Here is a 72,089-nt window from a genome sequence, read left to right on the forward strand (position 1 = left end):
GGACAACCCTCAAAACTCGAAAGAGCTGGGTACCGACTCCCAGCGGGGCTTCCTTTATGTGAACTCAGCCAACCAACAACTCCATGACTCCAGCAGATGTTTTTGGCCATCAGACCAATGGATGAATTTATCCATCTTCCCTCATTCCCTCAGTCATCCCTCTGGCTGAAGCCAGCATGGTTAAACCTGGATCCCTGCCAAGGACAATCAGGAACGAAGTGCCGGCCCAGTGAGGTTTTCCAGCATGTACCGAACAGATTGTATTCAGGGGCAAAGGGTCCATGCTACATAAATGCTGTAGAGCCTGTACCAGTGTTCTTGGCTCCCCGTTGTGCTCTCTTTGATTGCAGGTTTTAAATATGTCATGTATTTCCAGATTCATTATTTATGTTTGCTTGTGTTGTGCAATTTGTGGCAGAGTGAGGGGTCTACTGGAAAGCAGCCCTTGGTTTAGTGGCCAGCCCTGTAGCAAAATATTAGTAATACAGAAATCTGCTGCTCTAAGTGAAATTTGATTTAAACATAAATGACAGAAAGCATTCAAAAGTGATTAACTAAAACTGTAGCTATTTTTAATTTTTCTCTTTCTTGCCTTGTCTCATCTTGTCTCTTCTTTCTCCCTTTTCCCTTTCCCCTTTTCCCTTTTCCCTTTTCCCTCTTCCTCTTCCTCTTCCTTTTCCCCTTCCCCTTCCCCTTCCCCTTTCCCTTTCCCTTCCCCTTTCCCTTTCCCTTTCCCTTTCCCTTTCCCTTTCCCTTTCCCTTTCCCTTTCCCTTTCCCTTTCCCTTTCCCCTTCCCCTTCCCCTTCCCCTTCCCCTTCCCCGTCCCCCTCCCTTTCCCCTTCCCCTTCCCTTTCCCCTTCCCCTTCCCCTTCCCTTTCCCCTTCCCCTTCCCCTTCCCTTTCATTACTCTTCATGACAGGAGTGAGGATACAAGCTCTGGATTGATCTGCTGATGCCTGAGCACTATCAGATGGGTGGAAGCTGGTGGTGGCTGGTCACCCCTGTGGCAGTGGTTCAAATGACTTTTTTTCAGCCAGTGTGGGTAGGAGGCTGCGTCTGCTTCTGAGTCTAGACTTAGATACCATGAGCTATGCACACATCAGCTGGAGTTTAGGCAGTACTCCTGCCATCAAACCGTACCTTCACCCCTTCCAGAAACTAAAGCTAGCACAGTTGACATGTGGTGTAATTCAGCGCCAACTTGTGACACTGGTGTTTCACAGTCAGTCATCCCAGAGCTTATGGTTTCCAACACAGTTTAGCTCTATTTGCTTTCCGGTTTGATTTACTTGGTTAAAAAAAAACGCACTCTTGCTTCATATCCATAGTGCCTTGCAATCAGTGAAAGCATTTAACCAGGACTGTCCTGACTTTAAAGAAACGTGGCTTCCAGAAGTGCATCTTTCATGAAGCATTCTAAAATAGAGCTTTTTCTTTCCCATCCCAAATAGTTTTAGGGTAAATGCTTATTTATACATATGTGTATAAATCCCAGGAGTTTGGAAGCAAATGTGTACTTGAGGCAAGAGAATATGGGGTAGTACATGATAGCTAGCCTTAATTTTAATATTTGCTTGGCTATTCCAAGCATGATTTCATTCTTGGTGCAATTTAATTTTTGGTGTTCCCTAAAATGCTTTGTTTTTTCCCCCTTGTGTATTGTCACTATGAACAAAAATTAGGAAGCAAAACCAATCTGAGAAGTTACAGGAGTGATAAGTGATCATTGCACGATTATGACAATCTTTTTTTTACTTGGATGACCATTAATTTGCATAAACTACCAACTTTGTGATCATCCTGCTGTGAACGCTATGTATTGTATATTGAAATTTACCCTAATCCTCTATGTGACCACAAAAGGAATCCCCAGGGCCATATTTAATTTCACAGTCAAATGCACTACTTGACTAGCAGCCTTGAAACCAGTGTGTATCCTATAGTTTGGATCTCCTCTGGGAACAGTACTGTGCAGTTAATTTAGCTATTTTGCTTTGTACATGAATCCCAGCAGGAAGACTGGGGGGGCAGGGATTGGGAAAAATATATGTGCAAGTTAAAAAAAAGAAAAAGAAGAAGACAGAGCAGAACGCTTAATGTTTTTTTGAACAAGATGTAATCAGTTGCCATAATACTGTACTGTTTGTTTGACTTTTTTTCAGTGTGGTTACTGTTACTTCATCCCTGAAACGTTTCCAAGAGAAACGAGGGATTGTCCACAAGATAATCACCGCTGTGTCTGACTCTTCTGTGTGTAGTATGGTGTGTCACTAAGACAGAGATGTTATCTATATGCAGCCTGTGAACAAAAATCAAGAATACTAACTGGGGAGTATAACTTTGAGTTCGCATCGTTCTGTGAATGGTTGGTTTCTCCAAGAAAAGCTTCTTGCTGCTAGGTAAAAGTAGTGCTCTCTCTTTTTCGCTATCAATATTTCAGTGTCTGATCTATTCAAATGTGATGGCATCTTCAATAACTTTGATAACTTCAGTGATAATTTAGGAGAAGGCCAATTAATGATTCCTGAATTGACTTGCTTGTACATCAGGCATCAAATCCACTCGTGAGCCCGACCTGATGTCAGCTCAATCCAAGGGACACGGATGATTATACATGCCCATGCTCCTATGGTCTCCGAGGCGGCTAGCTATAGTTGTGGTTCCTGCTGGGAGCTGGATTGTCCCCATGGCTAACTTAATTCTTGCCCTGCCTGCAATAACCAGCATGGTCGAATTCCCCATCCCACAAAAAGAGTTCACCAACAAAAAGGCAGAGTTCACCAACAAAAAAAGCAGAGTTCACTGACATGGTGTTCTTGTTCTGATATATAGCCATCTTCTTGTCACATGTAAATCCATGTTATGAAGGTGGATGTTATGAAACTGCCAGTTTTGAGATGGGCCAGTCCCACGGCTCAGGGGTGTCATCTGGCAGGGGTTTCGTTCCCTAAGAAATACTGAGCATCTCACACAAGCTATGAGGGCCACCAGGGCCAGCTTTCAGGTGGGCATGCTTACTCCTCAGCGCAGCACCCAGAGAGTAAATTTACATGAGCAAACAGCTTTTTTTATGCCCACTTTGTATATTTAAAGTGGCATCTATCCTGCCCAGCTTAGCAGGCACTGCAGTTTGACATGCTTGATGAAGTATTCCTTCCTAAGAGGGTTTTTAAATTCCCTCTATAGTCACCAAGGAGACGAAAATGCCTCTGGAGACATTGGCTACATGTTGGGCTATCACCCAATGTGGTTTCAAAAAGGCAGGCGGGGTCCCAATCTGAATTGGTACATAAGCATTAGTTTAGGGGATTTTTTTTTAAATTGTGGTTCTAATTAACTAAATTAACTAAATAAAACTGAATCATTCTAGTCGGTTTGTGCTTAAAAGTCCTTCCCTTCACATCAACAGAGTTTACTTGACTGTCAAATAAATTATACTTCCAAAATTGGGTCCATTAGAAATCTTGTGGATTTTGTTATCGTTTTGCCATGATTTATTTATGTTTCAGCATGGTGGAGGAGCTTGCTTTTATAATCATAATAGAAATCAGTGTAATGAGAGGTGAGTTGCTGATGGGTCTGCTAGTAAAATCTACAGCTATTCAATTTTAGAATGATCATTTTTCAAAAACTGTAATGTTGATATTACAAAAACAGTACATTTTGGATATTTTTAATACTTATTGGATGGACAGTATCTGAAGTCCAGCAAATAAGATAACATTTATGCCCAGCACCAGGTATTTATACCTTTTCTAGCTTGAGTAGGTTTTCACTTCACAGATAATCTCATCAGAGCAAATTTCTGCTTGTTGTTTATGAGCTGGCAAGGTCTGAAGAGTGATGGCTGTTGGCCACTAATATAAAATCTGACATGAGTTAGTTGTAATCAATTCATAGGTGATCAACTAGCTGTAATCAATCCATATGAATGATGAAATCCAGTCTTCTGGTGTGAGCACACCTTGCAAAAAAGTTTTCCGTGCCACTTGGTTTTATTAGATTTCCTATGGACCTGTGAAGAAGGTAATATGTTTGATGCATTTTATGTATGTCAGCACTTTTTGGCTAAAGTTGCAGCATTAAATACCCTGGTAAAGAATATTTGCTTCTATGTTTTGAAAATGTCCTCGCAAATTGTTGAGTCTGTGCAAAAATTGAGTGATGATAATTAGCAAAATTGATTAAAAAATAGCAAAAAGCAATTATGCAAATGAGCAAAAATGCTTATAAAAATGTCGCGTAGGTGCAGTTTGGAAAGAAAGCCTTGGCTTTGTTATTTCTTTTCTGTCTCATGACTTAAAATACAAGCCATTGCTCCTACGTTGATGGGAAAAGTCAAAACATATGCTTTTCAGCTAACAAAAAATAACATGCAAAGCATAATGTTATTGCAAGTGTAAAACTAAATGGAACTTTTCCATAAGCCATATTCAGAGCAGTGTTGATGGCCACAAGGCCAGCTTCAGCTTGCTTCTGGGGGTGTTGGAGCCCACATGGGCCATAATCCAAACACAGGAGAAATACAATACAACAATGTTTTCCCCTCCCAATGCTTTTCACGAAACCACCAGAAGTCATGCATTGGGATCACAATATATCAGTTTAGCTCAGAAATTCAGACTTGGGAAAACAGCTGGCAAAACTGCTTCATGCATCATGCCTTACAAAACTTGACTACTTTACATTTGAAGAGGCATAATTATCTGTGCTAAATATCGGTGGTTAGAAGCCACACTGAAAAAGAAGTGACGTTTTGATGGGTTGTTAGGGCAGGGAGAAGATGAATAGTTTTTGGTATTTTGACAAATAATAATTGTGTAATTAAATACCTTAAATTGCATTCTTCAGAGTGACTATGTGAAAATGGCACTTCTTACCCACTCTCCCTGTTCTTGATGTGAATTTAGTCATTGCTGCCTTTATTAATCAAAAGAAATGTTTAACAGTTTTAACATGTAGAAACTCTGCTAAAACAGCACCGAGCTGCAGGCTCTTGGATTCAGTGGTTATCAATAGCACTGTTGTTAAATAAGCAATGACTGATAGCATCTCAGCCCTTCATCTGCAGGCAGAGTACTCACATCCTCACGTGAAATCCTGTGGAATAGGATGGAAAGCAACGGCAAGGAGCATTTGGCCTGTAACATCACCACTGCTGGTGTTAATCAGCAAGCCAGGCAAAACATGGCTTGGCTTTTGACTCCTCAGATGTGTTGACAGAGCTGACAGTTAGAAGTAGTCTCTTTTTTTAACTTGTGAAATGAATGCGTTTTACCTGGAATCACTGAGTCACAACAAATATGGAAAAACCACTCCCATGCCATTTCCCAGAGTAGAGCGGTCATTTAATAATAGCATGTTTATACAATATTTGTTTCCACTGTCCATGTTAGGGCCTCAAAGTGCTTTGCAAACATTAATAAAACTATTCGTAATCCTTTCTAGCTAAGCAATTTATTTCCACTTTGTTGACCAGAGCCATGAAGAGGCTGTTAATCGTTTTTTTGCTCTTACATACAGTACTTCTAAGCTGCGGCTTTCAATGTTCTTTGAAAAAAACACACATTATCATTAAGCCCATTCTACAGATGGAGAAATAAGGCTTTAAAGAGCATTAAGACTTACTACTGGCCATATAACCGATCTATTGCCATACTAAATACCACCCCCTCCATATGTCGCGATACCTATACACTAGCATGCTCATCGTGTAAATTGTTCTCACCAGTCATGGGGGATTTCTGGGGCAGTGGGAAGAACTGGAGGGTCAAAGGAGGAGAAGCAGCCATCCTGTGGTCATGCCAGTGTCCTTTTTTAGGTTGCTTCCAAGAACTTGTTCAACGAGCATATCCCAAACTGGACAGTCCCGTGTATGTCCACATGGTGGGCAGTTGCACACAGTCACATTGCAGCGGAAGCCTGCAGGCGTTGCACATTTATGCTATAGGCCCTCTGGTACTGACAAAGCCCCATAGCAATTTCTTCAGGGCTGATTTGCTTGCAATATATATTTAAAAAAAAACAGAAACCAACCAAAACATGTAACTCAACCATGCAGCCATATGTATCTTCTCTTTCTCCAGAGACTTTGGGAGCAGGATTACTTGGCGGACATGGGGAGCTCCCTACCTCTTCCTACTTTTTGGGTAAAGGCTGAGTGCCTTCCTCTTGAAGATGGCCTATAGAGCTGGTTCAGGATCTGTAGCATTCACCACAAGTGTAAGCACAGCCCTAAAAATGGCAGAGGGCAGGTGTGAGGCCACTGTTCTTGGACTGAGGGATTGTAAGCAGGGGACTTTGATCACTGGAGATTTTACCTCAGGCATTGAGTCACAGGAAAAGTCCCTTGTCATCAAGTGACACACACTTTATTCCTGGCAAGAGGCAAGAAATGTTGTTGTCTTGGACAATGCCCTTGCTATTCCAGACTGTGGGCAATCAGCAGGTTTTTGAGCCAACAGCCTTGATGCCTTGATGGTCTGGACATCACCTGAAGCACCAGTCAGAGGCGGCTCTGTCTCCCCATTTTGAATTGCTCTCAGCCCATGTCTCACTGCTATGGAAATGTGGGCTGTATGGCAGCTTCTTGGTTTCCAGTGACTTGGGGATGAAGCTGTCCCTTGAGCCACTGGTGAGGAGTGGCTGGCGGCTGCAAGGTGCTGGGTGGCACTCTGCTTCTTGCCAGTCCTCACCCAGGGCTCATCCAGGCAGCTTCAAGGAGTGGCTGCAGTGTGCCGGGGAAGCTCTTAAACTTCCTTCCATGATATTCCAGCTGGATTATCCTCATGGTGGCCCGTAATATAATGCAAAGCCAAAAAAATGTGATAGATTATAAGAAATTTGTCCTTGATGGCTTTGCTAAAGATGGCACTGCTAATGATGCCAAACCGAAGCCATTTAGGGCAGCTTAAGTTCCCAGTTGTTCTGTATTTTTTTCAGTTTAAAGGGCATTTCTGTGATATGTTATTGAATTATCCAGCTTTTCTTTAATTACGATATGCTGAACTGAATATTTTTCTCACCAATATTCTTTCTTGCCATACTTTTACCTACATCGCTGTAGACGTACTTGCATTGTCAATGCCTCCTGGGGAAAAGAAGCTCTAATGGGTGTGTACAGTTGGTTTTCTTGATACTCTGCAATGTACTTTGACTCCTCTAACAGCACTGATGTGTAGGTATGCCTGGATCCTCTTACGCTGACAATTCTCCTTGTGTTTCTCTAAATTCATCAGACAACAGGAGTCTGCAAACCAGACAGTTTTTCTTCTTTCGCTCTTTTTATGTTTTACTGAAACGATTTTCATAAAGGGAGGCTGTATTAGCATCTCTCCCTCTACCGGAGAACCACACTAAGCAGTCTTGAGAGTGAAGTATCTTGGGCTCCTGGTTTCACCTTGGAGTGTTTCAAATGATGCTGTCTCCTAGTTGTTGCCTAAAACAGAGTTCAAAGAACAGTCCTTCAATTAATACCTGTCAGAAAAAGCTGTTAGGTTCGGGTCCAGGATATCTTTACAGAATCATCCTCCTATCACCAATCCCATGAGTCAACAAACTTTAAAAATAATTGCCAGATTTTGAGCTCACGGTCTATGAGAGTGGTCTCAGAATTGTGCAGAGAAACATAGAGACCCCAGCTTGTGAAGTTCACATGAAATTGTTAAATCTCCATCTGAAAAAAATGTAGGAAGAAAGGTTCAAATCTGAATATATATGAAAGCTATACGGGTCAGCTTTTAAAATTATATTGTGCTTTTAATTTAGCTTTATTCATTGCATTTTTAGGTTCACACACCCAAAGATCACATGTGTAAACAGAGGCATTGTAACCGAGGTGGCAAGTAATCCGCCGGCAAGATCTTAATGGATACCTCTTATTCCTGCCCTTTGAAGTATTTTAAAAAATATTTGCGCTTGCTAAAAAAACCCACAAGATGGCAGTGCTCAGTTCATTAACAAACTAAAGCAGAACAACTATTTTGCAGTACATTGAAAATGAAATAGAGAAAAAAATATTATCACACACAGCAGCAGTGGGTTCTTAACCCTTTCTGCCCATCCCACAGTAAGACAGTTTCCCCCTAAAGCGTACAAGAATGTGTCAGTAAAACCCACAGCGAACACCCACAGACCTGAAGAACAGCCAAATTCTGCTTTGTTACCCAGAGATATAAGCAGTTTTGCTTAGCCAGCTAATCTTCAGACCAGCGAGAGAAAGTGAAAATGACACCTGAATTTGTCCCAATTTGTAATTTATATCTATATTTCTTGTCTATGTTTGAGGCTTAGAGCTTCTGAGATTACACATACCCAAACTGCAACATTTTTTTTCTTTTTCCAAACAATATGTAAGATAACAAATAGATGGGTTTAGCCTCCTCTATGCTTCTCTTTCCATTTGTTTGGTAATACAGTAAATGTAAGGATTTCCTGCATCATTGCAGTGCAGCACTGTATTATGGTATTTTTAGAGAGACTGTGTTTTTCTTGATGAATTTTCCCTCTGAGTGCACAACATCTCTATTAGGACACCTTCATTATTTAGCTTAGGAGCAGTTTGGAGCACGCCAAGTTAAATATCTAAAAATAGACAGCATGAATTCTCCTTGTTTAGAGCATCATTTCATAGATGCAGCTAACTGCTGAGAAAATAAAACCCAATCAAGGCACCTAGGCATCCAGGTTTCAGTACCTGAAGATCAATGCTTGGCTTTGAAGCCAGTTTCCTACTTCTTAGGTTATACTCTGTGGCAGGTAAAGGAGCTGGGATGCCAACGACCCTTCTGCCTGTCTTTGTGCTGAAAGGACACGGGTTCACCCCTGCCTGGCTGAAACTACGCTGTCCTATAAAACCATGTCTTTCACCATACCCCATCCCCTGCCTATGGTGCACCCAAGACACAGGAGGATGGGCCAGTCCCTTCCGTGTAGGGACATCCACAAGGCTGGTCAGTGTGAAGCCATCAAGGGACCACAGCACCCTCTCCTGAAGAGAATAGGACCAAGTTTTTGGGAAGGAAAAAAAAAAAAAATCAATGTATAATGGTGACAGATACTCAGAGATTTCTGTCTGGTGTAGGGAAAAAAAAGGTGACAAAAACATATGACAAGGTCCCAAAAGGGATCTGAGCCCCCTGAGTGAGCATGCCCAAGTGTGTGTGGGCATCCTCACCCTCTAGAGAGGGAGAGGGCAAGGTATTCATGGGCTCCCATGATACTTCCAGAAACATGAAACATCTAGATACTTAATGATGACTTCCCTTAACTGGAAACACAGTACTGGGAAGGGGGAAAATGCCCTTCTCCAGTATCATCCCTCCCTTCACAGCAGTCCCCACCCAGCAATGGGCTGCAGCCAGCAGGGCATTTTAGTGCTGCTCTTCACCCGGCAATGAGCTACTGCCCCCAAAGCCATCAGCTTTTTCCAGCCTTTTTGTCCTGGCAGCAAGCCACCGCTTTCAATCTGCAGGGGGACATGGCAGCCAGACCTCCTCCTGCTGCCCTCAGCCCCATCCCTGCAGGGTGAAAATGCCCTCTCTGACTGTGGGAGCCTCTGCTCAGTGCCAGAGCAGAGTTGGGGCACGGGTTGAGCCAGCATCCTGGTGGAGGATCTCTCCAAATGATTTAATTTCAGTGCTACCCGGCTTTGCAGCAAATCCCAGCTTTCCACAGGTGCAGAAAGAGGCCTGAAATGTGCCGTTCCTCTCTGCTGCACAACAGTTTGGAACCAGGAGTAGGCAGACACCCATCTGATACCCTGGGAGCTGGACTGAGATCCAAAACCTTGCATCTTTGGGTGTTTAAAATAATCCCTTCTTATGCTGGAGCAGGACAAATGGTGCATCCAGAATAACAGGAAAATATTTGCTTGTCTTTTTTATTTTTGCTCTGCTAACTAAAATGGTTAAAATAAAAATAGCTCCTATAACAAAAATATATTGTTTAAAAACCTACCAGACCTTTAACTTGTTTTTAAGTTTTATTAAATAAATTTTCCTCACATTATATATAGATATTTCTTGTTCTATTCATCTGCATTCAGAAGTACCATGTTGTTTCACTTTAACAAAAAAAAAAAAAAAAAAAGGAGAATCGAGTCACCTGGCACACCTACAGAACATTGGCAAAGTGGTAGCATATTCTAAAAATTATAAGACAACTGTTCCAAAGTCAGCACCTGCTGCTTTGAGTTTGGTATTATTGTTTTTGCTAATACTTCCATTTCTCATGGTTTGTAGAAGCAGATGTTGCCATTTGGGAATGTCTCTAGTTAACAAGACCACTCATAATCAATCACAGCATTTTTCCAACAGATTTATTCCTTATGGTAAGGTATACACTTGCACAGAAAATTTACTATGCGCAGGACCTGAGCTGAATGAGTGTAACGCAGTTCCCCAACCCTTCAAGCAATAATAGCAAATGACACAGTTAATGCAGTTCCTCATTAAGGGAATGCAATGACTGATTAACACTTCACTCCTTCACATCTGAGACCAAGACATCTGCATTCCCACAGGACATCAGGATATTTTCTTTTATCCTTGTCAAAACTGTACAGTCAGAAGGTAATATGGCAGTCTCCCACAGGCTATTCGGCTACGTTGGCAATGTTTTCACACGAGAAGCCTTGCTACGATGACTCAGTCTGTAGTACTGTCTGTTCATATTGTGGGATTATGCTGCTTGCTTTTGCATGGACAAAGCAAGCTGGAGTACTCGCTTACTGTTTACAAACAACACATCAAATCAATGTTGGTACAAATGGAAGCTGAATTTGAGGGAGCTCACAACGTCAATCACTGCTGTGGGATTTTAGGACTGCTTGAATGGGCTGCAGACAAAGGTGCTGAGCTTGTCTGGAAAATCCATGACCACATGGAGGAAATGAAACCCAGAGAGTTATTTGTGGTTCTTACCACTGTAGCTAAGCGTGGCATGAAGCTAATTGCTTAAAAATTGTGCCTTGCCCTAATAATCGCTATTCAGGCATGACATTCATCAGACTAGATTCATGGCCAATACTTGGAGATGATGATGCAGGTGTGTGCCTTGCTATAAGCCTTCTCCCACAGCTACAGCTCTTACACTGTGGTTTTGTAATAGCTGAAGCTCACGTAAGTTGAAGATGATGTGGTCCAGCTCGCCTTCCCCAGCCCCTGAATGTCCATTCCCATCCATTTCCAGTGCTGGTACTAGTGAGCGTGAACATGTGGCAAGTCAGTTCAGGAAGCTGATATAGCTAAAATCTGAGCCCTCAAAAAAACCCCCCAAATTTATTTGTCTCAGCCAGATATGTTTCATGAACCGGCACACCCTGTGATCACAGAGATCACAGCCTGGGACACAGCAGGGAAAGCTGATGGGGAGTCAGTCCCAGAATGTAATCCCCAAAACGAGATGGAGAGGTGATTGCCCATGAGCGTATTCAATGAGAACAGTTGGGATACGCTGATTTATTCCTGTTGTGATTCCAACTATTGCCAGTATAGCAGGATGGGCCTGATTTTCGATATAGGCAGAGAAGACAACTGCCTGGGGCAGTTTTCTCCCTACTTTTGTCTCTGATAGAGTCCTGGAAAGGTAGACGTGCTGCCGAGGCATGTTGTGTGGCAACTTCTGCTGGTGCTGAACCCCCTACAAGTCGTTACTTTGTGGCTTGTTTCTCCTAAGCAGCAGCACAAGCCACAAATGTGGCTATGCAAGACTTTGCCCACCTCTGCCCCTTTCGTACCAGTGCTCCTTGCCCTTGGGGTGACCAGACTGTCATGACACTGACCTGGTCCTAGTTTTAGCCTTACTATCAGCTCACAACTCCCAAAACTTGATTTTCCCTACTCTGCTGAAAGACTTAAGCTGACATTGAAGTAAATCTGTGGTCATCCTAAAATGGAGCATAAAAAGAAGAAAATAAAAATTATCTTAATGAATGCAAAGACATGTGAGACATGTAAGTTGTTTGTCTAGGGATGTGCTAACTTTTTATATCAAATGAGTTTCTTCTTACTGAACCCATCAATTTCAAATTACTGTTCTCTGTATGGTAGTAGGAAATCCCTACTTTTTCCATTGATCCTAACTTTTCACAGCCACTCTTCTGTTCTTTCTTTTTTTTTTAATGTAATTTTATTCAAGAAAACACTGCTCATCTTAAGCCTAAAGCTAAAATCAAATGCTCTAAAACAGTTCATAGAATCATAGAATCATTAAGGTTGGAAAAGACCCTTAAGATCATTGAGTCCAACCATTAACTTATCACTGCCAAGTCCATCACTATACCATGTCCTCACGCACCACGTCTATCTGTCCTTTAAATACCTCCAGGGATGGAGACTCAACCACTTCCAGTTTGCCACGTTTGGCCATACTTCAGCAGAAATTAATATGGCCTAGTTGAAGGACAAGGAAGAACTCTTCACTGAGAGGGTGGTGGGTCACTGGAACAGGCTCCCCAGGGAAGTGGTCACGGCACCAAGCCTGTCAGAGTTCAAGAAACATCTGGACCATGCTCTTAGTCATATGGTTTAGTTTTAGGTAGTCCTGCGAGGAGCAGGCAGCTGGACTCAATGATCCTTACAGATCTCTTCCAACTAGAGATATTCTATGGTTCTATGAACTCTGGTTCAGGCTTTTGTGGACAAAGTTGCAAGGTAGAAAAAAACAGACAATCAAATCCAGTTTTAAATAACTAAGGGACGGCCAGATATTATGCTGATGGGGAACAAATGGTCCCTATGGCCAGAGACAGACTGAGAAAAAGCACTCTGCCAACCTGTATTGACAGGACTGCTGGGCTGGATCCACATTTTTTCTATTGAAAGGATGCATTCCCCCCGCCCCCCCCCCCCCCATTTTGTTACCTGACAACTTTGCAATCTCAGCCCTGGACAAAAAAAGTCAGACTTTGTCATTTTCTACCTTATGCATTCCCATCAAGACTGAAGATTGCATGCCTGGGACTTGGCAATAACAGTATCCAGCAAGAGGAGAAGCAATAAACTTATTATGTCTGTCAATAAAGTCAGCAAGTACGACTTGGAACACACACATGGAGCAAAACTGCTGAGTAAGGCAGAGTGACTTTTCCAATTATAACAACACATTAACATGCAGGTCAGAGGTTGAAATATTAAAAAGCAGTTAACAGGTCTCTTGAGAAGCACTGGTAATGCACAGCAGCTCTGCATACTTGCAGACAATGTAAAAAGCCACAACATTATCCCTTAAAACCAAGCACTTATGTGCAGAGCTCAATTAGTAAAAGCTGTTCAGGAACTGAAATCTTAGGTCTGCTGGGAGATGCCCTGCCTAGGGGCAGAAGTAACAGCACTGTGATACCCTCCAGGACCCAAAGGTGCACTGCAAGGCAAGGAGCCCGCTGAAGGCTGAAGTAAAAGCTGTCAGAAAGCCATCAGATGGAGAAAAAATTAATGGTGATGGTGCCTTTTAACACAGACAACCAACCTTTCTCATGACTGGCCTTGGGTTTTTTATTGCCACAACTGCTTGAAGTAGCAACACTTTGGTCTTGATAATCTTGAACACAATTTTAAACATGTTGTGCATCTCCAATCAGAGCTAGATTTTTTAATAGAGAGCTCTAGTCCCATTTAGTTATTAAAACTGAGTATCTCTTATGGCTTTTATGCAATTTGTTACTCTCTTCCAACCTACAGACAGTTGGACTGAGTGTCATTGGGAAACACAGTATGTGTCCTTCACAACCTCTAGCTGAAGGGCTCTTATCACATATATTTTCCAACATGGATGGTTTGGTGTAACGGGGTGCAGGACCTGTCAAAAGTACCCCAGGCTCCGTGCATGACCAGTCTGAGCTCAAGCGTCCCACCTATTTCACAGCCCCATGCTATGGATGAGCCCATAGCCAGCTTCTCTGCCCTATATTGTTTTATGATTTTGACATCTGCCCTATGGGACATATGCTGATGATGGACTAAGGTCAGTATGGAAGTCCATGATTGTTACCAGCTTATCCAAACTGCTGTACACATAAAGGAAGAGAGAGTTCAAATTTTCTGTGTTGTGCTCTGAAGTTGTTTGATCAGGAGCTTAATTTCAGTCAGTTTGAACATATACTGATTTTCAGATCACTATTGTACTGCATCCATGCTTGACCTGCAGTTAGGCACACATGTGAAGTGACAGTCTTCCTAGCTTTTCCCTGGTTTAGAGAAACTAAGTCCCTGATAAACCATATTTGCTTGCTTGGTATTATATTACAACTCCATCTAAGCCACTGAAGAAGAGGCTTTAGTTTGTCTGTAAACTCCATGGCTTCTGTGGTTTTGTTACAATGATTTCATTCCCTGAATTTAAATAAATTGCGAAATAAGGGTCTGTTCCAGAGCCCACCCAAAAGATTGGTGGTCTTCCCAGCGCACTGATCAGGCAATATGAAGGGAATGCAAAACCTACATCTGACCAAAACAATATGTAACCAAAGTTTCTGCATGCTCCATGCCAGACAAACAAACGCTGAGCCTAGCAATTTTTACAGTCAATATGCTCCATCATCTATATGGTAACTTGGTAGATGCAGTTAGATCAAAGATTTCCGTTGAGTCCCAAAGCAGAGGATGTTTTACAGTGAAACCATGACAGTTGTTTCTGCTAAGCAAAGTACTGCCTGGCTCTGTCTGAGATAAAGCCCTGTCTGTTGGAAGGAAAATCTCAGTCACTCTGTGGCTATGTCATCCTTGCTCTGGGTGGAAGCTGTTTTGATGGGTAACATCTGTTATTTTCATTGAAATCTGAAAGACCTGTCTACATGTTTTGGTGTTTTTTTTCTTCCTTGGTATAGGATGTGAGGGAGGGAAAAATAACTAAATTGACCTTTCAGTTCACTGAGATGCAGTGTAAAAAGTCTCAAAGAAATGAATATCCTTACAATTATGCATAGTAAGGCATTCTTACTCAGTTTTTCTCATGTAAAGAAAACCAAGAAAAACAGAGCTATTATGACTTTACCCACCTACAGACAAAGCCTGAGAAGATCCTATTTCTCAGACCTTTGTCAAATTTTCAGTCTATCTAGTGGGAATTCTTTTTCCTCCCTTAAAAGATAAATACGTTAAGTAGTCTCAAAGGGCAATAGCTTTTCATCTGAGAAAACAAATGTCATCACTCTCTCTCGTTCTCCAATCTCGCCTTCCTTCCTCCACTCCATCTTTTATCCCTATCCCTCTGGCCACAGGAATACATATTCTCCTTTGCCATTAATCTCTCTTTTCCTATGATCTTATAACATTTGGGGACAATATATACTGAGAGAAAAATTGCACTTTAGGAAAATTGGTACAACTATAAGCTATCTTTCTATTTGATTTTAAGTAAAATGTAGTAGAAAACATAAAAAGAAAGAGAGACTCACAGACATTTAACTAAAGAAGTAAGCCACTGATAATGAAAAAATATTTAAACTTGTCATTGCAACCTCCTGAATCTGCCAACAAATTCACATTTGACCCTGAACTGTTCAAGGAAAGGAAAAGAAAAGAAAGGGAAAAAAGGTGAATTACATTTCAAAAGTGATGTTGAAAATTATGAAAATTCATATTACAAAAACAAATTTCTGCTCATGGAAATTGTACAGCAGGTAGTTAGTATATTCAGCCCCTGGCATGGGAGCTGGTGCTGGCTTTAAGAGCCTGCTGTTAGTACCAGGAACTATCTCACAGTCCTTTATACATAAGCATTCCCATCTATTGGATCACTACCTCTTGCTTTTTGGTGACCCATGGCAGGGCTGATTCATGAGTTTTGTGCTGGCATTTTAGGCCATGAGATCAGTACGTACTGTTGTGTTGGCTGCTGGTAATCCAAGTCCTCACCTACGGGGAAACAGAAAGCTGGTAAGGGCTGGTATTGTTTGATGGTCCTCCTGTTTCAAGGGTGCAGCCTCAGCCATTTACAATTCATACTTTGTGGCTCTTGTGCATACGGAGATGTTGGTGTATGGCAGATAAAGTCAGACACATTGGCCAGTTTGCTTGGTTCTGTGCACCATGTGAATGGCTCCTCCAGCTCATTTGCAAGCTGATGAGCGTGCCATCTACACAAGCAGATACTGGGGCAAGAGCATAAAAGTGTGAAAGTTTGTACTGTAACCAGCTGTGTTGCAAAACTGTGGCAGCGTGTAGTCCTTGACTGCTCCACTACTGTAGCCACAAGCACTACGGCAAGAATTCCTAATGCTCCTGACCCTATGCAGAGCCACACAGCAAAATCTTCATCGGGTTGATAGCTACAGGAGGTTCACCACAGACCTTGGAGCGATAGACAGAACAGGACCTCTAGGAGTTCACAGCTAGGAGATATTCAGGGATCTCCCATCTCACTGTGAAAGGGGCTGGGTGCACAGCTGATTCCCAGAGGACCCCACTGCTTTTTGGGCTAAAAAAATTTGTGGAGGCACATTTCTGCCTACTTCCATGGGGTCACACAACATATTTTCATTGTGGGAGCCGGTCTTGAATTGCTTGAGGCTTTAGAGAGAGAGTCTGGCCAGTTCTGCACAACGCTCTATCTTTTGATGCCTTCCCCAAAACATTTATATCTCCAAATAAGGCTTGCCAGAAAATAAACAATAAAAAAATACTCTAACGATGAAAATTGTGTCTGATTCTGATATATACAGAAAGTACTATAATGTATATACACATTGCATGTTTCCTAAATTCCTTAGCAATCTTTTTTATGCTCTTAACAGATTTGTGTGCCTCCTTTCCAGATTTTTAAAAAAGGAAACTGAAAGGATAGAAGTCCCAGTGCTCAGCAGCATTGTGCAACGTGAATTTGAGGGACTGGAACATTTCAATCCAGTATATGGGCTTCTGCCATTTGAACTAAGGGAGAAACTGAGTTTGTGGGTAATTTAACATAATTGCAGGGAAAATCCCTTTAAAGCCAGATACAGAAACATCTGTAGTGCAAAAACACTTCTTGTCTGCCAGCTGCTAATATCTCACTAACTATGTCCAAAATAAATGGTTTTGACTAGATTTTTTTTTTAAAGTTACCCTTAAGTTGAGGTATCCAACATCAACAATTTCAACCTGGAGAATGAAAGATCTACTGTCTGATAAGAAGCTAAATCAGAACGTTACAACAAAAAGTGTTGAGCAAGACTAGAGAGAGGCAGAACCACCTTCGGCATCCACCTAGGTGAGAAAACAAACCCAAACACACTTCCAAATTCAGGATTAAGTCACAAGGATGTTGCTTTATGCAAAATCTCAATGAGCCTGTTTATTATTTCTCTCTTGACTTTTCTCACGTCTGTTCTCCTGAATTCTTTGATATTCATTGCAACATATCTAAAACTGGATTCCAAAGCTGGTCCTGGTGAGTCTGGATCATATGCAGATCTCTTGGTATAGCTGCCTTACTTCAGTGTTGCAACTACCATAGTTTATGAGTTCAAGAGAATGAGATTTGATTCAGGCTACCCGTTACCTAAGAAAGCCAAACTATGACTTCATATTCAAGAAGCAGAAAGAAGGTGTTAATGATGCACAGACCCCTACTGCTGGTACCTAACTTGGCGTTGACTTTGCACTGAGAGCCAGAAAATTGCAGCCTAGACTTCATGTATTACTCTTTGGATCTTTGTCGGTGTTTGCATGGTCTACTGTAGACAAAGCCGATTTCTCCTTGCTGCCTTGTAAACCAGCAAGCGCAAGGTGTGATCTAGAAGAAAAGCTATGTATGAGCATTTTAGGTAACCAGCTGTCTTCCCACCACTCCCTCTTTGCCCTCTGTCTTGTGCTTGGAAAATGGGAGCTTTCCTCCACACAATTCCTCCCTGCTGTCAGCTATCTTTAAACTGACTCCTGCAGCTGTATTGCGAGACATGCTGGGCTGTAGGCCCACCGATACTATGCAAATTTACCCTGTAAGCAGATTACCTGTTGCTGTGGGAACAGACTAACCTGCATCTGCCACATTGCTTTCACTTTTACTGGACAGGGTTAATGATGAAAATAAGGTTAATCCAGTAAAAGGTTAAGCAGTTGATTACAGAACAGGAAATCGAGTTACAAAGAACTGAAAAAAATAAAACATGATGCTAATGTCTTTATTTTGAGTGGTTCCTTCATGTTTTTCGTTCAGCATTTTGAATTCGGTTACCACTTGGGGTTTGGGAAAGTAATCTTTCCTCAAATTTAAGTAGTATTTCCTCATATTGGCAGATGGATATTCAATACTAGTAAAAAAGGCTGGGTTCATTTCTATGATAAATGCCATTATTTTTAACATGGAAAAATAAAGATTTTTGAAAGCAGACATTTGGTGTCTAACCCTTCATATTCTTGGCCAGATTCATTGACTTTTTTTTTTTTTTTTTTTTTTTTTTTTTAAATTGGAACTGAATTGGACCTTTACCTGTACCAGTATTATCTTCAAGACTAACAAAAGGGTGGAAAGCACGCATCCATTTGACTCTATAAACTAGCTATACATACAAGTTTACAAATATCAGAAGGCAAATCCTGCAACAAAGGTAGTTTCCTTTTTAGCTTTCTAACTTGGCTGGCTTGAAGAATTCTAAAATGTCTGCTAGGGACTACCAATTATCTGCACCCTGGGGATTAAAAAATGTATCAGAGAATACGAATTGCCCACTCATTCTTGGTTTTTTTTATATGTTGACTGTACCTTGCAGAACTACTTTGAGGTTAATTTTAGGCTTAATCCACCTCTTGCCTCCAAAAATTCAATGAATAGTGACACCCATACAGACCATATAATGCAACCTCTAAAAACCATACCTGAAATTTAAATTTTAACACAGTTTTAGAGTGAACAACACTTGACATTTGGGAAACTCTTACCAGAATGGAGAGCTACACTTCTTTTGTGATAACTAAAACTCCGCAGGTATTGATGTCTAATACTGAAAATGGTGTATTGCAAGCAAGCGAAAAGAGCAAATGGAAACTGCACAAACCAATTTGCTGTTTTCACTTATGCTTCAGAGCTCTGAATGTCATCTTGGGTGGAAAATGTCTTAGCAGTTTTCTCTAGCCATCTGAAACCATTCTAATATATTGAAAAATGGCAGTGACATTTCCCCAAGATATTTTTATGTGCAGTACTTGGTCAATCCTAAGTCAGAAGAGAAAAAGGGCTATGATTATAAACAACTGAAACAGTGTCCTCAGTAGAACTGCTCTTTCCCCCCAGCACAATATATAGTTTTTTTTCTAGACAAATCTTCATTTTCATAAAAATGCTGTATTTTTAATTCAGATATATAACTGACGTAATATAACCTCTCGTCTCTTCTTTTTTCTTATAAAATGTAGGCAAAACAGCATCCGCAGTTACAACCCATTCAATTGCCATTCTCTGGTCAGGTTGAGCAGAGCCTCTGTGTACAAGCTCTTCAATAGCAGCAAAGGTATTTGGACTGACAGGTAAAGAGCCTAACGACTTTTAAATGAATATTTCCTCTCTCCCCACATGGTGGTGACAGAGCTGCAAACAAGCTAGTGCACTTCAGGCAAATTATAATCTCCAGGTGCATATAGAAACTGGGAAATAGATCCAAACCAGTCCTGGAGTAGCAGTTTCCACATATGGCAGGTTTTATAATATCTTAGGGGTGTTGCTTTGTGGGAAGTGTGGAATAATTTTTTACCCAGCACCAGACGGACTAAGGAAAGCTCCTTTTCAGGTTTTGGCTTCTCCTGGAGTAGCTGGAGCAATGCTGGATATATCAGGATACACTGTTCATGTTGTAATAGTTAAACAGGCAACAGGTAGCGACATAAGGTGCTATAAGTATTTTTTAAGCTATAAAGATCCACACGTGTCCCCTAGAATCAAGGTGGATTTAGAGTAAAACATGTCCTGGAGAAGCTGGAGGCATACACGCACCTCTTCTGGTAGAGCAAGATGACTCCACAGTCCCACTGGCATGAGGTGCCAACTCCCTTATTTCTGAAGACAGAAATGATTTAGGATGAGACCTTGACCAGCTCTGTAAGAATTATTTTCACCGCTTCTCAGGTGATGTAAGCTAATACATTTCTTCCCGAATTAAACTACAACCCTTGTGCCTTTTTCTGTGCATATATTCTAAGACAATAAAGGAATCATTTCTACTGTCAAAAACAGTCTTAAAGGATTATCTTCCAAGTGATATTTTATTTTGGACTGGGACCAAGTAGGAGTTACTATTATTTGTGCATTTCTCACATAAAATCAGAGATAGGCTTGGATATTTACTGAACAAGCCAGAGGATTTATTACATAGCCAGGAAAGCCTATGATCTAAAACCAGTGGTGCTGCTCATGGACGTACAATTTTTCATGTGTGTTTATGAGTTCCACTCTGTAAAGGACAGAAAAGCAGGTGTGAGAGGACAAAGCTGCTGTGTATCATTTCAGAGGGTGAATTAGTGTCTTGATGTTTTATTAATATTTGTATACATATTCTTGATGCATTGTATTGAGGTAGCATTGGCTTGGCTTTCAAACAGTTACATGGGCTGAAAGCAGACAGCACTGCCAAATGGGATGTCTATGGCATTTGGCAGTGGAAACCTCTTTTCATTTCATCTCCCAGTTTCTTGATAGAGTTGAACCGGTCTCCAGACCACCCCCAAGTGAGCATCCCTGTCTGTTAGATGAGTACAATGATATTGATGTGTTTAGAAATGTACTTGGGGATTCATGGGGGACAGAGGAGCACCAGCTGAAGAAATGGGCACCAACATCTTTAGTGTTGTTATTACCTTATATACATAATATCCTGGCACCTTAATGTCTGTGGTGTGAAGTGATCATGGATACAAAGTGAGGTCAGCAGGAGGGAGAATGCATCCACACCTGTAAAAAAACCAATTCAGGCACAGAAGTGCCCGAATGTCAGTGATGTGCAGCCTTGTCTGAAAGTAGTGGTGAGAGCTGTGAGGCGAAGTAGCTTACTCTGAAAATCTCAGATGAGAGGTTGTTGCCTGCTTGTTGGGTTTTTTTTGGTTGTTTTTTTTTTTTTTCCCCTTCAGGGATGTGCATGATGACTGGTGTTTATTCAGATAATCAGCTTCACAAACAAGATTGGGAGCGTGAGCTGGATTTTATCCCGGCCAGCACGTTTTCAAGAGAATCACTAAAGTGATTGTAAGAAAGCACTGGAAACACAATTCTTGGAAGTAATTCCCAGCTGTCATGTTGAATTATAGACAGACTTAGAGCTGCTAAGTTTTCCATGTCTCTGTTTAATCCTCTGTAAAGTGAGGAAAGTAAAACATATCTCAGAAGGATGTAGTGAGTTACCAAAATGATATTGTGAAAGATTTCCTGTCTCCTCGGAAGAGGTGAGCTGTCTAGTTCAAGGTATTAGTGTTCTGCTGTGATGAAGCAATTCTCTCTCCTAGATAAAACAAGGCAAAATCCTGTAACTTGGTGCTTTGCTACTGATGACTGACAGCTCACTTCGAACTCATAATTATAGTCAAAACCCACATCCATTTCTTCATAATAAGTGTTTGGATTTGTGTAATTGTGATGTAAGAAGAAAACGTTTAGACCACTTCTTTAATTTCTGTAAAGAGGAATAAGGGAATAGCATGAGATAATGCTCTGGTTTCAAATAAGCACCGTAAAAAAAATATTGTATTTTGCTTTCCTATATGTTACACATTTTCCAGGTTATGTTAGAAACACATATTCACTTCATATGTAACGTATTTGTTATTTTCTGGTTTTCCTCCAAGACATTTTGCCATTATCCTGCCAGGACTGTATGTTGTCTGACCACTTCCCCATTGCAATTAAGGATTGAAACCACTTGCTTACGCACAACGGAGACCATCATACCTAACCCCAAAGGAGGCCAGAAACTCCTAGCACACTGCATTTCCCAGACCAACCAGGAGGCCCAGGGCACAGAAGGACAGCGTGCTATTTGCAACAAGGGCTGGCACACTGACAATCCACAGCACTTCAAAATAAAGGAAAAAAAAAAAAAAGATGGGGGGGATTTAACGCATCTCGCAGAGAGGCACTGCCTGAACTTTCATAATAAAATGAGATAAACTACTTCAAAATCAGTCATTAAGATTGCACTACCAAAGAGCCAGCCTCAAGGAATGATGTTTAACCAGATGCTTTTCTTCAAATCACGCACTATATATTTGGCAGTTAGTTAGTGTGCAGAACCACAGGCTTGATCTGAACAGACATGAGAACATGAAGCTTGCACAAGCGACACAGCCTTCCCCGGGAATTTCACTTTGTCCCTCCTCTCCCTTCCTCACTTTTCCTCCTTTCTTTCTCTGGTCCCAAAGCCAAAGAGGAGGAGGAGAGACGATGCTTTGGGGTGCCGGAGGTGGGATGTAAAAGAGAAGGAGGCAGCCTCTGACTCTAAATGGAAATATTTCCAATATTATATTCCTATCAGGCCTGGTGTACTCAACAAACTTAAAAGTGACCAGCATGCAATAAAGTAAGATTCAGAATCATATGATTGGGAAGATGAAAGTGATTGCTGAGTCCAGAATACAATTTTCATATGTGTGTGTGTGTGCGTGTGTGCGTGCATGTGTGCGTGCATGTGTCTGGGGTCTGGGGATAGTACTAATCAATAATGTTTATCAACCCATTGAATTAATCTTTAGTTTCTCATAAGGCACATCTTGTCATATTACAGAGCTGTGGTGATGTGTGTGTGAATCTGGTAATCTGTGCTGAAAATAATCTTCACAGCCATTTGTTCCATCTCTTCCTTGAGGCTGGTGTTTAAGGACTTTAAAATGAAAATCAGTTTGGATTGCCAGAGAATACAAAAAAAAAAAAAAAAAACCAAACGATCAGGATCGAATTGTATTGGATATCTAAGTCCATGTGGCAACATTTTGAAATGCTCTTACACAGCTGCAGCGTGAGGACATGATGTTTTCTTAGGATAAGGAAACATTGGGAGAGGAAGAAGCCTCTCAAATGACATACTGGCACAGACATGCATACATGTATACAGAGACCTTAGGTGTGGGGAGTCCTCTGTCTATGTGCATATTTAGTTTGAAAGTGGTTCTGCCAGAAAGATCCAATTCAATAGTTAAGAGGAAAGAAGTGACTAGATTACCTTTTTTCCCCTCTAAACTTTCATATTAGTCTGAAGCGAGCCACAGTTTGAAAATAAGAAGCTGTTCGGATTTATTGTGTTCTGGAGCCATTAATTACAGTGTGTCCCATTTCTGTTTATTTGTCTTAGTTCTTCTTGGTGTTGAAAGACTGACCCTCATGGACATAAAAAAGATTATCTAGCTTCATCTGTCTCACCATCCTCTGTGGCTCAAGTACTTGTGGTAGAGCACTTCCCCAGACTACATGACACAGCCAGATGTAGCAATTGGATACCGGGCTATGAAATAGCACTAATTTCAGATGTCAGCCTTCACACTTCATAAAACAGGGACCATATTACAGTGTACGTTAAGTTCTAGAGCAAATAATACCAAATGTCTATGTGGATGTATTGTAGATTTGGATAATCTGGCAGACTGTATTCGGAAATATTCTCTAAGTTTCCTCTGTCCCTGCCCTGAGACTGTGGTAAGTAGCACAGAGACCAGCTGTCCAACCTTGTTTTTCTAAGCCATTGACTAAACAGTGAGTTCATGTTCAAGATAACTGTGGGGAACCAGTTCATGAACTTCTTGAACTCTGCTGTCCATAAGTGCGGTGATGGGATTGAAAAACTGCCATTTAATTAATGGTGAGCCTTGTAACTAGAAATGAACCTTGGACCAAGTGGGTTTTTTTCATTAAAAGAAGTCTGGGGAGCAAAAATAAGTAAAAGTGCTAAGCTGGCTAAGCTGTTGACTTTTTGCCAGGGAAAGACATTGCTTTGTAACAGAGGGAGATAAAGCCATCACTTGCATACACAGTGCAAGGACTTGCAGTGCGTGTTGGCTCCAATGCCAGAGCATTTGCATGGAGCACAATTCTCCCTGTGCTCCTTTCCAGATTCACTTCCCAATTTGCAAAATGATTAACATGGAGGTCTTTCCACCACTGGTGTCTATTTTACTGCAAGAGTTTAAAACTTCCCCTTTTCTTTGTGGGATTCAGTTCTGTGCCAATTACAGGCAGAACAGGAATTCATCTCTGAGGGAAGAAAGCTGTGTAGAGCTTAAAGTTACAATCTTGTATTGCAGTTTCAGCCTCTAAACCTCTCCATTCATGTCGATAGCAATGCCTAGATGTTGAGCCTTTGTCCAATACAAACTCTTCCCTATTATACTTTTTAAAATTGCATGAAACACAGCCTTATTGTATAGATCCAAATACTCTGGTCCCCTAAACTAGAAACCATATAATTCCACTGTGCTTCAAGGTATGTGCACCTTGCACAAGCAGAGCAGTGTCTTCCCCTTAGTATTAGAAAGTGTTTGACATCCATAAGCAGAAATCAACACAGAAGAAGGGCTGGAAAAGACCCTCTGAGATAGACCCCTGCTATTGCAAGACTTATAAAATACTTAAATAATCCCTTTCACAGATGAAGTCTATCTAGTGAGGTTTCTAGAGAGATTCCCTGCCCCCCCTACTCTAACTGGTAGGTTATTCCAGGACATCACTCCTTAAATGGATAAAAGAAAAGTAATGAAGCTAGTGAAGGGTCTAGAGAAGAAGCTTTATGAGGAGCAGCTGAGGGATCTGAGATTGTAAGGAGGCTGAGGGGAGACCTTATTGCTCTCCACAACTATCTGAAAGGAGATTGTAACAAGGTGGGTGTTGGTCTCTTTTCCCAAGTAACAAGTGATAGGACAAGAGGAAATGGCCTCCAGTTCTGCCAGGGGAAGTTTAGATTGGATATTAGGAAAAATGTCTTCACCAAAAGCATTGCCAAGCATTGGAACAGGCTGCCCTGTGAAGAAGTGGTTGAGTCCCCACTCCTGGAGGTATTTAAAAGACATGCAGATGTGGTGCTTAGGGACATGGTTTAGTGGTGGACTTGGTAGTGTTAGGTTAAGGGTTGGACTCGATGATCTTAAGGGTCTTTTCCAACCTAAATGATTCTATGATTCTATGAAAGCCGCCTTCTGATTTCCTGCTTAAATATATTCCTTGCCAGTTTATATTCATTTGTTTGTCTGTATACCTTCAGTTTAAATAAGCTTTTTCCTCTCTCATATCCCTAATGTATTTACGGCTAGCAGTTATACCCCTTCAGCCTTGACTTTGAAAGCTCTCCACTCCTCTGATATTCTAGTAGTATTTCTCTGTTCTGCTGCCAGTTTGAAATCATGTTTCTTGAACGTGGGTACCAGATTGGGACAGACTATGAGATCTCACTGCGGCCTTAACCCTGGCCCCCGTGGAAACAGAACTGGAACAGGAGCATTGTATCTGGACAAACGACCCCGCTTTCAGGACAACAGTCTCACCCAACTTCATCGGCTTGGTGATAATTGCCTTTGAGTAAATAAAGCAAATGCAAACATTTCAAACTATAATTAGTAGGAAGTTCTCAACTGGCAAAGTATTATTTTCACACTTTGCCTTTATATGAGGCATCAAAGTATTTTATGATATGTAATTAGGATCCAGATCTTCAAAAGCGTGGCAGAATAAACAGCAGTGTTCCCTGTTTCAGTTCAATCTTTTATTGTGCTTTTGTATGATGAAGCAGAATAGGGTGTAATCATCTGCAAGTAGTTATTCGTGAAGAAACTATCCTATTTCTTCAGGCCCCAAGCTAAATGATGCTGAGGGAGTTGGTTTCTACTTCCATTGTACCTGAAACCATTGCTGATTTTGTGCACCCTTGGTGCTCTTGTTGAAGAGGTTATACAAGTTTTAGCACTACTGACCTACCGATAACTGATTATTACAAATAAAAGGTACACAAGTACAAGTGCCTTTCTTTGCTATTGACAATGCTACAGTGTTAGGTGGCCTCATTCTGTAAACCCTGCCTCTGCTTTGTAATGCTCCTGGGCAGCTTTTACCACGGTCTTTATTTGAACTATTAAGTGGCACTGGCTGCAGGATCAAATGAGGTGATAAAGGAGGAAAAAAGTAGTGGATGTGTGTTTCAGCAGGTTATTCTGGCTACTGCATAGGCTTTGATCATCTGCAGTGCATTCTGGCTGCCATGTCGAGCACTGTGGCAGCAAACTTCATGTGATCCTTGCCAAAGCACTGGCTGATGTTGTCCTGAACTGGGTCTGTAGTCTATGTTCTCCATAGCAGGTACTTGGAATGAAACTTTCAGGGACTGGTGGTGAGCAGCGAGTTCACCCCACTGTGTTGTGGGGAAAAAGCAGAAAAAGAGAGAGAGAGGCTGATAATTAGGGCAGGCATCTGCAAAGAGAGACACCTCAGCCCTGCATCCCTGCTTTCAGTATATACATTCAACATCACATCATAATTTACATTAAACCCTTCTCCAAATCATGCTGTCTCCTTTATGCACTGAGCATTCTACTAAGTCAGAAAACCTCAATTTGCTTTCCTTCTAATTATTCCAAGCACTGTGGAATGGCTCTGACAGGTGGGCTTACGCAAATGCCTTTGCTCCCACGTCAGAAGAGCAGATGATTGTACCACTTTCCAGGGAAGTGGGACATGATGCTGTGCCCTCCTTCATGGAGGCAGAATTGAATCCAGATGCTCTTGTCCCATGCTTTAACCACTGAAATATGTGCAGAAAAGAGGAAGTGAGAGATGAAGACAGATGTTCCAGATAGATATTATCTCTAAGGAAGACTGTGCTTTTTATGGGAACACACCCATACACACACATATTCTCCTTCTTCCTGTTCCCTTCCTCTTCCAAATCCCTAAAAGTACCGTGCAAACTGGGAGAGCCCATCCTTCAGCCAGCACACAAATATGTGGTTAGGATTTCTTCCTGGGGATCCTGGAATATGTGTGGGCTTGAATCCCACTGGCATAAGAGGAATGTGAAGGCAAGTGTCCCACATCCTGTGGAGTGCTCTAATCCATGACCTAGTAGATAAAACTGTGTGCCTGTGGGAGAGCCCAGCATCTCCTCCCCAAGGGCTGTTCTGTGCCAAGCCCAGTCCAATGCTCTGAGAGCACCTACCGATTTGACTGGTGCCAGTGAGATGAATGGAAAAAAAAGTAGTTTGTGAAATTTGATGAGATTAGATGAGAGCACTGTCAAAACTTAAATAGGAAGAGAAGCATACAGCCTTTTCTCTTCCAAAAGGCTATCCTCTTTCCTCATCCCATATGCCCCGGGAATGCCATGTCCCCTTTGTAAGACAGAGATTTGTCTACATCAAGTGGACAGTTAATTTATCTCTGTCAACTTCCTTTCAAATATCACTTTGTACTTAGTACTAACAATGGCAGTCATATTTAGGGACGTTACTTTTTAAGAAGCAGCTTCTCTATTGTGTTGACCTCCAGTGTTTCAGGCTTGCTCTGTTCGCATGGATCTTCATTCACTGCTTAATGTTTCCAGGTCTTCCCTGTTCAGCATCCTCTCTAAGGGATCTTTGCTACATCATCTGGTACTCTGTGTCCCCTCTTGTGAGCCACAAGCACTGCTGGGTACATCTGACAGCTTCTGACTCATATTCTCTGTTGTAATCGCTGCTGTGTTGGGTCTTTTCTTTTTGTGTCACATCCACTTGTCTGTGCCCCATCCAAGACTCGGCTCCCACTGAGGCTCCATCACATGTACACACACCATAAGAATCCTCAGGCATCTTCAGGCACAGTCTTAAACACAAAAAATACCACCGCTGGCTTAGGACAGCTCTGAGCCACAAGTTGCTGGAGTGTACTGGGAAGTCTAATTACATGCTTGCCCTGTTCTTTTATTTTTTTCCTGGGCATAGACTATTGGCCACTGCTACTTCTGAAATCAGAACGTTATTCTCTTGTCTTAGTTGGGTTTACTCACTATTGATTTTGCGGCTATTGGTTTCTTGGGCAGCAAGAGAGCCTGGATGTTGAATGAGCATGCAACTGTTCTACTGCCTGTCACTGTGGATGGTGAACTGCAGGTGCTAGCGCATGATCCTGGGTTTGGGGTTTTTTTGGCCTGAACCACTTTTCCAGCCAGTTCGAGAGTCTCAGACCCAGAAACTCCAGCGTGGTGGCTGGAGCTCCAGACTCCACTTGATTAACAAAGCCGTCCCTGTGAAGGACAGACCCCAGGGAACTGCAGTCTGGTTTCCAAAGAGCAGGGCTTGGGCTAGCCACACTGCTTTCCACAGCTGGACATGGCTACTGCTATTCTTCAGCAGCTGCCACCCACACAGGCGAATGTGAGCTAGATGGATCTCCGTCTGACTCAGTACTGCTCTTCTTGTCCTCTTGTGTGAGAAAACTGTCCTTCGGCACAAACGCTATCAACAAATGATTTGTTTTCAATTTTACATATCTTAACTAAATCTGATTAGTAATAGCAGCAATAGGTTCTTCCTTGGCATCAGAGCAATTCCACCCTTTCTAGGCAGCGCTGAAAGCAGATTGTAGTAGCGACTCAGAAGATGGCCACAAGAAAGTAAAGTTCTACAGCTCCCAACTGCATTGTAAATTGGAATCTTAAATTTTAGGCAGATGGTCTTAATAAAAACTTAGGGCTGCATGTATTTTATCATAAAGTCATGGAGAAGGAAAGGCTGCTCAGTGAAACTAGATAGAAAATGTTCAACTAATTCTGACAACACCATTTAATGAAAAATTCTATTTCTTTAATGCTTTGATTTAATCAATTTATTGTATTGTATGGTGTTTTGTTTTGTTTTGTTTGGAAAAATAAAATTGAAACACTTTGAATTTATAGTTTGACCAGAGTGACTTTGTCCAATATCGAACTCTTCTGCCCAAAGTACTTCACTGCCTGTGCTCCTGGGATGGACTGTAATCACTGGGATGGGCTCCCATCTGTTTTATGACTCCATCTCACGAGGCATCACAGGAGTCTCACAGCTCTGCATGTCACCCGTAACTCAGTCACGGACCTTGTCTAACTGAGGATACTTGAAACTTTGGTATTATAAAGAGAGGTGCTATGACAGTGACGCTAATGGAATCTTTTCTAGTCAGAAATGTTTCAGCATATCTGACTTAAAAAAATATCCAGAAAGTCCATCTTCTGCAAAGGAGGCCTTGAGGTGATGTAATCCCAATGTGTGAAGCCTGTAGAATGCAGAAATAAACTGTGCAAATTCATATAAGGTGACTTCGAGCCTCCCGACTGGAGAAACCTGATCCAAAACCTATTAAAGTCCTGAAAAATACATTGACCAATTTCTTTGAGCTTTTTATCAGGCTCTGAGGACTCTAACTACTGACAAGCAATGTGGGTTTTTTTGGTTTCACCAAATGTAGACAGACATGAACTGTTCTTTTACTTATTGCCCAATATTTTCCCCAATACCCTTCTGCTGACTCCAGTTCTGAAACAATGTAAGAACATTCCTACGATTTCATTTCAATTATTTTTTTCCTGAACAGGGAAAAAAAACCCTATTTCTACTGCCTTAATGTAAGAGTTTTTACATAACCATAAAAGACTTTAATATACTAATTATTTCTGTTGAGATTTCAAAATCAGCTTCATTGTTTTGACCTTTGTCATACTCACTAGAATAGAGAGAAGAAGAATGGCAATTCATTGGGAAATTTAAATGACATTTTAATGCATTTTTCCACTGTTTTCAAATATAGTAATTATTTCCCGGTATATCAATTGCTGTTTCCCAGCCTTTTCTAGAACACTATTTTAAATAAAGGCATAAGTTTTCAGTGAGGCATTTTGTGTTATTGGCAATATTTTGCCACCCTTCTTTTTACATGTTCACATTTAGTTATATTAATCACTGTATAGCACGTAGAGAAGTGAAAAAAAAATGGTTAAGTCCATGTCATGACAATTTTGGAGGTTGGAGAATTTCATTTCCTCCTAACATGCATGGAAAACACCTCTCTGCATATTTTCACTACTTGCATCAAAATGTCCCTATTCACACTCAGTAGATCAGAGTTTCAGTACAGGATTCTCTTTACATCCCCTAAAGAGTCTGTTCTGTTCCTTGGAAACCTTCCTGTCCAAAACATGCTCAGAACTGATACATCTCAATTAAACATTTGTGCCAGGTCCAAAACAACCTTTTCCTGATGAAATAATTTTGCCAACAATATTCTAACCAATAGTCATAGCAGAGAAGTTAGTTGTGAACATCTCTCCACGGAATAAGATCTTGCCAGTGTAAGAATGTAACACTTGTTTAACAATGCTTGTAAAAAAAAGACACGGATGGATGCACTTACTGCTTTACTGAAATGGAATATTTCATCTGCATATTCTCTCTTGAGTTAATAAATGCTCCCTCATTTGAAGTGTAGGTTGGGAGAAGAACTTTTAGTGATTCTCCCTATTTTGAAGGAGAACAAACTAAAATAAAAAAAGGACTTTTTTTTGTTCTAATGTTTTACTTCGACCTGCAGGCTTGCTGCTCTTTGACATTTTCAGATTTTTCAAGACTTTCGACTTTGCAAGGAGAATCGACTTTGCAATGAGAACCTGCTTTCAACACAGCCTTTTATGCAAACACTATGTTTCCTGTTTTGCTTCAAAGTAAAATGATGAAAAAATCCTAGCAGTTATGCAGTCTTACCACAACAGGTAGTATAGTCATGATCATCTCCTGCAACACAAGTATTTGGCAGACAATAGCAAAGAGCTGTATTCTGCTCCGGGGCCAAGAGTTCACATTACAGAGCGAGGACTGTGAACAACAGGAACTGTTACCTATGTCATCAGTCCTCACACAATCCAAAGAAAGGCACATTTTTTAGGAAGAGAATATCTTTTATTAGGCCAAGAGATACAGTTGGGTAAAGCAGACATTAGATAAAGCAGATTCATTTTCAGGTAAATGAACTACTCTTTGGGTCCAAAACATAGAGAGAATATGAAGGTAATTGTACTTAATTTGCTCTGAATTGCACTTAATAGTTTTAATCAGTCAGGTATTTGAGAGAAAAGTGTTTGCTATTTTGGGAGCAGAGGGTGATCGTGATCCTGACCCTGCTAAGAGTACAAGACGTGACAGAAGCTAAATGATCAGAGGAAGTGGTAATTCCCATCAAAGATCCGCAAGACTTGAGATGTGGGGAAACTCAGAGGTCTGTCTCAAGTCCATCTGATATGGTGTCTGGTACCTGACAGAGTTATACATTTTCATTTTCTGGCCCATCTTTGATCTTGCAGTGTCAGGACTGCGAGGTTAGAGACAGAGTATTTGTTTCGGGAATATAATTTTCCAACAGGTAACTGGGTGTCACTGTTCTTTCCTAATTAGGTAGCACATGGTGGGTGGTTGGTTTCACCCACAGAGTTCCCTAAAAGCAGTGAATGAATTGTGTGATGCCTATGACATTTCAGGATGCGCACATGTAGGATCGGTGGATTTTGGTGGTTCTGGTGGAGCAGGCATTTATCATGAGGGTGGTGGCAAGATTTGGATCTGATTTTCTCAAGCTCTCTGGTTCTAGCCAGCGTATGCTGGTCTGCTGGAAATTTGCTTTCAGTGATGGAGCTAATGATGATGAGTGTCATTTGAAGGGAAGGAGAGGTGCTTCTAGGAAAAATCATTTCAAGGTATAATTTTCTTCCATGTAAGTTGCAACTTGTTAACATTTGCCAGTACACATTTCACATATTGTGGTACGTGATACCCAGTGGGGATTTTCTCTCTGTATTGTAGTAAGTTTGTACAAGGTTTAGGTGGCTTCTTCAAATATGCGATCCTAGAGGATTGTCACTGTTGGATGAACATCATCTGAAGCTTTGTGAGGGTGTGTCATGAATGTTCTCCTCAGAGCAAATGAGGTGATGTCTGTGGGCTGGTTGTATATCAGTTTTTCTAGTGTGTTTTGGATAGCTGATGGTTTGTGGAAAGAGGTGTGTTGGTCTGTGGATTTTCTGCATATGGTAGTTTGAAGGTTGCTATTTTTTATGTTGACCTTGGTGTCTAGAAAGTTGATGCTGATGTAAGTTTTCCAGAGATAGTTTGATGGACAATTCTGGTTGCTGAATTTGTGGTAGAAATCAATGAGGGAATCCAAGTTTTCAGTCCAGATGTCATCTATGTATCCTAGTGTATCCTAGGAACCCACACTGCTTTGGTGGGAAGGTTAAAGTCTTTTTGTTGAGGTGACTTCTGAAGAGCCTGATATCCTGATGCTTGGATACAAGTACCTGGGTTCTTGTAGTTGCATCTGTGATTTGGTGAGGATGAAATTGTTGTGGATGAAGATGAAATAGATGGGCTTGATATATATAAAATGCTAGTTAGAAGGCTGGTATCACTCAGGCATGCAGGTCAGGTGCAATGCTTCCCTACTGTGGCACAGTGATGATAATATGAAAGATGGTGTCAGTAAGAAGACAGTTTATGAAGCAGTGATCCTGCAGGAAGCATGTTTTTCTTGAGAAAGTTGCTTTCATGTATAACAAAGTGTTTAAAGGTGGTGTCTGCAGATCTTCATAGCTCTTCAGTGAAAGTCTCCTTGGGTTTCCTTCTGTAAGAATCTAGAAGAGCACATTAAAGACTTAAGGTGGCAAGAGAAGAGTTTACACAATGTTTTCCTTCTTCATTAGGAAGAGATTTGAGCTCCAAGGAGAAAAGAGAAGATGTCTTTCTTGAGTTCCTTCTCATATGAAAGCATCAAAAATCATCTGCTAGCATCACTGATGTTATTCTAGCTTCTCCTTTATCTGTTGTTTAATAACTAATTGGCAACTGGATTTTAAAAACTATGTAGACTCTTCAAAAAAAGTTGTATCTTTCAAAAAATTATTTCACTGTTATTCCTCTTCTGAAAAAATTGTTATTGTAGACCAATGTAAAATTCATTCAGGGGTGTCCAGCTCAGTATAATGTGAAATTATTTATTTTCACAGTTATTTTACAGGGGATGGTGGCTAGTTTACCTTCATTTTGTTTTCAGAAAAGTCGAGACACACTTAGAGAAACAATTCCTCAAATTCTCTACAGACCACAATGTTACCAATGTTTCCGAGCATAAATGTAAGCATTTGGAAAGAAGAGACAGGGGTAGCCATTCAAGGTTGGGGTATTGCTCCATGGCTTCCTGGTGGGTGATGTTGGGAAGCAGGTGCTCTCACCATCATTTCTCAGATGTGTCTCATTGTTGGTGAAGCAATTGTTATTGCACTGTTTGGGTCCTGTGTTAAATGATATCAGCTTATTTTGATAGTAATTTGTTGCATGGTGGTTTGGTGTATTTCAGACAGTTTCCTTTAATTTGTTGGAGCACGTAATCATGTCTGGTTCAGTCAACCTCTTTGGGAGGTAAAGTTTCTCAATTTCTTAGCTTAGGCAGAACTAAACAGGATATTCTGTCATGTATCAAGAGTCGAAAATTAGACTGTTTTTCTACAGTCAAAATGACCTACACGGATCTGTGTCATTCTCCCATGTTCTTCAAAGCCTGAGCCGGACTTCAATTCACTGGCTTTTATGTCTGGACCGTTTCCCCACTGAATTTTACAGGGCTGCAGACCTAATATACCTGCACTGCCTTTGCAACAAGCACTTTCATAGGATTTAGGAGAACACTTTCCACAAAGCAGACTAGTCAGGCACATAAGATGGATCTACCAAAAAGATAGTCACATCTCCAAAAGTGTAGATAAACTGATGAGTGAAAGTCCAGAGGGAGGCAGGAAAGCCTATAAACAGACAAACTCTAAATGAGCAAGTATGTGAGGGGGAAACTTGACCTGAACGGGATGCCCAGAGGATCATGAGAAAGAAAGTGCCTATAAACTGTAGCATGACTTTACGAGGAAGAGGTTTCGGTATTGAATGCAAGCCGAAGCGTGGCAAGCGCAGGAAGATGTTGTTCCTAACCAAGCCTTTGGAAACACCTCTGTAGCAGACTGGCCGTGTGAGGGGCGATGGGGAGGCTCTGATCTGGTTTCAATGTCAGCCCATTGCCAGCATAGCTTTCTGCCATTTCTTTACCTCAGTCCTTTAAAAGGACTCTGAACTCTGTTGCCTATTTTGGACAGCGCAAGTCAACACCGTTTGTGCTTATTTTAGGCTGGCCTGAGTGAGGAGTGAGCTAAGACACGGAGGGGCTGACAGGCCTTTGGTCCCCTGAGGACCTGGAGCCGCCAAAGGGGCCAGGGGATGACCGAGAGGGCCGACCTGGGGTGCGCACCCCTTCCAGGTACCCCGGGATTTGGGGGACAGGGACCCTCCGGACGCGCCCACGGGCCGAGAGAGGCCTCGGCTGCCGGCGCATCACAAACCCGAGCGGGGCGAGGGTGAGGAGGGAGCAGAGGGCTGCCGAGGCAGGGCTGCCTGTACTTTGTTCACTCATGGTGGAGGGGAGGCGAAGAGTTTCGCTCCGCGAGGAGGAGCAGCGCTGACCACGATCGCTGGGCGACCGGCCCGGCGGTGGAGGCCGGGGCTCCGGGGGCGGGCCCGACCCGACCCGACCCTCCCGCCGCGGGCCGGCGGGGGCCAGTCTCTGCTCGGGGAGGGAAGGCGAGGAGGGGGCGGTGGTGATGTGTGTGGCGGCGGCGGGGAGGGGGGAGCAGAGGCACGCCGCCTGGGGCTGATTGGCCGCCCAGTTTATAAGAGGTGCCCGGCCGGGGTGGCGGGGTTGTTTGCCGAGGCTGGGGAGCTCCGCGGAGCCGCTGGCAGCCTGTGGAGCCGTCCGAGCGGAGCGGTGCGGAGCTGCCCGCGGCGCGATGCGGCGCGCCAGCCGAGACTACACCAAGTACTTGCGCGGCTCCGAGGAGCTGGGCAGCGGCGCCGCCCACGAGAGCGCCCCGCCGCCGCCGCCGCCACCGCCGCCGCTGCCGGCCCATCCGCACCCGCCGCCCGCCTCCCGCTCCCTCCTCGCCGCCCTCGTCCTTCTGGGGCTGGGGCAGGTGGTCTGCAGCGTCGCCCTCTTTCTCTACTTCCGAGCTCAGGTAAGCGGCGCCTCTGCCGCCGCCCGGAGACGGCAGCGGGGTGGGGGTGCGGGCGGTCGGCGCGGCCCTTTCCCGCCTTCGCGGCGGGCGTTGGGCGCCTGCAGCCGCGCTGTGAGGGAGCGGCCGGGCAGGGCGGGAGCGGCCGCCTCTCTCCCCCACCCCTTTCGGAGGAGGCGAACGTGCTCGCGTCGGTGGGATTGAGGAGGTTAATTAACAAAAAGGGCAGAGAACAACTTTGGCCCTGAAGCTGGCCCAGCTTTGAGAGGGGGTCAGGCTGGAGGGCTCCCGGGACCCTGCCCGGCCTGCGCTGTCCCCTGGTCGCTGGAGCTGCACAGCCTGAGGTGTCCCAGGTGGTGCTGTGGCCTAAGGGTGCATGTGGAAGTACAGGGTTTCTCAGCGAGGTCGGGTGTTAGGGGTCCCCGACTCGGGAAGCAGCTTAATGATCCTTCACCTGAAGTCTTGCGGGGCTTTGGGTTTTTTATGATCAGCTTTCAGTTTTTCATCGGAGAGTGGTTTGATGTGGCTGAGGTCTTGGGCTGCCATAAACGTTTCACCAGCAACAGAAATGTCTTTGAGGGGGGAAATAAAGCCACCACACAACACCGCTTGGGATCGTTTGTCCTTCAGACTGCGCAGGGTCACTGCGGAGCTGGGTCCGTGCGTTAGCGGGCATCGGCCGGAGCTGCCCGCTGTAGCTCAGGAGCTCGTTTCTGAGAGAGAGAGAGCTGCCCCTCGCCCGCCAGGCCGCAAGCCTGCCCGGGGATGCTTCACAACAGGCAGCAGTGTGCGTGGAAAGGAGCGCAGGGAGGTATCGCTGTGGGGGAGATGAGGTGATGAGCGGTTAGGCTTTCGGAGAGAAGAGGAGCCCGCTTCTTGGAAACGGCTCTGCTGGCTGGCTGGATTCACTCGCTGCTGCGTCTCTTACCCCGCACGGCTGAGCCCTCTCAGAGGAAGTGGGGGCTGCCGACTGGTTGCTTCTTGGGGCTAGGTGTTAGCTTTCTGCTTGGCTCTTTCATCAGATGCTAATTAATTCTGTTAATATGGGTCTCGCTGCCTTCATGGAAGTGGTACTTCTGTTGTGTTTACTTTTCCTTTGAAGTCAGTGGGGAGTGGAAACCAGTTTCTTTCGGTTTACTTTCTAGGTAGATGCGCTTATCTTGATGTAGCGACTGGATTTCTTAACAAAGTGCACACCGAAACCAGACACTGTACAAATGTATAGCCACTTAAACAGATGAATGACTATCAAATATACAGTAACACTGCTGATCATGTATTATGCAGACCAATTCATGTTGTCTTATGACAATGGCTTCGCGTTTGCCATTTTTACAAAAATAAAATGGAACAGCAATACGGTACTTAGTTAATCATATCCTGTATGCTTCAGAAGAGTGACATTTAATTTCTGGGACTCATTGTAAAGTAGCTTAAAGCTACTTGTTTGCTTCAACAGTGAAATAAATTAATGCCTACTTCAGCTTGTGGCAGAGAAATGTTTTTTACTCCAGATCTGCATGAACTTGAAAAGACGTCTTTGTCAAAACATAGCTCATAGAAACGCACGGCTATCCATTGATTAGTAGGCTAGAGAGCCGTTGCAATCAAAACAACTAATCAAAGTATACTTTTTGAAAACCCTGTGTTTCCATTATCTTTACCTTCCCCCCACCCCTTATTAAGGACTCTTTCTGGTAGGTTCATGTCAGTGCTTCACACATGCCTAACAAAGGGTAAAAAGAGCTTTCTTACCATAATGACTATTTTTCTTCTGCTTCCTTGATTTAAAAAATTACATAGTCCGTGTGTAATTCTGCATGTGGCAGCTTAATTCTCTTGCCAGTTTCTTGTTCCTGTAGATTTGGAGTAATGCTGTTGGATGGAGTCCTTTGTGAACTTGAACTTCTGAAACATCTAAAAGAGATGATGTAGCTAAATGTAGACTTGACTGAAGTCATTGCCTGAAAAATTTCTAATGGAGAAAATGTCGTCTTTGCCATCACTGAAAAATAGAATAAGTGTACTTTTGAAGTAAGTACATAATTCACAATAATAAGATATGGTAATCCATATTTGTTTACCAATTTCTTATTGTGAAATTAGATAGATGGGAAAGCTATAGTAGGTCCTGCAGAAGTTAAGTCTTATTTAACTGTCTTGCAGATTGCTTTATTTATATGGGACGCGATCTGACCTCTTTCTTTTCAAAAGACTGCTGTCAAATTTAGTTGTATTAAGCTATCTCAGTTTGTACTTTTCAGTACAAATTTCAGCTATCTAAATTTGTACTTTAATAACAGAATTTAAGTATTGTGGTGTATTTTATTAAAATAATGAGAAGTTAATAGTAGAAGCTATGCATCAAAAGATTTGAATTGTTTGGTTGGTGAGTTAACCAAATGTGAATTAGCAAGATTTGACTGTATAGGTTGATATTAAGAAATTATATGTTTTACAAGCTCTTTAAAAGTCTGCCTAAGAGGCTGAGTAAACTCTGACTCAGTTTTACCATACACATTTTATCTGTATTTGCATAATTCTGGGCTGGATCATGATACAATATGAGCTGAGACAATAGTTGAGGTTTTGAATTTTCCTTAGTTTTGTTTACTTTGTGGCTTGAGCATTTGGAATTTCACAAGACACATAACTAAGACTGACACTAGATTTTCACGGGTAAACACATGTTTGTGGCCAACAAATAATGCAGCGCAATGCGAATGAGACAATGAGCTGGTATATCTAAAAAGAAAGAAAAAGCTAAGAATTGAATTTTACCAATATTCTGGTAACAGTGTTCTGAAATGTAAAAACATTAAGATATTCTGGCTTTTCTTTTTGGACCATCTTATGCAACGTACTGAATCCAAGAAATTAAACACTAACAAAATGTTTTGGTCCTAAGAATTTGATTATACTTCATGAGGAATATTTGCTCATGATCAATGAAAATGCCATGAAAATTTAGTCAGATACTCGGAGCAGCTGGAGATCATCGTGTAATAGAGACTCACGCACAGCACAAGGTGAGAGCGCAAAGTATTTTATTTAACTTTCACTGGTAAAAGTTAAAGTATAGTCTCCAAAAGCTTTGCTTTTAAACTTTTCTTTCTGGCCCATTTCCTTAGTGTGCTTAGATCATAAAAGAGTAGGAATTTGGTCTAACACTGACTGAACTGGACGGCAGTGGAACAAGCTGTAAGTGCTCAGATCCACGTGTGGTGGCTGGATATCCCATAGTTTAACCTGGAACTCCAAGCTTATCCATTTTTCCCATTAAAAAAAAAGTCTGTACAAATGTTAAGTGTTCTGCCATGCTGAAGAATTCAGACTTGGATAAATGGAGACCTGGGAGGCAGATTTTTATTGTCATTTCATGCATCTGTGTAACTGACTTAAATGAAAGTATGTTTTTAAACAATCGCCTTTCAGACTTCATCTAAAGTTCTGTGAGCATGCTAGAGTAGTGGCTAACAGAAAACAGCTTGCTGGGGGTCATTAGCACTTTCTGGAAGCCTGGAAGAAGCCCTTCTTGGTGGTTAAGAAAGGTCATGGAGTGCAAAGTGATATTTGATAATCTGGAAGTTGGTTTAAGTTTGAAAATAAGTACCAGTAGAAATGGTAAACATTTATTGTAAGGAGTAAGTACAGAACATGATACTGTAACATTGCATAATTGAGGCAACGTTCAATAGGTAAAGTTGTCTGGAATGTATTGTATCTTTTAAAATCAAAATTAATCTTTTTAACATCGGAAAACTGGTTCTTAATTCTGTAAATTCATCTGGTCTCGCCCACAATGCTGGAGTTCATTTTGGCTGCCCTGATTTAGGTGAAAGGAGTCCAGAGATGCAACTAAATGATTAGAGATGCTGAAAATCAAGGGGCATCGAAGGATTTGATCTGATTCCAAGGTCAGACACAATGGATGTAGAGACAACAGTAACATAGGAAAAATAAGCTAGACACTCCTCTATTTAAATAGGTTAATTCCTCTAGGGTATTTAGCTTACTTCATGAGTTATAAAGCTTTCTCCAATATTTTTGGTTGCATCTTGATGTTTCTTCCAGGTATAAAATATTTAGGACTTCATGCTGAAGGTCTCCGTTTATTCAAAGGCTCACCTTCTGTGCCTTGCAAGGTAGCAAGCTGATTTCCATAGACCATTCTGGTATTTTGTCTGATTCTTGAGAAGTTCTTCTCAAAACACTGCAAAGTTTTTCTGCGCATCACTTTTTGCCCACAGTTTCGGTCTCAGTGCTCAGTAATACCGGTTTACAGGCATGGCAGTGCAGTACATGTTCTTTATAAAGATGCAAGGTGCAGGATTTCTGAGAATGCCTTTTCAGACAAGTGAGCTAATTTCCATGGTTAAATGTGGTGCAGACTAGGTATTCTTTGAAAAAGGTAAGGGCAATCAGGTAGGTTAGCTAGTCCCAAGATCAGAGCTTCACCTTATCAAACACTAAATCTCTAGAGACTTGCAGTTTGTCAGGATGGGGTGCACAGCTTTACCTTGCTGAAGCTATCAGTTACAGTGTTTCCATTAAGCTTTCAATCTTTTAACTGTAGGTGCAGAGACGCTGGTTTTCTGTCTTAAGCCTTCAGCAGATAAACTATAATCTGAGTAAGTGCTTCTGTAAAATCTGCTGTTACTGTTCTAGCACAGTGTTGTGTGACTCATTTGACTGATTGCTGATGGGTGATAGCTGTAAGTCTACGCTACGTGTGATTTGTCATGCTGGACACTCAGGCCTTTACAAATTTCATGATCTTTGTGTTGTAGAACCTAGTTTTCTTGTCTACTTTTCAGAAGATGTGTTTACATAAATCCAAAACTGGGGTAATAGTCTCTCATTAGTAGAATTACTGATAAAAATTAGCAGATACTGACAGTTATTTGCTGTGGCTTTCTATCTTCTATCCTGTGGTGTGTGTGGAGAGGGGAAGAGACATCCAGATCCTGTTGAAGACCCTAATTCCCTCAGGTCTCTTACGATCCCAACAGAAGAGGCTACATCTGGAATATTGGGTCCTGTTTTGGGTCCCTCAGTACCAGAGGCATATCAACACACAGAAGAGAGTCCAGCAGAAGTCCACTGTAATAGGTAGGGACCATAGTGTATCAGAAATGGAGAACTGGATTCTTTGAACCTAAAGAAGAACAGACTAAGGTGAGGGAAGCTAATCAGCATTTTTAGCTGCCTAAAGATGGAGCCAGGCTCTTCAGAAGTGCCCAGCAAAGACAAGAGGCACAGTCATAAATTCCAGCAAGAACAACTGTAGCGGGACATTAAACCCAGCGTTTTTACACAATAAAAGTGGTTAAATTGTAGAACAGTTTGCTCAGAAAGGCTGAAAGTCTCTGTCGATGGAAATTCCACAAAGCTTGTCTAGACAAGGCCTTGACCAAGCCGACCTAAGTTATACGTTGGCCCTGCTTCAAGCAGGCGGCTGGACTAGAGACCTGCAGAGGTACATTCCAACCCATGTCATTCTGTATTAACTGCCTTTTAGTAGCTGTTGGTAAACATTTTGTGCTTCATTTTTTCCTTTCAGCTTACAGGTGGTTTTCTGAGTTCTGGATACTAGTGGAACATACTGGGAGAGATGCTTTTAGGGTACAGTTTTACATTCATTAAAGCTAGTGCCACCTTCCTGCTCTTTCATTCCTATGCCTGTCCCTGTACTGGCTCTAATGCTTGTCTGATACCTGAAGTGAGTTGATTTTGGGATGCTAATCCTTTAGGAAATTAGATCAGCAAAAATTCTTTACAGGTTATTGATTTAGAAGGGGAGACTGAGAACCAGGAATGAAATTTTGTGGTGAAGAAGGTGAGAGCAGAGGTGCTGGTTTAGATCAGCTTAAACAGTTAATGGGGCTGTGCTGCACCAGCTGACTTCAGAAGTCATTAGGGTAGTTTTTAGTGCTTAATTCATAGAGGTGTAATGGCTATACACAGATTTTCTTTTGGATTCAGCTGTGTCAGGCCACCTCAGGAAGCTGTTACTGCCTCCAAGCCATTCTGTAACTCCTTTCTACCCCTCTGCTCAAAGCTGTGGCATCTTCTGATCTTCAGGTGAACCTTTTCTGACCTGTTTCATTCCAGATCTGCAGGGATAACTGAGACAGCCAAACAAGGTCACAGGGGCTGACATTGGTCTGAATGAATCAGGCAAACGGCTCTCATCTGGGGACCTCAGCAGAAGGATGGTGATGGATGAGGCAGCATTTGGTGTTGCCATCTGTGCAACAAATGTTTCTCTGCAGTGTGTGCCTGTTGGATGGCTGCCTGCCTGGTGCAGACTTAAATTCACCTCTGTAATCCTAACCTTATGCTTTTAAGTTAACTCGGTTCTTTTTTGGGGTTAGGGAGTTGAATTTATGTTTGTGTGAACAAATGATATAGCATGTTCAATTCACTCTGACTGTTTTGTATTCTGCAAAACTTCCTTTGATCTGTTTTGTTCAGTGCTATGATAAAGGAAACTGAATACTGGTCAGGCACTACCCATAATGTCTTGGCATTCCCTCATCGTGATTACAAATAATGTAATGTTTTGTAATTCTCAGATAAAATTATTCCTTCCACCTTCTAAGCAGAAAGATAGAAATAAATGTTCTTTATTAGACCAGCTGATACAGTTAGAGAACTTAGATGAGGTTTTGCATGCACAAGCCCTTCTTCAAGCCTGAAGTAAAGGCGGAATAAATACCAGTTGAGAACAATTGCTGAGAGTCTTAGGCCATCTCTGAAAGACAGTGGTTAATATCTCTTGAGTGTAAAGTATATGGAGCGTGGGAAGAGAGGGTGAAATGGTTTAAGTAGCGTTTATGCAATTAAACTCTGCCAAGGCACAATCCTAATCCTTGGAATATCCTTCCAATTTATCTAGCTGGTAGAATTCAGGAGTATTTTAAACTTACAAAGTATATTTGATTTAATCACAAAGACCGATTGCTAAAAATATCCTGCAGATATTCTAGATTTACCAGTCTTTGTCCCATGAAGCAGAGGTGTTTTGTGGTTCAGTTTTATTGTCTTTTGGTTTTTCTGAATTTGTGCTTTCTTACTTGGTGACTGTTTCATGCAGCAATATCTCTTGCCCACAAAATAGTTTCAGTGATAACCGGCTTCTGTCCTTCTGTTTCTTCTCTTGCACATGATGTGCTAGATGTTGTACATACTTTCCCCAAGTTCTTCTACTTGGCATTTGTGTGTCATCTTGCAAAATATAGTTTTTACAGATAGGCTGGCTGTGTATGTTGCCTGCTAAAATAAATGTGATACTGCACTGAGTGGTCAAAAAATGGAATTCAGGATTATTGATTTTACTGTAAGAGTGGGACTTAATTTTAACTTTTGAAAGTCAGACATCCAGTCTAAGCTAACGAACTAGGCAGCTCCGGAAGATAATTCATTCTCTTATCTCTCACACTTGTTGGATGAAATAAACCTCCATGTGGGGAACTTTTTCTCTCTTAACTGTTTACAATGAAAATTTGGATAATAAACTTAGCTAGGTGCCAAACTTTTAGATGGTTGAAAATTCTCCCTGACTTAAAAGCTCTTAATGTCTCTTGGACAGACACTTAAAACTGTGGTTGTGCTTATATTCTTGTTTCAGATGGACCCTACCAGAGTTTCAAAAGAACACGCGCACTGTGTCAGAACTCTTTTTGGACATCAAGAAAATACAGATTTGCATGATACGTCCTTTGAAAATCAAGAAGCGAAGTTAATGCCAGAATCATGTAGAAGCATGAAACAGGCTCTCCAAAGAGCTGTGCAGAAGGTAAGTGGCAGACAGACTGTTTTCCTTTATTTTGTGCTCCTCTTGAACTTTAAACATTTTTTTCCAACATCTGTATTTGGAGGTAAGTTCTAGAAAGTATTTTCTGGTGTTCAAATAATACCTGAAGTTGCATCCAAGATCATATTGTGTTGGCTCATGAACCTGGCAGTGGTTAACCAATTCTGAATACAGGCACTTTTTCTTAAGAAAGGAAGACTTGAAGTTGCACTGAGAAAACTATGATTGCAGTTAGTTGATTGGCCATTCTGACATTTGGATGGACCTGAATGGTAGTCGTTCATCCTAATATTTGTATAGGTTTGCCAACGCTTTGGGTGTTCATAAGAAAGGACAGTTCCACATTTTTTTCAAAGCAATATTCCTGTCTCTGTTTCTGACAAGATTCTCTTAAGTCAACATCATCAACAAGCAAAATATTGCCTGAAAGTCAGAGGAGATAACATTTGCTCTTGTTTCTTACTCTTTCTGCAACCCAAAATGAGGGACAGTATTTCCTTTTTTTGTGCACTTTGCCAGTTCTCTGTTCTGTGCAGACCATTCCCACACTGGCAGAAGAGCTACTTTGCTGTAGCACAACAAGCAGGCAGTGTTTGCCCAGCGCTTGAGAATGACAGTTTGTTCCCAAACACAAGTAACAAAAGTAGTCAGCTAAAGAAGTCAGCCCTAATGAAGAAGCCTAGGCAAGCTGGATATATGTCACAATCACCTCTTACTGCAGTTACTGCCTTTGATCTCTTTGCGTGTTCATGATAGTGTTTAGTGCTAATTATGGGCTATTTAAAAGCTGAATGTCTGATATGGTATTTGGTTTTCCTGGCTTAGCATGTCCATTACTACTTCACATCTGCGTAAGACTGTCAGTTTTTCATAAAGGATGCTACATTAGATTTGGGCTGAACTCATGTACACTTTACGGAGTGAATTGTACTTGAGTTAATTATGTGGTACTTTAATTCTGCTAATGCTTGCTTTTAATGGAGTACCCTGAGTGACGGATCTTTTTGTGAACAAAACTTAAAGAAACCTAGGAGTTCATGGTTTGTTCCGTTTGCTAGCCACCTCCTTGAAAAGCTTAAGGAAAAAAAAAAGGTTAATTCTGTAGGATTAGTCCTATCTTCCAGCATTTTATAGACTGTCTCACACTACACCTACTTCTGTGTTCTGTGTGCTGGTACAAGACTGCTCATTCATGCAGCTCCCATGACAGAGTAAGGAGCCTGTTACAGTAAGTGAATGGGAAGCCCTGTATTCTGGTCATTTGCTGCTGATTACTCAACAAAGGCATTGGCTTTAGTTGAGGCTGCATATCCTGCCATTCTGGATGGAGGTTAAATGCTGCAATGTCCGTGGCCAAGATAAGTAGTGAGTAGGGATAACTTCATTGGCTGATGGCCATTAGTTTAAGAACAATAAAATTTCCCTTGCCAAAGTAATCAGGCTCTGAATTTCCTTTGAGTGCAACAGAATGTATTAAGCAGCTGGGTCAGTGTTCTGGATGCTTTGTCATCGTATATTGATGTCAGAGAAAAATAGGAAAATGCTTGCCTGGGGCTACATTTGCATCTTTTCGGTATATCAGAGAAGTGAAAGAAACAGTGTTAAGGCAAAATTATACTTTCTCGCGTTCTGTAAACTCTGCCTTTCGTTGGCTCTGCTACAATGAAGGCCAGAGGTGCAGCTGAATCTTACTTCCAGTTGTGTTGGTCTTTTATGCGTGGGAATGCAGCTAATGTGACTTGAAAGAGGTTTCCTATCATCTGTGCTTTCTTCACTTTCCTGAAGGAGAATCTAATCTTTGTGTGTTTTAAGAACCAGTATCCTTATTTCAATTGGCAGCATGTTAAGTGACTGAAATGGAACACTTCAAAATGCCGTTTAAGTTTTGTGTTTTTTTCAATATTTTGTCTTCTGCAATTCAAGCTGTTCAGGAAATGAAAATAGACAACTTGCTTTTGCTTAGGTTTGTAGTCTGGTTAAGGCTTTTAGCTTACTGCACTGGTTCTCATCTGTTTTCTTTGCACACCTGTAGACCTAGTGCTTAAATCTAAAGCAGGGATTGACATTGAAAATGAAAGTGCTCTTATGAAAACCAATGTAGTAGGCTGCAAGGTTGGGTCTAGAAACATTTGTCTCCTGAAAAAATAATAATTAAAGATCTTCTTTTAATTAAAATCTAATGTTGAATTCCTTAACATATTCCAGGATAAAAACACTGCTTAGGGAGCAGCTTACTGAGTAGAAAGCACATTTTCAATATTGCATATAAACTTCAAGCAGACAAATAATATACTTTCCTAGCCAGTCTGTTTGCTTAATTTTTTTTTTTGCATGTAACCCTAAAAATCTTTTGGCAGTCCAGATGCACTAACCACAGTTCTTATGAAGTCTGTTATGAGCCTGAAGTAGAAAGGACTACAAACATATCTTGGGTCAATTCATAAGTAACTTTTCTTGGCAATACTCCCAGCTTCTAGCAGCTTGGCGAGTTCAGGCGTAAACTAGTCTCCCACATGGCAACAGAGTACTTTGCTAGACCTCCAGGGCAGCACTTATAGAGAGATCTATATACTTAGCAGACATTTAAAGTGCATGTAGTTATGGACAAAGTCAAGGTTTCACGAGTGGTTGCTGTAAATTGTTAAAATTTCAGTTTCCATCCTACAACCTTATATGCCTTTTTTTTTTTCTGCAGGCAATAGACTACTCATTTGGATAAAGGTTGTAGTGCTGATCTCTAAACTATCTTCTGATGAATATTGGTTCATATACTTTCTATTTCACTTCCTTCCTGATTAGCATTTTTCAAATGCTGAATTTCTGGCAAGATGATCAGATATTTCTTCCTGGTGTTAGCGGGACTTAAAGCACTCAGGTAGTAGAAGAAACAACTGCATAAAGGAACTTTAAGATCACAGCTGAAGCAATACATGAATATCCAGAGGGGTTCTCTTCTGATTGGTCTCAAAAGGCTACTTAGAGCTGCTCAAAGTAGATACTGAGATATTGTAAAAAACAAAGGAGAGGAAAAACCGTTAACAAATGTCACTTGTTCAAATGTAGCCTTGTGTCTGCATCCTCAGCATTGGACATAACTTGAAGAGCACGAGTTCTTTTTGTTTTGAAGATGCTGAGATGCTAAGGATTAAAACCTGCAGCCTGCTGTGGATGAGGAAAGAGCAGTTCCCAACTTTCTAGGCACTGAAAGCATGATTTTAGCTTTTAAAATGTGAAAGTTTTGCAGCTTCGCAATGGCCTCTGAATTTTTTTGGATGAAGGAAGACACATTTTTCATTTTTGTTGACAAGGGCTGCTTGTCTGTTGTTTAAACAGTGATTGTATGAAGGAGGTTGGAATGTGGGAAGCAGACCAGCAGAGTTGACTGGGTGGGCAGTGAGCAAATGACACAAAGGTGTCCAAGTGCAACTTATTGTAAGACTAACAGAATGGTGTGATTTTCGTGTACAGTTTTTCTAAAAATAACTTAACAGCTTGGTAGCACACGTGGTTCTGTGGGTGGCAGTCTTAAGAGAAGTCACTGGTAATATTTTGTCAGCAGTTCTCATACCATTATAGCAGTGTTTAGCGATAGGTTCTGTTGAGCTGTTTCTGCTTTCTTAATGGTATTGTACCTTGTGATTAGGTATGAGATGCTTAGAGACATTCAGGTGCTAAAGAATGCAGTTGATACTTTAAGGATTTGGAAAATCCTAGCTCTTAATTCCTTGCTGTAAGGATACCAGGGGATTTTTATAAATCCCACTAAGAGGCTGTCTTTTAGACATCTGGATATCTTCAGGCATCCACTGAAAAATGTGGTCCTTGAGTCCTTCAGGGTCAGAAGCAAGTATATGCTAAAATATTTTCCTAGGTTGTGTATCAGCACCTTGGAACTGTAGAAACATGAAGTAAAAAAAAAAATCAAGAGAAGTGTTGAACTACTTATTCTTCAGGAGGAAACCCACAGCTCCATCTGTTATCTAGGGACTAATTAATGTATTTCAGCTTCCTTTTGGAAATCCAAGCAGTGGAGCAGAAAGGAATATAAAAATTTTGTGGGGCTGGTCAGAATCAAGTAAAGAACTTGACACTTGTGCAGTGTTTGGAGAACTCAGCTGATGGAGGATTTCTGTTTTCTAGCCACAGGCTAGCCACTTCTAATCCAGTGACAAGCACACAGAAGATTGAATGAACATGAGCCAGTCTTCAGCTCTTCTCAATGTGTTAGTGTTGGGCTCATGCTTATAATCTCCCTTTTGTTGCAATGACACTTGCATTCGAGTACAGGAGAGTGTTCCTGTCAGAGATGCTCCTAGGAAACAGGAAACAAGACTATCAGGACAAGGAGAGTTGTGGACCCAAGTCTTCCTGGGTAGCTGTTCTGCTTACCAAGTGGTGATGTTGCAGTTGAACAGCACCACCAACAGTTAGAAAGAAAGCCGCTCAGACTGCATTTCATGAAGACCACTGCATGGAAGATGAGCTGAGTCAGGCTGCTAGATCTCAGAAGGTGAGGTACCCAGCTGCTCAAGCTAGAGCATCTTTGGAAATGTGCAGAAGCAGAACTCTCTACTCCTAAGAAAAATGTAGGTTAAGAGGAGGATAGCAATTGGCCAGTTCTGGGACTTCAAGGGCTGTGCAGTTACCAACCACGGGATTTTTTTTTTTAGTACCAGTTTAGGTAATAGGAGATTAAAATGTACATAGCTCTCTTTGGATTTGCCCAGTAGGCTCTCCAGGCAAGGATGTTATCCCCCAGAAGGAAAGGATACGAAAGCAGACTCCACATCTGAGAAGTTTCCATTAAGAAAGCAAGAAAACAAAGGAGTCTTCCGTTTCTAGGGAAAGGGTTGGGAACAGGTGTGGTGCAGTAATCTCAGACTGTGGCCCATCTCCCAGTCTCTTTTACCTTAAGTCATGTTCTCTTCAGAGGCTTTTGCCACTTTTCACGGTATCTAGTACTTGGAATTTTTTTTGTTGTCTTCCTACTTCTGATGAAGTTAAAGAGCTCGAGTGTGGCTAGAGGCTGATGCTGGTGTGCAGCTCCTAGAACTGAGCTTCGTTTTCATGCTCCTAGAACTGACATTGAAGTAGGAAGATCAGAGAGGGGAAGTGAATCTAAATGGGGGAGGTGGACATGAGTTTTGCTTCTTTTGAAGTTGCGGTTCTTCCTGCTTTTCTTCTCGTCTCTACAGCAGAAAGCATCTTAATGATTCTTATCTACAAAATCAGCATATCTCTGCTGAACTATTATGCTTTGATAGTCATACTACAACTTCCATACTGCTGTGGCTTTTCATTTTGGGTTAACATTTAAACACCTACTGAAAGGGGAAAGTGAGAGTAATAAATGCACCAGCGAAGGCGTTACTAATTTCACTGTGGCTGCAAAATTACATAAAAGCAGGACTTCAGGTGTTTTCAAAGCAGGATTTCAAATTCTAAAATACCGCAGTGATTGAGAGCACAGTGGAATATTGCTGATCTGGCCAAATCTGAGGTGTATTGCATATACATGGTATTGAATCAGACAAACAGCAATATGTGTGACATAAAGACAAGACAAAGCACCGCTCTTAGGTTTTGAAGATGAGATATGATTAGCTATCGTCAGCAAAATGTTTCCTTTTATTAAACATCTTCTTGATGGCTCCATGGTGTCAGGTATTCTGAATAACAAGTAGAATATTACCCCTGTTTTTTAGAAAACACATGAAGAGAGTCATGGGGGAACACGGGACAGAACCAAGGATTGAACCTAATATTACTAAGACTCAGTCCAGGCTTGTAACAAGAACAGGCTGTTTAGATTTTTGAAAACTGCTGTTTGTATGTTTTCTCAAGAGGAAAACAGGTGTGGATTATTAAAAGCAAGGCTTTTTGTGGTGCCTGATGTCTGTTACTTGTGCTGTTCTTGGGTTTGGGTAACATGGGTTTCATTCATGTTAAAATTCATCTGCAGTTTTGGAGAATGCATACTTCCAAACTCTGGCACCAAGTACAGATGTGGAAGATCCTTAATCCTTTGGTTCTTGCATACCGTGTTAGAAGTGAGCCTTGATTATAAAGCCTTGTAGTCTTGCAACCTTCCCTGTAAGTGGTCAAGTGTGAGGGGTGGAGGTTTTCATTTACTTTATCGCAGATGGAATTCAGAGCTTAGCTTTCCTTAGTTGTTGGTGTGATTACACACTAGTTCCTATGTAGAACTGCCTCTTTTGTTATCTTTTGACCCCAAGTAATTCCATCAGTTCATAAACTCCACTGTTTTATGTGATGCATTCTTAGCAGTCATTGTTCCATTGTACTTAGCAAAAAATTCCAAGTGCAATAAGTAGGAAAGGTAGTAAATGTCCTGTCACCCCTACTTCAATAAATAGTGCAGTGATGATACACAGCATCATTCCTATCCACCTTTATCAGATGTATTGGACAGAGGAAGTAATTTTATTGTGGCAGCTAAACTGTGTGTTCATATTACATATTCTCATATTTACATGATGTATATTGCAGGCATCTGAATATACTGTAGGTAGAGCAACCCCCACATACACATACACACAGAGTGTTGTAATTGTGCAAACTACCTGCAATACACAATATTACAAAACCAGGACAACATCAAAGCAATGGCTCTTTCTCATTTTAGGAAGTCCAGCGTGTCGTGGGAAGAGTACCACCAAGACCAGAAAAAGGTAGGTGCTGGGTTTATAAATAAAAAATATTTTAGTTCTACTAAACTTGTCTTTCTGAGGTAATGCAATTCTTTTATCTCTAGCTGCAATGGAGGCATTAGGAATGGACCTGTACAAGAGAAACAAACCTGAGAAGCAGCCTTTTGCCCATCTCATTATTGATGACAAGAATATTCCATCTGGTAAGTTCAGTCTTAAGTGAATACTTCCAATGCTACTATAAATGTATTAAGCAGTGAAGTGTATGAAAATAGTTCAGCAATACCGGCAACAGATTGGAATTTCAGAAATGGCTTTTGATAACGAGAATAAATTGGATGTTTTAAAGGATTTCAGAGGCAGCAGGAGTAATGTTAAAAGGAGGATAGCTCCCCTTTGCCTCTGGTACCTTTATATCGGTCTGTTATGTGCTGAATGGCCTCCATTTCAAATGACCAGTCTTCATGATCAAGCTCTGAGGCCTTGACATGCCTCTCTGTGCTGTCTTCAGGTGAGGATTGAGGATATGCATTGAATGCTCTCCTCTGAAGTTTCTTATTTTTTTTGGCTACTTCCTCACTCACACTGGACATCAGCTATAGGTATACATACACACAGATGTATGCATACATACAAGGATATACCAGCACAAAGATTGGCCAGAATCCAGATCTTGCTGGTTGGAAGATGTTTTCCTTCCATTGAGTCTAAGATTTTTTTTTTTGTCCTGTTGTCAGATGAAGAAATGTGGTGTTTTCTGTTGTAAAATTCAAGAATGTCTTATGTCCACCTGTTCAGCCCTTCACAGCAACACTTTTTTTGTGCTGAAGTATAATTGGGTCTGTACTGGGTGACACAGCATTTGTCTTCAGGATGGATCTGGAAGCTGAGGATCTTACATGAATATACAACACACACGCATGTCAGGTGCCCATCAGTGTAAGAACCTGACATAAAGGAAGCACATCTTTCATTTTGAGGCGTTGAAAACCTAGAACGACAGTCCCAATGTCATTATTATAACTTGCCTGCTAGTTCCCGGCCCTCTGTGGGTACACTGCACACTCATAGCATAGGGCTGAATTTATAGTAAGTGTTTCCTTCCGCTAATGGCATGTTGAAAGGGTTTTGTCATATTCCACTCATTATGTTGCAGGGCTGGTATAGACTTTTTCACATCAAGCCTCCCAGGGCCTTCCTGATGTTCAGACATGCCAAAGCTTCTCAAGGATTTATCTGCATCCATCTAGTCCAGTAGCAGGAAGATCAAAGATCATAGCATTGTACTCTGAGCAACAGAGTTTCTGGTCAGTGTGTTGACTTGGATGCAGTACGTTTCTGAGATATTGAGTAGCGGAAAAACATGTTCCTGTGGGTTTTATCTGCCCCTATGGTAAGAGGATGGCATTCTTTTATCTTGCCAGAGCTCTTATTCTCTACCCACACGTATCTTTGGATGGCTTTGGGAGTATCCTCGTTAGTACAATATGAGGGAACAAGACAGGAGTCTGCCTTGGAACACTCTCCAGAGGAAAAGACTCATTCCTACAATTTTTAGATATCTTATACTGTTTCCTTTTTTGCCCTGGGGCACTGTCAGTTGAGATTTTTCTATCTGTATTCTTAACACAACAATCATCATTGGTGTAGTAAAAGTAAACCAGAGTTTATCCTGAAGCTATCAGACAGAGGATCTCAAGACAGGAGGGGGGCATTGATCACCACTGTCATCTTGCTCTGAAGATGTATACGTTCTGCAATGCTGAACTTGTTGTTAATTAAGCTATGTGCATTGCTTTTCTGCTTTATATAACCAAACCAAAGGGGAATGCTGTGTTGAGGCTTGAAATCTGAGATTTCAGCAGCCTGCATAGTAATACCTTGCTTTTGCTCTATTTAAAGACAAAGCACTTGTGTACACAGGGAGTTAGCTTCTTGCCTGCAGGGATGGGATTCTTTCTCCCTTTAAGTGCATTGGCATTGCCAAGATGCAGAGCTTTATAAGCAGAGCTTAAGCAGCTTGTCAGATGGCAGTCAGAACTTCTACAAGCTTTCTTATTAGCTGAAATGCCTCCTGACAAGCTTCTATTTCAGTCAGATTTTGGCTTTTGACATAGGTCAATAGTAGAAGATGCAGGATCAGGAAACTTGTCTTAGCATTTTGTCTTTGGAAGGATTCAATTAATTTGCTAATCATAGAGACAGATCACTTATAGCTACAGAATTGGAGTCTGTCAGTGTCATGCTTTGTGAAATCCACCTTTTCCTGTGGAGAATTTATTTGCTGTCTGCTTGGATGTTGCTGTGAACTGTATTTTTATCAGGGCTAGCAGCTGATAATTTGTACTCTTGTGCATCACTGCATTAACCTAGGGAGTGATGTAGCACATCTGTGGATAATGGCAAGGGAGGCATTGCTCTTGCTTGCTCTCTTCACTTTTTTTTTTAATAGCACAGGCTGCAGGAACTCTCAGAAATACCGCGTCTGTGACAACAAGCTGCTTTGTTTCTCCTTGGAGCAGATCAACCCCTTACCAATGTGATGAGTTGGACATACTCCCTCCTGATCTGGCACATATGCCTTCTGTCTCTTGTGGAAAAGTATTGCCAGGATGTTAATCATGAACACAGCTTCAGTGGTCCTTGTGGGCATTGCAGCAGTGAGGGTCTGCATCCTTATGGATAGCTGGAACCCTGAACCTACTGGTTGTGAGGCACTTTAGTATCATGCTCATTGGTATGAGGCAGCACCTGCTTGGCTGGGTGGCATACAAGTTAGACAGGCATAAAGGATGAAGAATTTACCTGAAGGTCACCAGGAATTTTTCTCTTCCATCCTGTTTCCTCTGACTGCAAATGGCAATTTCTGTTTTCTTCCCCTGATTCCTTACCCTACGTGTCTGAAATCCTTCCAAATTGTTTTATGCCATCCGTGAGTCTGGACAGATCTGTTCTTAGTATTTTAAGGTTCTCTACTGTCATTACTCTGACCCAAAATAAACAATGTCAGGGAAAAAAAAAAAATCAGTCTTCATGACTGTCAAAGAGGATTCTTAGTTTGCCACTGAACACTCTTCATGAAGGGGCACTGAGCAGTGTCTGTGAGGGAACATTTTCCTTTTGCCTGGTTCACAATAATATCAAGCCCCAAATGGACTTTTACAGCTGGGGGGAGCGCAAGGGAGGGGGAAGACAACCCTTCCCAGGTCTTGGTGTCCCCACCCGTCATTTGGCTGCAGAAGCTGTAGTGGTTTGGCTTGTTGTGTGTATTTTTTAGGCTTGCTGTCTTAGGTTAAAGCTGGATGCTTGCTGGTTGCTTATTACCAGAGCTCACTATAAATGCTACCTAGGTTTTAAATGAAAACAGTGAATTTTGTTTCATAAATTGATTACAGAAATTAGTCACAGTTTAAAGGAGAAAATCACAAACAGAAATAAATGTGAATGTTAAATATATCATTTGGGATGTGAATTGATACCTTTAGCTGTCTAAAGAAACACAGTAGTATTCTGAGCTATTTACAGCTACAGGTTTGGCTTAGCTGCCCTTTGCCTCCAAAACAGTTTTTCAGAGCAAACAGTGCTTTGGTCCTTCCCTCAGGCTTTATTTATACCTGAAAGCTGCTAGGATGCAAAAAATTATCAATACTTTCTCCTCTGTTTCCCCCCCATCATCTTTCTTCTTACTAATTAATTTTATTCAAACTCATTTCTATCAGTCTTAGTTCCTCATTTCTATCAGTCTTAGTTCATGCTCACAAATATCCAAGACATTGTTTTGGTTTGTCTTCAGTTACCAGAAAAACTGTGTATTATCTTGACTTTTTTTAATGCTTTTTACCATGTCTGGAGGTTATCTTACTCATTATCTCTCTGGCCTCTTCCTTCTCTGTCAACACGACTTACCTTGTGCTATTTTTTTCATGGCTCCATAGTAAATTTTGTCACAGAAGACACTGTATTGCGGCATTTCTGACTGTCCCATGGCTTGGGTTATGCTTTAGTTTCTGATATATGGACAGCTGATTTGGCACTTGCATGTTCCAGTTTTCTCCTCTGCCTGTGTTTTGGGGTACTGATTGTTTTGGTGTCTCCAAATTTGGGTGTATTACCACCAGAAGTGCTGAGAGCCTGCTCACTCCTTCCATTAAAGGTTGCATGGCATAACTCCTACCAATGCATCTTTGTGCTGTGCTGCTGGCTGTGGTATGCCTCTTCTGAAGCTCTGAATTGTGGCAAAATGCCCGTTGGCCTCAGTTAATGCAATCATAGCATTATAATTTAGGTTGGAAGGGACCTCCAGAAGTTATCTAGGCTAATCCCGTGCTCAAAACAGATAGGGTCATCTTCCATCATCTCTTGGCCTGTCCCTCCACCTGACCATGGATGAATGATGCATATTCCCCTCAATACCAAAACAGTGTGAACAAATTTCACCCAGAGCCCTTTTCAACATCTTAATTACAAGTGACTGTGGCACCTATTTTCTCTCTTCCTCCTTCTTCAGCAGTCATTCATTCCCACTAAGGATTTCTTCAAAATTGCTACTTGATTAAGACTGGCAACTAAAAAGTTTACTTGCCAGCTAAAGAAAATCTGCCTAGCAACTACCCAGGGTGCCACCAGTCAGTCACATCATGCCAGCATGCTGTTCTGTTCCGCCATGTGTATACGTTCCTGTCCCATATCTTTGATGTGCCTCTCCTCTGATCCAAGCAGTGATTTCTGGCCTATCCTCCTCATCTTGAAGGTAACCCAGCCTCCTTGGGGCAGTATTTCTGGCAGACTTAACACTGTGCACAAGAAGTTCTACAACTTCCTCAGCTATCCCCAGTGCTTCAGAGCTGTACTCTGGTACCCTTGTCTCAGCACCTCTTGCAGCTGAATAATTCCAGGCTAAGAGACTTAAGATCTTAGTGTCGTTTCCGATTAATTGATGGTTTTCAAAAGTTTTTTTGAGGCACTGCACAGAAGATGGCTTCTCTGTATGATTTTGCTTGTATAATTTCTACCTCACTGTACCCATAGGGGAGCAACTATTTATGATCTGCCTTTGACAGCCTGTGCTTTGCTCAAGTCTGTGGAAGAACGCCAGAAGCTTTTTGTTCTGGACTACTATTAAAGTATTCCTCTCACATGCAGAAGTTGCTTGCCCTTGGCAGTTAGAGAAGACTCATAGCTCTCAAATTCCCCTGGCCCTACTTCCCCTTCACGTCTTTCTGCACAAACAAATCCAGGAGGCATCTTTTTAACTAATCAAATATACCTGTGGCTTTTCCCCAGCATGCTTGTGAGCACTGGTGGTTCTGGGGCATGCCTTGATAACATGCTTGGAGGAGAGGGCACTGGCCCCTGCCATATGCCATGGAAATTTTGGTGGGAATAGGTTGTTTTGGTTTGATGTTGGGAAAATAAGGTACTAAATATTCCAAGCAGGCATTTAAATGCACTGGGAGCCTAAAGTGTAAGGTCTTCTGGTGCCCGTGTGGACCCACTGCTGCGGGTGCCTCAGAGGGAGCAAATGGAGTTAGTATTGTGTCCTGGTGCTAGTGATTAGGAGGACAAGTTGGCCAACTCTTATCTGTTGTGTTATGCCTTGTGTATTACACTGAATAAATGGTAGAGTGTTAGTGGCTTGTGTGTATCAGGGCCTGTGTGGCTTTCTCAGGACAGTGCTGTTCCCTCTGTGGGCATGCCCGTGGGCCTTGGCTGCATGATCTTCTCCCACTGTTGCCTGTTCCTCTGTTTTTGCAGGCAGAAGCTGTGAGATGAGAGGTGGGTGCTATAATGGGATGGTGGTGAAGCTAGAGAGGTGAAAGGGACTGTGGGACGTGTGCTGCAGGGCATGCTCCTCAACAGAAAATACTGTGATAAACCTTTACATAATACACGTGCTGCAGTAGCAATGCTATCTGGGCTGGTGTTGCAGGCTGCTTCTTAACACTGTGCCACCAAAAACAACCTGAAGTGTCAAATGTGACCAGGTTTGGAAGGAAGTCTCAAATGCTTTCTCTCAGTGCCTGTCTGACCTCTGGCCAGGCCATCTCTTAGCACAGCCTTAATAGTAGAATTATAGAATATCTTGAGTTGGAAAGGACCCATCAGGATCATCGAGTCCAACTCCCTGCTCTGCAAAGGACTACCTAAAACTAAACCACATGACTAAGAGCGTTGTCCAGATGCTCCTTGAACTCTGACAGGCTCGGTAGCATGACTGCTTCCCTGGGGAGCCTGTTCCAGTGACCAACCACTCTCTCGGTGAAGAACCTTTTCCTAATGTCCAAAGAACTTTTCCCTAATGTCCAGAATCTACATGAAACGACATCTGAGATTTGACCAGCCTGAAACCTCCAAGAGATGATACAATGTGGATACTTGATGATAGCACCCAGGAGATGCCTTTTGGGACAGAATTTCTGGGGGACATTTGTACCTGTATATGTGAAGTTAGCTTTCAGTGCCAGTGCTGAGCTGACAAACTAATCAAAACATCTCCAGTCTCTCAGCTCCTTTTTGTTCTCTTCACAGAGCATTCAGTCACCTTAACTGATAAGGGACAGCTTCCTGTTTACCAGGCCACCATCATGCAGGCAGAGCTGAAAATGCTTATGTGTACCTCTTAGAAGGAATTCAGTAATGCTTGTTTACATGTATTAATTCTATTAATCTGTCCTTTTTGGTAGTCAGACTTGTTACCTGTTTTACCTGTATTTTGATTCCCACATGCATGATGTTCTATGGAGAGGCAGAGAGAATATTATCACAGTTTTCTAATTTGTAGATCTCCAGCATAAGACAACTTGAAGGGGACTGTTCTCCTCCAAGTATGGAATATCAGCTCATTGTTTCTAGTTTGAAACTTAAGATAAACTTAAAATAAATAAACAAAAATCAGAAAAGGGGAAAAAAAAAGTAATGCATCCAGAATCACATTTGTCTTCCTAAAGGTCTTTTTCCAAGACCTTCCACTAGATATTAGACAAAGAATCTGAGTTTACCTTCTGAATAGCTAGAATTGCCCAGCTATAAGTATTTGTACAATTATCAAAGAATTAGGATTGTGCTGTAGGCCGCTATTCTAGATATCTAGGATATGACTTAACCGGATTGTGGAGCCATATTTTGGTATATGCAAGCACTGGGTTAAGTCTAAACATTGTTTTTGCATAAAAAGGTTTGTTATGTCATAAATACTTGAAGTGCTCTCCAAAGTCTAGGCAACTTATTGTGTAGTACTAAAGATGCACCATTGCACCGATTTTTTTTTTTACCCCCATTTTTTTGGTGTTCTCAAGTGAAAATGTTTACCTTTGTACCACTGCAGCCACAAGAACATAACATACGGGAGGGTTTCATACGCTTTCTCTTTGGGGAATTATCAGTTTAACTTGTTTTCAGATTTTGTTTAGTTATTCCTTGCAAACACTTGCAGGTTCAAGACTGATAACAAGATTTGCTGTCTTTTCATTAGTAACTTTTCTTTTCAAATTCCTCTCAAGTGTTTGTTACTTAGAGTTTTAGGTGGACCGCAATTTCTATACAGAGTTTGTTGCACGATTGCTTAGCATAATCAAACTATTGGCCAAGTAAATATTTTGTACCATGGTCCAGCAGCTGTTCTGGTGGGAGGGCAGCCAGGTATAAATAGCAAGCCAAACATGGCAGTACATGATGAAAAAAGGAAATTTCTCACAAATTTTTATCATAATTGTCTAATATTCACTTTAGCCTATATAACTGTAGTTGCTATTGATTCTAAAAACCTGGAGATTGTTTTCTAAATGTTGAGTTTTGTTATATATTTATAAATAATTTTTTTTTCTTTCCCTCTCCTCAGGAACTCGCAAAGTGAACCTCACATCCTGGCATCATGACAAAGGCCAGGCAAACTTATCAAATATGACATTCAAGGATGGAAAGCTAATTGTTAATCAAGATGGATTTTACTACCTTTATGCCAACATTTGTTTTAGACATCATGAAACTTCAGGAAACCTGACTAAAAGAGGGCTTCAGCTGATGGTGTATATGACTAAGACAAACGTTAAAATAAGGCGCTCTGATGTGTTGATGAAGGGAGGAAGCACCAAATACTGGTCAGGGAATTCAGAATTTCATTTTTATTCTGTCAATGTAGGAGGGTTTTTTAAATTAAAATCTGGTGAAATGATAAGTATCCAGGTATCAAACCCATTGCTACTGGATTCATCACAAGAAGCAACTTATTTTGGGGCATTTAAAGTAAGGGATTTAGACTGAATCTTTTAGTGTGCTGAAAATTGTTTGGGTTTTTAGTGGTCCAGAAACAACTTGAAGACAGAACTGAAAATCTTTTGCAACCCAATCGCATCTGTATAAGCCATATATCTCTAAAGACACGTTTTTGCCCTGTGCTGACTCCAGTGGGAGTCCCACAAATGCACAGAAGGGCAAAATTCATAGTTCTCGTGATTCAGTCTTATAGCAGTTTTACTTTGTATGTCTCCACTGGCTTCAGTAGAGTCATGATGACTTTTTCGTTGGTGTAGTTGAAATCAGAGCAATTAATATTACTGAACTTCTGTTTCCAAGTTCTGCCCTGACTTTAACCTGCGCTACTCTTAATAGTTTTGGCGCAAACATAAGGCAGGACAGAACTTGGCCCCCAACTTGCATTTAGGGCTCAGTTTTCCTTGGGGTTGAGCATTCTGACCCTGAGATGGCAGATTGTGAAAGTATGACTAATCTCATTGCATTTGATGTGGCTTTTCACATGCTTAGTTAAGCCTGTTCTTGCTTTGCTGGATTAGTGTTGGAGAGCTCAGGCCGTGGCAGCAATGAGTTGCAGAACACCTAAACGGTTCAACTTAAGTTTTTACCTGATTAAAAGGGCTATTCCAGGAAGAAGGGAGATCTGGCCTTGCAGTTCTGAGAGGTTAATTACAGGTCATTTTTATTATTGTTGCACAGTTAATTGCAAATATAGATTGCCAAAATACAGTGTGCCTTTAAAGTATTACATTGTGCCAGAATCTGCAAAGATGTTTTTTAGACAAAAAGTATGTATTTTTATATTCTGTAATATCTAAAGTTATATTTCAGGTGTAATGTTTTGTGTAAAAAAAAAAAAAATGTAAATTATATTGTCCTATAGTATTTGATACAAAATATTTAAAATCTCTTGCTGTTTGTATATTTAATGTTTTAAACTGTTCTTAATGTACAGACATGTTAAACTGGTGCACTTTTTTAATCCCAATGGGAAAAATTGCAGCTAAAAGAGGTTGTTTGCAATTAGCAAATGTAATATATATCTTTGTTCTTTTTAACTTAATAGATTTCTGTTAAACTTGTCAGTATTATTTGGGAGTGGGAGAATCACACCAATGTCATGAATAATTACACCAGAATGCTGGTCACTGGGTGCCTTTCAAACCTGGAGGGTAATTGACATTACAAAGCTGGCATTACCTAAATAAATGAATAAATAAGACCTAATAAGCCACAGAAAAGTATTAGGGGTATTTATAGTTACTGAACAGGTGTATTTTCCTACAACAAAATCTGCAAGTTGTAAATCCTGCAATTGAGTAATGACTTTTTTAGCTTAGTTTCCTGAAAAAGTGAAGCTTAGGTCATTGCATTGCCTGTCCTCGTCTCCCCTTCTAGCTTTTAAAACTCTGCACGCTTCTGCCAGATTTGGCAGATGAATGGCAGTGTTAAGAGATATTCTTACAGGTTTTATGAGAACAGACAGCTGAGAACAACTCAGCCATTATACATTATTTGTCAGTGGCTGGCCACTGCTCGTATTAGCCAACAAAATAACACGGGGAGACTCCTAGCTAGCTGCAACACGTGTTGTCGCTTGTGTAGTTGCTTGGCCAAAAGAGGTGGGTGGATGGAATGTGAGGGTGGGTATGGGGGACATAGGAGAGAGCTGCAAATACTGTGGGCGATGTTTAGAGTACACCTGGGCAGGGAACAGCAGCTTGCTGGGGAAGGGATGAGGGAGGTTTTAGGAGTGTTTGTCTGGGTGCTCTAAGGATGATGTGGGGGAAACCTGCCTTTTAATGCGGTAGGAATCATAGACGGCAAAAGACTCAAATCTGTAGGAATTGAGGCTTCATACAAATCCTCAGGCTTTTTTTTATAAGGAACTGAGTTGAATTCAAGCAATTATTTTATACTGTATAATAAACATTTCTTTTTAATGTTAATATTGTTTTCTTACAAAATATATTTCTAAGAAAAAAATGAACTTTGTGATTTCTTTTTTTCATGTGTCCCTGTATTTCTTGTGCACCTTTGACTGTTTTGTTCGGATTTCAGAACATGCAGGCTGGGTATGGTATAACTCACTCAAGAAAACTGAGGTGCAAATCGACTATTTTGAGGCAATTACAATGAATTTTATGGAGTTTGATATGGCTCCAGACATGCATCCACCTCTTTCAAGTAGGGTTACATCATAAGGGGTTGGAAATTTAGCTGGAAATGAGGCCTTTTATGTTTTACACCAAACAGTTGTCGGTTCAAAACCAGAAATGACTGAAGAATCTGGTGCTTTTCTTTCAAAATTTCAAGAGGTCACACTCAAAGAATCGTATTTTTTCCACTGTAGAGATGTGCATTGGCAGGCTGGGAGAAAAATGCCTGCTGTTTGTGTCTGCTCTAGGGATGAAGTCATCCTCTCGGGAGGCAGAGATGGGGGTTCCAACGATTTGAAAGTCGAGTTAGACTTAGGACGTAGTAGCTGACCTTAGCAAATGCTCTGCCTATGTATGGTAGTATAGGAAGGAGGGGAACCACCAGCACTAAATGTCATCTGAATGAGGGTGGCTGTGGGCTCTGAGTGTGTGCTGGAGAAGGTCACGGCACCCGTAGCGTGTGTTGAGCCCCTGGGAAGACACTTGTTGGTTACTTCAGCATCCTAAGCCGCCAGAGGCTACCACGCGGCTTCTGAGGCTCAGCTTGGTAGTACATCTGTGCTCGTGAGGAACGCTGTAGGCATCTGAGCTTCACAAGGGAATAGAGGGCTTTAAATCTCCCTCGTGTGATGACTTGGGGGACTAAATGATTTGGGTGGTGGTTTTTGTTGGGTTTTTTCTGTTTGTTTTGTTTTGGTTTGGTTTTTTTTTTTGCCTTGGTGTCCTCTGGATGCAAGTTGTCCAGCTATGCGATGAGCTAGGTGGGAGGGATGTGATAAAGTAGCCCTCATGGGGCTATATAGGCTACTCTGGGGGTTATAAATAGAAGCCACGCTCTGGCTATTTTCTCTACAAAACAGAAAGCGAATAGAAGGTCTTATTCTGCCTGCCTTGCCCTGGCCCTTATCCCTCCTTACCCTTACATATATTCAAAAGGACGCAGGAAACTCCACGTAGAGCTGTTAGTACAGCTTGATTTTGCTCTTTATATCAGAGCAGCCACAGGTTGAAAAGCTTCCGTAGTGTCACTTGAGGCAGCCTGGGCACGTATGCCAAGGTGATAAAGTAAAACCACCTGCTCTAGCACTGACCTGCCTAAAACCAAGTCTTCCCTCAGAAGCGTCCGTTCTTTTCTGTCTGCTTCATTTATTTGATTTCTTCATCGGGATGCAATTAATGAAAAGAGCAGACTAATGAATTAATGAAGAGAGTTACCTTGAGAAGAAGGTAATGCTTTCTTGGCTAAGAAAGGCACATGTGGCTCTTATTTTGTAATCTTCAAAAGATAATTTTGGTCTGTGGATAGAGGATGATTATTTGCTGAAATTTGAAGTTAAAAAAATCTCACTTGGGAACAGTTTCTTTGGAATTCAGTGTATTTGCTTGCATGTAAACATCCATATATTCTTACCGTGTTCTTGCTAAAAAACTACATTTTCATACATGGGGTTACGATTGCATATTTTGGCACCTGGGTACTCCTCCCCCCCCCGCCTTCCCAAGCTCTTTCCAGCCAGTGAGTGTTTCTTTTTCTGTCTATCCCACTTCCTTTTCTCTGGCTCCTTCCAGCTGCCAGTGTCTCCTGCTCACCCCGCTCGCACTGACTTACAGCTCTTTTTCCTGGTGGCAGCAGCAGCCTTGGGTCAGATCTAGGCACACCTCCCCTTATTTGGCCCGCTTTCAGGTGGCTTTGCCATCTCTTCGGATAGAAAACAAGAATTATGTTTGTCAAAAAGATTTTTGAAGCATTGATGCAAGGGCTGAGGTAGATAGGAATGAAGAAAAGGAGTTGGGGAATAAGGAACCAGGAGACCGGGCACACGAAGCACTCCATACTGCCCTTTGGTTTGATGTACCAGCTTTGGAGGGCTCCAAACAATTATCGCACGCTTATACTTTCGCTGTTACAAAATTAGTCTCCAGCAAAACTTCACAAACATGACCATCGGCAGCATTTTCCTGCGGTGATTTGAGAAAACTCACATCTAAAGCAGAAAGTGTTCTTACATGTATAGGCAGGCAATGTCTTGTTCTTTCTCCCTCTCTGTATGGGTTTCTTGTCCAGTATTTCTTGGTTGCTGGTATTTGGGGTCAGAACCTGGGGACTTTGCCAACTGTGGTGGTTTTTTTTTTTAACTCACTGGGGTCTGACCCTGTAGATCCCACACCTTTGCCTAAGGTTATCATTTGTGACTAGCTCCAAAGCAAAGCTTCGTCATGAAAAGCTGAGAAACCTGTGTCAGCTTGAGGTTATTGAAATCAGATTTCTAGGCAACTTCAGATGTTTTATTTTTCTACTTTTTTTAGCCTGAAGTCTGAATGTGCTGGGGTTTCTAGTGGTGTTTCTAAGGAAGTGTTCGTGCTGGGGTGGAGGTGAGGGGCTGGGTATCTGATTTACTGCTGTCTGTTCACAATCCATTTTATGAAGTTTAGGGAGGGGATATTTTCCTGCCATTTGTTCAGCATTTGAGCCATGTCCTCTCTACCGCCTGCCCTCTTGCGTGAGACACATTGCTGTTCCCCAGACCACACATGACCAAATTCCAATCAATTTATGTTTGGCTATGACAGAAGACAAGCAGGAACTACAATTGCTTTCAGCTCCTTACATGCTGCAAGTCACAAAATGATAGATTCATTTTTCCAACCTTCTGATTCTTGATTCATTCACCGCGTGAGACATCCCTGGTTGTTGTTTTAGCAGAGGATGCCAGAAGCCTTCTTTGACCACTGAGCTCACATTTTGGGTGCTACCATGTCTTCATGATGTAGCTGCTGCCTCGTCCTGTAGGTCCCAAACTCCCTCAGTCCCTAAGTCTGTACTACCAGGTGTGAGTAAGGCTGCCTGGTGGGCGGTTTTGGGGACCCCGACTCCGTAAGGGGAGGATTCACAAACAGGATCTCCTCCCCCTGTCCCCTTCCCGGCAGGTCAGGGATTTTGGAGCCCTGAAACATGACCACATGGAAGGTAACTGGGAAGTTCGGGTACTCTCTTGTGCACAATGTTTTTATCTCATGCCCCACCAGTTTGCAGGATTTTAACTTACTCTTCACTATTAATTAGACTGATTGACTGAAATGCTTGGAATGATTTTTTCCTTACCGTGTCACAAAAACCCACCAGATACCAGAATCGCAACTTTCTGTGGGCACAGATAAAATCGGTACACCACAGATGTTGGCTATGAACGCATAGAGCGGAGCAGATCTTCATGGCTGGTCCATAGTTTATTGCTGGCCTGGTACAGGTTCATGTGCTTGCTTTGACCCCAGCGTGGGTTCTCCACACTGCTGACATCCTGAACTGATAGACGGCAAATGGCATAACCTGTACATACTTATTTTGCCCTCTGAGAACTAATAACTAATGACACTGCTTTAGTTAGCAACCATTTACAGATTGTCTACTCTTTTTTGTATAAACATCTCCCAAATATAATGCTTTCTGTGTTACACAGAAGTTTGACCAGCTCCCTGGTTACCTGCAGCAATGTGAGCTTCACTAATTATTTTTTCTGCAGTACAATATCACATGCAGTTAACACAGCGTAAACAAAACAAGGTCCATCTGGTTTAACGGTTTATCACTCATCACGGCTCCAGATCTTTGCTCTGGAAAAACAACTGCAGTTCTGGAAATAGATAGTTAGGTTATTTCTGTCCTGCTAACTGGAAGAGGGCTGGAGTTACGAGGCACCAAGTGGCATACAGCCTTGCAGCTAAGCCAGCCTCCCTCTTAAGCAGAAGATACTACCAAGTTGCAGCCGACTCAGTTGTGCTTTTATTGCATGAAACTGAGCGTATGTGCTGCATGCCCTGGGGCTCGACAGAGAGGGCTCCTCCAAGCCAGTCAAAACAGAGCCAGCAAGAGAGCTAAAATAAACCCATGTGGGCAACAGAGGTCCAGGCCTGAGCTTCTGCCTTTTTCTTCTTTGATCTGTCACTGTCGACAGAGCATAATAAATTAGAGAATAATCTGGCAGCACAAAACATTTTTAATTTGTTTACTATTTCCTGAAAGCAGCTATTTTACCTGTAAGTGGATAGTTGAATCCACTATCTATTGTCTATTACCATCTATTGTCACCTGTAAGTGGATAGTTGTATTACTACTTACGTAAATCTGCATTGTCTCTCAAATCTAACAGTCCTATTATACCACTATGAATAAGAAGAGATAATTTTATTTAAACCTCATTAGTCTTATTACAAATATAAAAAGTAATATTGTAAATTAGTGTCAAGTGTGTTGGACTGCAGTGCAGCGTTCTGCTGCTTGTGGATTGGTAGCACTTTATTCTATTTCTGCTTAATTATCTGGCTATTTTTCTTTTTTTCCCGTTTGGCTGAAAATGACATTTAAAAAACATTTTTAAAAAATAAATATGAGCCAAATAGAAATGCTCCCATGATTTATTTGAAAACATCCAAACAAATTTCCTCAAGTTTGCTCTTATTCTCTGGTATATGCCATCTGTACACTGGCAGAATTTTGCTGATCTGTGAGATTGTGAAACAAAGCAGCTCACATAAAAACGATAATTGAGAACTCTATTGGCCCAGCTGTGCTGTGAGACTTGCTGAATGCGAAAAATTCCCCCCAAACACATAAATTGCTTGTTACAATTCATTCAGTTTTATTAATCTTGGTTAATATTGTACTGGTAAGAAAGGGCTTAGCTTCTCACTTCGAAATCAGTGAACGTTTTCCTGTTGACGTGAATAAGATTAGTATTATAAATAGTTTTATATGAGGCAGTTTCTTTTTAAGCCTTTTTTAGGAGGTGGCTATTTTAATGTATGCTGGTATTTGTCACTCTGTGCAGTATAAACCGCTTTAAAACAGAGCAACAAGGCAAGTAATATTTCTTCTACGTAAGATCCGTTAGTTTCATCTATTTCAAATATAGCATATGTAGTCTACGTGTAACTGAGAATAATATAGCCCTGGGAATAGTATTTGCTCATTGGTGACGGATGTTATCCTTGTATCTCTTATGAGATCTGCCATGAAGGAAGATTATAACTCGTTTTGGCATTTCTGTGCCTATATTAAAAAGATGATACCGAATGACTTTGGCAGCATCAACAACAAATGAACAGGTGATGGAAATGCTGGTTTTGCTCACCAAATGCCCAGAATGACCCATCTCTTGTCAACATCCCAGCCAGGAACAAGCCAGGAACAGGAACAAGGGCTCATAGTTGCTCCGTCCTAACTCTTGGGGCCATAATCTAGTGAGGGAGGAGAGACATGACACACCTGACTTGCCAGAGACTTTCACATTGTCTTGTCAAACGTGCTTGTGCAATGTGTGTAAAATATGACCCAAGCAGAAATTCTGCCTTAGTGGTAGGGAGGCATTTTTTGTTTTAATTTTTGTTGGTTTTGCCCAGGTATCAGTGACACTCATGAAACTGAAAGGCAGACAGCAGAGGAGGCTCCAGTCAGCATCCGCTGTCCTCTGCTTGCAAGCCAAACGCCCAGGAGCACAGATGGCCTTTATGACCATTATGGGCTGGAGACACATTCAATGAAAAGTAATTTAAGTTCTTACAGAAAAAAAAAAAAAAAAGTATATGAATGTGGGTTTGCTCCCAACGCGAGACAGTCTGAATCAACAATGGGAATGGGCCGGTTACCAAAGAGTCTGCTGGAGCAAGTTCCCGCTGCCAGGGCAGGATCTCCTCTCCCTCTTGGCCATTAGAGGGAGGAAAAAATAACAGACTATAAGAGCCACTAAAATAAGGACCAACACCAAGAATGTACCATGGGTTTAATACCAGCTCCTCCTCTCGAAGTAATTATAGCTGATGTTGCCCAATGGTTACCGATGAACTATCTTTCATCGCGGTCTTTTGTTTGGAGTCAGTAGTTTGGGTTGAACATCAAGACCAGCACACGCCAGTCGGCTTCTCATGGAGAGTAAAATAGGACTGAAGGTGACTGAGCATCGTGCTGCTTCAGCCATGAAAACAGGCAGCTGAGTTTGGGCTAGACCAAAGCACTTCCTATGTGTTTGTTTCACATTATATAACCTTTACCCAAAAGTTCACCACAGCACTAATTTTAAAGTGAGAAAAGGCCAGGCTAAACGAAATACTGGTATTTCTCATATGATCAACTCCTGCGTACTTGGAAATGTGGTACTTGCTAAAAATGTATCGGTAAACTCAGAAGTTTTCTTTGAATTTCTCGATGTGACCTAGATTTAGGTGGTGCAAATAACCCTTGAAATACCATGTTCACCTAACCCATTCCGATATATGTGCAAAGGAGATGACATATAACCATAACCATGACTTCCCCATACTCGTGTCTGTGGGGCAATTATTTTTTGTGAAGAGGAAAATTAACCCAGTATATGCCTCTGAAGGCTCAAGTTCTGCATCGCTCCTACATTTCAGTGCCACACACTTTGGTGTTTCTTCTGCTATGGAAGTGAGATGTTCATTAGATGCCTGACTCGTTGCTCCAAAGCCACTGATCACTGATGGATGTGATCATGTATATCTTTCCACACAGAGGAACCTACACTTTAATTACAGCAGCACTTCCTTGGTTAATCAATACAAACTTTTCTTTCTAATATTATTCCTCTTCTCGTTCATCTGTTTGGATGTGACAATGAACAGTGCTCTCAGTTATTTCCAGTGTTTAAGGCAGAACCTTATTTAATGGAGTGCAAAGTTTGGAAAAGTAGCAGGAGACCACATGGAGATCTCTGCAAACAGTAGTTAGCAGTTAGGACATACTCATTAAGGTTTTGACGTCATTGCTAGAGCTGTGACGTGCTCTGCTAGAATCAAAGCATTTAAGAAGAAAACCATTTCCAGAAAACCCGCCGGACCATTTCTGTGTAGAAGGACCTACCATCCCCATCTGTCTTTGCTTTTAAGGATGCAAATTTTTCTCATTTTGCACATGGTCAGAACTGCCCCCCTCTGAGCAGCTCCTGCCTAATCCAGGTAGAGCTGTAGAGAGAAAGCATGCTGGTTCTCTCTGCCCCAGAGGAAATAAGCCCACTGCTGTACTAAGATGACATCAAAGCCATGAATAAGCCCAGGGTCTTTATAAAACATTGCATTTGCTCAGTGTTTGGAGGTGCTCGAACACTCAGCCATGATATAGGGAGAGCAGACAAGCAAGGAGCATTCTCCTCCATAATTGCATACTCTTTGTGTGAGAAGGAAAGAAATGGCAGCTGTGCCTTCTCCACGCTCCTCCGTGTTTCTCCCAGGTTGTTCCCTTGTCGGCAGTGCCAGCCATTCATTGTGCCTGACCTTCTCAACCGCTGGACAGCCCAGCTGTGTCTTCAGCGCCAAAGTGCTCTTAAACTGTGGTCCCCAGATAGCCATCCTTTGCAGGGATTTACAACAGAGCCCCCAGGCCAGTTTTGATCACTGGGGCTGGGCAGCAAAGTATTTCTGAGGACCTGAATCTAGGAGATCAAGCACCTCTAAAAATGCTTTGTCCCAAGCTTTCTAAATTAGGCAATACTGTTAACTTTTCAGGGGCCAGATAAAAAGGAGCAATGATTTGAAGCAACAGTCCAGCTCACTTTTCATGAAGAGAAGATTTCCAAATTTTACAATGCTGAGCTGAGCACAATGGGTGCAGGCTACCTGTAAAACTAGGTCACGTCTTCAAGCTGTAACTTAAACTAGGTCATACTTTCTGACTAGTGAAGAGGGGGAGTATGAGTTTCAAAAGCTTGTAAATTATCATTTCCTGGAAAAGACGCAACATGATTAAGTGCTATCCAAAAAAATCAACCAAGGCAGCTTGACACATAAGAGGAAGTTCACAAAACATCACTTTATCTTCCTCCGCTTCATGAAAATGGAAATGTATTTCCCTTTCAAAATAACTGGTCGTGCAAACATTGATTCTGCATGTGGTTTAAGCTGCTACTGAGTCATTTAAAGTTTTGTGAGCAGGAACACTTGACACAGACTTTACTGGGTCCATTCCTATAAATTGCATAAAGAAAGGGGAGGTTTGCTCTGCCAAACTCAAAAGTCACTTGGGTTTGCAGGGGTCAGAGAAGAAATTTAGAATTTCACTTCCTAAAATCATCAACAAATCATTTTAACATTAATAATCCTCACAATACCATGCAAAGTAGGTAGCTCTTGGAAATTATACATCAAAACCCAGAACACTCAATAGGTTTTTTAGACTCACTAATGGCAAAAGCAGGCTAAGATGCCCACCACATCCATGGAATCAATTGACCCAAACTAACTCTTCTGACATGTTGACATCTCGGTGCTGATTCCTGCGAACATTGATTTCTGTGCAAGAAAGGGTTGATATCTGCAGGTTCTTCTAAACATTCCCATTGTGTCCTAACTCAGTGTCATAACAAACAGTAACTGGGACATTGTTTAGGATCAAAAATAATATGCATGGCCAAAAGTGTCTGAATATAGAATAACAACAGCAAGGAATAATCTGGCTGAGATTTTTGAAGCTGAACTCAAGGGTTTAGCTGCTAATTTTGCTGAGAGCTGAGCACTGAAATTCTTTCACTGGCTCAGAAAAACCCAGGCTAAGCTTTTCTCCTCTGAATCCACCTGCCTGCTGTGTGGAAAGAGAAGTGTCCAGACTAATGTCTGTGAGGGAGAACGAGCAATGCTGGGATGGCTGCTGGGGAGAGATAAAACAGGGCCACATTTTCCCAAAATAGTACTTTCCCTCTGGCCCCAGACTGGTGGTGCGCAGACCTCTCTTGACTGGAAATCCTCTCTGAGTTGCATGGCAACACACATCTTGCCTCCGCTCAGGGTCCTGGGGAAACCTGTGGCCAGCAGACTTGAGAAAGCGCGCCAGGGACTTTTGCCACCTTCATTTTCTCTCCCTGCACTGACAGTCTGCTTGCTCACATCCTGCTCCTTGCGGCATCTCTGCCGCCCCATCGCTTCACCTCTGCTCAGCTCGGGTCCTCTTCTCCTCTATACCCTGTCCCTTTCCCTCACTCTGTCCCGCAGCGACCCCTTTCACACCCTGCTGAAGCCCTGCATCCATTTGGCACTAATATGGTCTTTGCCACGATGACTTGTTTTGCATCTGCTGTGAGTCCTACCTGCCCCCACCAATGCCCATTTTGAGTACAGGCTTTAAGGACAGAGACTGCTTCCTTGTGTCTGTGCAGCCCTTAGTCTGATGGGGTCTTTGGTTAATCCTTTAGGCATCGCTGTAATAATTGTGATTAAAGCTAAACTATGTTTTACATGGAGCTGAAGTAACTTACCCCAGTGCGTCAGTAGATGAGACAAGTGGGTTTTTTTTTTGACTCCTATATGTATGCACTGGAAAGCTTTCCATCTTTGCAGCACAGACAGGACAGCACACATCCCTCCAAGGGAGGCAGGGGGTACTCATCCTCCCCTCTTCTCCCCCAGCATTAGTGCACTGGCTTAGATAGCTAAGAAAGAACATGTGTCCTCCCAGGGTCCTTCTGTCTCCTGTGGTTAGGGAGATGTTAGCCTCACTCCTCCCAGTAACTGTCCCTGGGAAGACCCTGACTTCTTCTGTTGGTTTGTGTCCAAAATCTAAATACCTCCAAGATCCAAGCAGATTCCTATTTCCTACCAATCCCTTCCTCACCCCAAAAAGTGATGTGCCATAAAGGGCCCAGGTTTAGGGACCTTCTTTTGTGTAGTGCATTGGCAGCTGCTTCTTAGCAAGCAATGGGTAGATATTGAGATATTTGCAGTATCTGATCTGGCCCCGGTTGCAGAAGTAAAGGAAGTATCTGCATTAACCAGGACCTATTCCGCTTATCAAACACCAAGCCAGCATCCACAGCGCTAAAACTGCACCAGAAATCAGTCATTCGCAGGCTGGAGTCATATAACACAGCAAGGCAGCTGCACTACCTAGAATTTCCTCTTCGTTTGAAATACAGCATAAAAAATCTAAAGCAGGAAACGGGTTATCTGGTAAAAATTCAAATGATGCTGTTATCTGGTATAACCTCAGTGCATGCTAGAATTCATCACCTGCTTTCCAGTCCTTGAAATCAGCTCAATTGTGATGAGCTGTTATTCATTTCAGTTCTCATAGTAAAGGTGTAGACATGCACGCTCTGCTCTATTATTCGTGGGTTATTTCTCCAAAATGCCACTTTCAGCTTTCATCTAGAAGCTGAAATTCACAGGTGTCAACATAAATTAAGCAGTAGGGTTATGATGAAATACACATATATACATGTATGTCCTTACATATTTTCTAGATATACACTCACAAATGAAAATTTTCACTTCTGAACTAACTGTTCGTTTTGTTTTCCCTGGAACCACAGCAGCACGAATGGGTCCAAGAAAGTTCTTCTGCTGTCTGATAAAACACATCCCTTAATAAATGTTTAAACATCTTAAATGTCAGAGAAACACTGCCATTAACTGACTAGGTAAAATGGACTGCCATCAATAGGGCACAATGGTCTTTGGTCTTTTAAGTGCCAGTCATAAGAAGATTAGTTTTCTGAGACATTGTTTAAATCCCATGTAAAGGCATAAACAAGACAAGAAGATGTAAGAGAAGGTGTGGATGAGATTGCAGAGGTAAATAGGCCTTGGCTTGTCCCTCTAAAAGGTGGTGAATTTTAACTCAAATCAGAGTAAAGAGCATTCTATGATGCCAACTTAGTATTAAAGCCACCTCAGTTTCAGCCATCTAAATGAGGCCTGTATCCAGGCTCTCCAAACAGTCAGTGGAGACAGCAGATGCCCTAAATGGGGACCAAATCTCCTGTAAAAGAGGAGGTGGGAAAGCTGGGAGGATGCCCCTTGTGGAGGTAGCCATCTCAATGGCTCGTGGAGGCTCCATGTTTAGTTTGGCATTAACTGTTATATACGAAATTTTTAGACACTTCCAAGAGACCTGAATACCCCACGAGAGCTATACAGATGGACCTGTTTACTCCTGTTGAGCACAGCTTTTGGTATCATTGGCAAAGCCCAGATTTCGGGGCCGTCCCACAGAAGCCTTCCTGCACAACCAAATGGTTCCCTGAGCAGGTGGACGAGTTGCTGAGGGTGGGGGAAAACAGGCTACTGCTGAGCTCCCCAGAAGATGAGAGCCCAGAGGGAGAGGTCACCTCTGCCAGTGGCAAAAGGAGTAAGGAGGGCTCAGAAGATGCTGTGAGATCCCCCTGGTCAGGCAACTGCACATATCTTGGAGTGGTCTGCAGGAAGGTCCTGGTCTGTGCGAAAGGGTATGGCTGTGCTGCTAAATGAAAGAGGAGCGAGGAGCAAGTTTGAGCACAGGCTCCCTTGTTTTGTGTGTTGTGTAGCTGTGGCTCTGTTTTGTGCTGCTGCAGCTATTACCTCCCACCAAACAGCCCTGCTCTGTACAGGGCATGGCTCTCTGCAGGATGGCCAGAAGCCCATCTGCGGGCTTGGCCTCAGACTAGTCCATAGGCCTCTTTTCTGTAGCAGTGTAGATGTGGCCTGAAGGACTCGGCAAAAGCAACTTGTGGTCATTCTGGCCTGGAGATTGGTGGTTCCTTAGAAGGAAAGCCTTTGCATTCTAAAAAAACCCAGCAAAACATGCTAAGTAGAGGTGAAAATTGCAAAAGGGATGTCAAGAACCAAAGCAACCTGAGGGGAAATGTTTCTGGCTGCTCACCTGAAGGTTCTTGGTAGTGGGTGCCATGTGAAATCAGCTGACGGTTTCCACAGGGCTTGGGTGGAAGAGGGAGCAAGGACTTGATCCTCACAGCTCCAGCAGCCACAGCAGGGGCTGCCCACCTTCCCCTCCTGCCCTGCTGGTTGGAGATGTGCTGAGCAGGAACCAGCGAGGCACAGGGCTGAGGAACTCACCCCTCCCTGCTGGACACTCTGAAATGAGGGAGGTGAGCAGACTGAAAACCAAAGAGGACGAATGTGTCCTTTATTTTCCCCCTTAGCAGGCTTTGGTCAATTTGACCTTTTGCCACTATGAAACACAGCTGAAAGAGCTTTCCAAGTCAGCAGCTGGGCTGCTCTCCTCGATTTGCTTGACAGAAAATCAAAACATTTTTGAGCAAAATTGAAAATTTTCTCATGGAAAACTGCCTTTTCGTGAGGACGGTGTTATTTCCCCAGTAAAATAATTCCAGCTATCTCTGTGTTATTGGTGCAAGGCTGACGTAATAAACTGTGAAGCAACAACTCTGGGTGAATCTCTCAAGGATGTGGAAGTCCAGAGAATCATGACTGTCTAA

The 72,089-nt window shown here is 41.9% G+C and overlaps 1 protein-coding gene across 1 annotated transcript; it reads left to right on the plus strand.

Moving 5' to 3' along the window:
• Positions 1 to 34,684: 34,684 nt before the first annotated feature.
• On the plus strand, positions 34,685 to 59,324 carry TNFSF11 (TNF superfamily member 11). Its single transcript, XM_087757920.1, has 5 exons — positions 34,685 to 34,978; positions 42,609 to 42,776; positions 49,441 to 49,486; positions 49,570 to 49,668; positions 57,303 to 59,324. Exons 1-5 carry the CDS (start codon positions 34,754 to 34,756, stop codon positions 57,722 to 57,724), a joined length of 960 nt encoding a protein of 319 aa, XP_087614046.1. The 5' UTR covers positions 34,685 to 34,753; the 3' UTR covers positions 57,725 to 59,324.
• Positions 59,325 to 72,089: the final 12,765 nt, after the last annotated feature.

The sequence above is a fragment of the Nipponia nippon genome, unplaced genomic scaffold (genome assembly GCF_047370975.1).
Source record: "Nipponia nippon isolate SJK-2023a ecotype South Korea unplaced genomic scaffold, ASM4737097v1 scaffold_2, whole genome shotgun sequence".
NCBI lineage: Eukaryota > Metazoa > Chordata > Aves > Pelecaniformes > Threskiornithidae > Nipponia > Nipponia nippon.

Coding starts and splice junctions, on each gene's coding strand:
- TNFSF11 (XM_087757920.1), top strand. CDS start 34,754: ATGCGGCGCGCCAGCCGAGACTACACCAAGTACTTGCGCGGCTCCGAG. Junction 49,487..49,569: donor ACCACCAAGACCAGAAAAAG/GTAGGTGCTGGG, acceptor TTTTATCTCTAG/CTGCAATGGAGGCATTAGGA. Junction 49,669..57,302: donor TGACAAGAATATTCCATCTG/GTAAGTTCAGTC, acceptor CCCTCTCCTCAG/GAACTCGCAAAGTGAACCTC.